This window comes from Paramisgurnus dabryanus, chromosome 1, assembly GCF_030506205.2.
Source record: "Paramisgurnus dabryanus chromosome 1, PD_genome_1.1, whole genome shotgun sequence".
Classification (NCBI taxonomy): domain Eukaryota; kingdom Metazoa; phylum Chordata; class Actinopteri; order Cypriniformes; family Cobitidae; genus Paramisgurnus; species Paramisgurnus dabryanus.
In genome coordinates, this window is record NC_133337.1 from 66236877 (window position 1) to 66307368 (window position 70492).

At 40.5% G+C, this 70492-nt stretch overlaps 5 protein-coding genes across 10 annotated transcripts; 4 read left to right on the forward strand and 1 right to left on the reverse strand.

Annotated features, from left to right (window-relative positions):
• Nucleotides 1-1030: 1030 nt before the first annotated feature.
• Nucleotides 1031-13484, forward strand: LOC135734648 (uncharacterized). The gene is made up of 18 exons (XM_065253521.2): nt 1031-1524; nt 2114-2242; nt 2775-3239; nt 3348-3418; nt 3544-3631; nt 3756-3826; nt 4305-4355; nt 4521-4668; nt 4792-4862; nt 5003-5090; nt 5581-5651; nt 5833-5883; nt 6021-6357; nt 8590-8690; nt 8801-8851; nt 9119-9494; nt 9591-9770; nt 13330-13484. The coding sequence occupies exons 1-18, from the start codon at nt 1182-1184 to the stop codon at nt 13353-13355; spliced, it is 2718 nt and encodes a 905-aa protein (XP_065109593.1). The 5' UTR covers nt 1031-1181; the 3' UTR covers nt 13356-13484.
• Nucleotides 13485-13752: 268 nt separating this feature from the next.
• Nucleotides 13753-24561, forward strand: LOC135739402 (uncharacterized). Of its 2 annotated transcripts, none has more exons than XM_073815878.1 (16): nt 13753-13936; nt 14057-14127; nt 15357-15820; nt 15929-15999; nt 16468-16518; nt 16684-16831; nt 16955-17025; nt 17166-17253; nt 17744-17814; nt 17996-18046; nt 18184-18520; nt 19657-19757; nt 19868-19918; nt 20186-20561; nt 20658-20837; nt 24424-24561. In XM_073815878.1, exons 1-16 carry the CDS (start codon nt 13883-13885, stop codon nt 24447-24449), a joined length of 2211 nt encoding a protein of 736 aa, XP_073671979.1. In that variant the 5' UTR covers nt 13753-13882; the 3' UTR covers nt 24450-24561. The 2 variants fall into 2 exon arrangements, with proteins under 2 accessions (XP_073671979.1, XP_073671980.1); XM_073815879.1 differs by having other exon boundaries at nt 19690-19757.
• Nucleotides 24562-24889: 328 nt separating this feature from the next.
• On the forward strand, nt 24890-34617 carry LOC135734649 (uncharacterized). Its single transcript, XM_065253522.1, has 13 exons — nt 24890-25030; nt 25151-25221; nt 26451-26914; nt 27023-27093; nt 27261-27348; nt 27840-27910; nt 28092-28142; nt 28280-28616; nt 29753-29853; nt 29964-30014; nt 30256-30631; nt 30728-30907; nt 34480-34617. Exons 1-13 carry the CDS (start codon nt 24977-24979, stop codon nt 34548-34550), a joined length of 1986 nt encoding a protein of 661 aa, XP_065109594.1. The 5' UTR covers nt 24890-24976; the 3' UTR covers nt 34551-34617.
• Nucleotides 34618-34946: 329 nt separating this feature from the next.
• Nucleotides 34947-44371, forward strand: LOC135734650 (uncharacterized). Of its 5 annotated transcripts, none has more exons than XM_065253526.2 (15): nt 34947-35087; nt 35208-35278; nt 36508-36983; nt 37088-37158; nt 37697-37747; nt 37912-38059; nt 38184-38254; nt 38441-38491; nt 38633-42537; nt 42839-42893; nt 42984-43160; nt 43253-43302; nt 43395-43449; nt 43542-43739; nt 43795-44371. In XM_065253526.2, the coding sequence occupies exons 1-9, from the start codon at nt 35034-35036 to the stop codon at nt 38645-38647; spliced, it is 1008 nt and encodes a 335-aa protein (XP_065109598.1). In that variant the 5' UTR covers nt 34947-35033; the 3' UTR covers nt 38648-42537; nt 42839-42893; nt 42984-43160; nt 43253-43302; nt 43395-43449; nt 43542-43739; nt 43795-44371. The 5 variants fall into 5 exon arrangements, with proteins under 5 accessions (XP_065109598.1, XP_065109597.1, XP_065109596.1 ...); XM_065253525.2 differs by having other exon boundaries at nt 43542-43617; nt 43853-44371; XM_065253524.2 differs by having other exon boundaries at nt 38633-40111; nt 42302-42537; nt 43542-44371.
• A 3828-nt stretch (nt 44372-48199) lies between these two features.
• Nucleotides 48200-50623, reverse strand: LOC141282642 (uncharacterized). The gene has a single exon (XM_073815881.1). It carries the CDS (start codon nt 50621-50623, stop codon nt 49571-49573), a length of 1053 nt encoding a protein of 350 aa, XP_073671982.1. The 3' UTR covers nt 48200-49570.
• Nucleotides 50624-70492: the final 19869 nt, after the last annotated feature.

Below are 70492 nucleotides of genomic sequence, written 5' to 3' on the forward strand. Positions count from 1 at the left end.
CTGCCCCCTGGCGGCAGAAAATTGCATTAATTTCCACCGAAATCTGAATCTAGTCCTAACTTCAGCCTCGTCTGCATGCCATAGAGCGCGAAAGGTAACACATTTAATTTTATTTAAACTGTGAATATATATTTGCCTTTGTTGTTGATATACTTTTCTATTCAATAAAAAAAAAAATAAATAACACATTTAATTTGGTCAATATAAAAACATGTCCCTTTCATTCTCACAGCGTGAAATTTGTGTAACGCTCCCATTGGCCAGAGGTGTCTTACCCGGACATTTACTCGTACCTCTTCGAGTCAACGAAGCCAGTGAATGATTTTACTTCGTATTTGAAAGTTACTTCGTTTTTATATATTATGTCTTTATATTTACAGTACTGAGTGCACTTTTCCGTCCAGCCATACAACATAGTCTTAGTGATATTTCCAGCAATCACTGGATAGCGCTGTTACACAAATTTGACGCTGTGAGAATGAAAGGGGCATGTTTTTTGACCAAATTAAATGTGTAAATTTATCTTTCGCGCTCTATGGCAGGCAGGGTGGACAGATAATTACTCGACATGTATAATTTGTGTGATTTTTAAAGTTATTTACGCCTGCCGGCTGTGTACGTTGCTTTGTTCCGCTATTTTGTATGGAAGTCAATAAGCCCAGTTTTTTTTTCTTTTTTTATTGAATATCATCAACAAGTATAAAACACATTTTGTTCAATGCCACATAACCATGAGGTATTACTCACACATTGTTCACAAGTTATCAGAAAAGAAAATAGAAAAAAAAAATTGAGTATTTTTAAAATATTATATGTTTTCTGAGCTTTTTTGTTCTTTAACTTTTTCCAAACGGGTACTGTAATTTGAAATCATTTATAAAATGAGAAGCCCAGTTTGTTTTCCCCAAAAAAGGGGCGGTGACGAAATGTATAGTCAAGTTCCCGGATGTGCCGGTAGTCCGGCTCCCTAACATCGTCTCCATGGAAACGGAGTTGTACACTGACGTCATATAAACATTCCTATGGTTGATCTGAACGACACAGGACAGATTAATTAGCGGTTGCTCTTAACAAAGCGAAAAACTCAAAACTCTACAGATACATTGTTCGAGGACAGAAAGTTTATTCAGTTTATTCTTTTTAGACCGAGTTTTCACAGTGTGTCTACAATCCACTTGATCATGTCTTCATCACCGTCTTCTACAGACTTTGTTGGAGGTGTTGAAAAGGTGGATTTTCCCCTCCCTATCACCACTGTCAGCATCTCGACTTCATCGTTGTTCGCTAGGTGCATCGATGTAGAAGAAGCTGGAAAAGTGGATTTACCCCCAACTACCTTTCCGGTGAACTACTCCTCCCTACTGCCCGCTGAGGGCATTTTCGGAGGACACGCCGATGTGGTAAATATTGTTCCGAACGCTGAAACGTCTGTTCTATGGCCTGGACCGTTATCAGACGACAGCGTTTGGTTACAAACAGAAGGAGAACAGGAGAGTGTTATAGCTGCTAAAAACAACATAGCAGGTGAGTTTGAAGTGTACAATGTAACAAACTTTATGCATATTATATAGGCTACACCGTACAGGACATGTTTTATTATTAATAATAATGATATCGGTTGATAATAATCCAAAGATGTGGTACATGAATGTGTATTTAAAAGCTAATTGCAAAGCACATATTTTAAGGTGTAACGTTAGAGTCGCTGACAGGAGCAGCGAGCCCGTCTTAAATTAGGTCTGCTGTGTTTCCTCTGGGATTTTTTCCAGCTGTGGCGGCAGGGGTCTTGATTAAATGATAAATCTTTTTTCATTGAAACTAATTTATTTCAGTGCATTAAACATCATTTGGGAGGGTTTTAGCTTTTCATATGAGCTATTTTTAACACCAAATGATTAATTAAAAGTCAGGTTAATAGCAGGTGTTGCTACAAAATAGATAAGCGACAAGACTTTTGTCAGGGAGTTTATATATATAAGGGTTGTGGCTGGGAAAAGATTAATTGTGATTAATCGCATACAAATTAAAAGTTATTTTTTGCATAATATATGTGTGTGTGCTGTGTGTAATTATTATGTATATTTCATAATAAGCCATTTATTTATTTTTACAGCAGTGGATTTTGTTCTTCCAAATGCTGTGTTGTCTTCTGAGATTGTTCAGCACCCTGGACCCTCAGAAGCCATAAACAGTGTTTGTTTTGAAGAAGGAGGAGACGAGAATGCTGAAAACATCCCATCAGGTGTGATTGAAGTGGACAGTGTAACTTTAACGCACACCGCACAGTAATTGTGTGGATTTTTAGGCACCTGCTAATGTGATGATAACCATTTAATGAAGGTCAATAAGGTTTTAAAGTAAAATTGGGTGAATTTAAAGCATTAAAGGGACAGTTGAGATAAATGAAAAGTCTGTCATCATTTTCTCATCCTCATCCTCATTTTCCCAAAATACATGTATAAATGTATTTTTTCTGACCAACACAAAAGAAGATATTTTGATGGAAATGATAGGAGAGGCTCATGAACACTTTGGTTACACACATTTCTCAAAATATCTTCCTTCATGTTCATCAGAACAAAGACATTTATACAGGTTTAAAACAACATGAGAGTGAGAAAATGATGGTGAACTATCCCTTTAAATGATTCTTGACTCGCCCTTTGCAGCAGTTTTGATTAAGATATCTGCGATATACTACGCTTTCATGCTAAACTCGTTGAGAGAGAACTTTGAAATGAACAATGAATCACTGTTTGTTTGATTGTTTTTAGGGAAAAACCCAGCAAAATCCATTAAAAGAAGAATTGCAAAATTTTTCCGTACAATGGGGAAGAAGATTATGAGCCCCTTTGTTTACTGCTTGGGGAGGAACAAAGTGGTACCTTTCATACCTTCCCCAGAGCTGAAACCGGGGAATCTGGGGAAGGCCAATGATGATCTGGACAAATCACAGATGAAGACCAGTTCCGGGATGAAGGCTGATGATGATATTGCCCATGCCGTGGCAAAGGCAGACTATGATCTGCCGAATACTACAAAGACTGAGGATGTATCTTCCGCCCCCCAGCATTACACTGGCACTTCTTCCGTCAGTATTCCTCAGTCCGTCATCCTGAGGGCAGATACCAGTCTGCATATTTTGGATTTAAGCGAAGACGATTCAGTCGATACTGTGCTGAATGCTCGCACCAATCCTGCCAATCCCAAGCCAAAGAAGCCAACGTCATCTACTAGCGGTGAGTCTACTGTCATTGTTTACCTTTCTGCTGTTGGAGTTCATTTAAATCAATCAAAGTTTTTGTGTTTTTCATGATCTGTGCTTTTTGATTATGATATTGATACAGATGAGGGGCTTGGGGCGAGTGGCTTTACCGGCAGGATGTACCAAAAAAGCCATGAATCTGCTGGCAAACAGGTAACAAACTCAAATTATCATTGATGTGTAAATTCTATAGCAGGGGTCTCCAACGGATAAAACATTGTGGGCTACTTTTTGATATAGTCTCCTCAAAACCTTTTTGTTTTTACTTGTTGATAAAGGGTTTCATTATTCCATGTGAACCCAAGGAGAAGACGGACACCAACCCTGCCAATCCCAAGCCAAAGAAGCCAGCCTCATCTACTAGCCGTGAGTCTACTGTCATTGTTTCCTTTCCTGCTGTTGGAGATCATTTAAATCAATCACAGATTCTAACAGTCAAAGTTTTTGTAATTTTCATTATCTGTGCTTTCTGATTATGATATTGATACAGATGAGGGGCTTGGGGCGAGTGGCTTTACCGGCAGGATGTACCAAAACAGCCATGAATCTGATGGCAAACAGGTAACAAACTCAAATTATCATTGATGTGTAAATTCTATAGCAGGGGTCTCCAACCTTTTTGTGAGCAAGGGCTACCACAATGGATAAAACATTGTGTTAGCCTTTCTGGAGGGCTACTTTTTGAAACTCAAAACTTTGTTTATTTTATTTTACTTGTTGATATGTTTTAGTATTCTTTAAAATGTTAACATACGTAAACCAAGCTAATATAAAAATATGTAATAAATACATATTACAATTGAGACTATTGCTTTGGCGGGCACCTCACAGACTCTAGAGGTAGTTGAGCAATTGCATCTCACATTGTGGCAGATTAAAACACGCATGGGGAACAGAGTAATTTGTTTTGAAGAAGTAATGAAAAAAGGGTCATTATCTCTTTATCTGGAGCGAGTGTTTATGTGGCGTACCCTTGTCAATGTCAAGTAAAAAAATAATATTGCAAGCATATTTTTCATGGGTTTTTTGGTATTTGCAGGTCGACATAAAGCAAGTTTGGGAATGGAAACCTAATCCTTACACTGATATTGTAAGTTATCAAAACAAGTTTGTGAAAAGATAATTTTTAATGTAATATTATTTATTTATGCATTAATGTGTTATAAATATATTTAGTTGATTAAGTGCTTATCGCTGTAAGATTGGTAGAAATTTGTAGACAGATATGATATCTATTTTATCTTAATTTTATCAGAAGGCTAACAACAATTCAGATGATGCCAAATTTAAGACTGGCACCATTCCCAAGACAAAGGGTTTCATTATTCCATGTGAACCCAAGGAGAAGACGGACACCAACCCTGCCAATCCCAAGCCAAAGAAGCCAGCCTCATCTACTAGCCGTGAGTCTACTGTCATTGTTCCCTTTCCTGCGTTGGAGATCATTTAAATCAATCACAGATTCTAACAGTCAAAGTTTTTGTATTTTTCATTATCTGTGCTTTCTGATTATAATATTGATACAGATGAGGTGCTTGGGGCGAGTGGCTTTACCGGCAGGATGTACCAAAACAGCCATGAATCTGATGGCAAACAGGTAACAAACTCAAATTATCATTGATGTGTAAATTTTAGAGCAGGGGTCTCCAACGGATAAAACATTGTGGTAGCTCTTCTAGAGGGCTTCTTTTTGATATAGTCTCCTCAAAACCTTTTTGTTTTTACTTGTTGATAAAGGGTTTCATTATTCCATGTGAACCCAAGGAGAAGACAGAAACCAACCCTGCCAATCCCAAGCCAAAGAAGCCAGCCTCATCTACTAGCGGTGAGTCTACTGTCATTGCTTCTTTCCTGCTGTTGGAGTTCATTTAAAGGTGCTCTAAGCGAATTCACACGTTTTAGACCATAAAACATTTTTTGTTACATACAGAAAACATCTCCTTACTATCTGCTTGCTGCCGGTCCGCTGATCAAACTGTAAAAAAACGCGATCTCTGTAGACAGCCTAGGCTCCAAAAACTGCAATAAAAACAAAGTGGCCAAACCTACAAACAGAAACCATAACAAAGTGTTCCAGCCAATAAACGACAAGAAGGATTTGAGGGTGGGGGTTGGGCGCGTTCATGAAAGCACGGGAGGGAGAGGGAGCGGGAGGAGTTAGCTATGCTCCGTTTGTTTGAAAACAGTTCAAACATCAACAAAAAGTTACGTCACACAGATTCGCTTAGAGCACCTTTAAATCAACCACAGATTCTAACAGTCAAAGTTTTTGTGTTTATCATGATCTGTGCTTTCTGATTATAATATTGATACAGATGAGGTGCCTGGGGTGATTGGCTTTACCAGCAGGGTGTACCAAGAAAGAGAAGACTCCGATGGCAAACAGGTAACAAACTCAAATTTCCTTTGGCAAACAATGTGCTCTTTACATAAAGATTTATGTTTACTAAAAACATTAACCGAGTTAACCGATTGTAGATTCTCAAAGCTTGAAAGTTATGTGCAGAGTGTCAGGTGAGAAATAAACTCGCAAGCATATTTTTCATGTTTCTTTTATGTATTTGCAGGTCAACATCAAGCAAGTTTCAAAATGGACCCGTAACCCCTGCATTAATATTGTAAGTTATCAAAACAAGTTTGTTAAAAACATTTTGTTTTATGTAATCTTTTATTTATTTATTTCAATATAGTGCTTATTGCTGTAAATAGAAATGTGTAGACATAAATTATATGAATTTTATCTTAATTTTATCAGAAGGCTGACAATAATCCAGGCAATGCCAAATTAAAGACTGGCACCATTCCCAAGGCAAAGGTTGGCACCGGTGTTGGCAATCCAGTTCGAAAGCCTGTTGTTATTCCATGTGGTATCATGGTGAAGGCAGACCCCAAACCTGCCATCCCCAAAAAGACGGCTGTTTTTCACAAGCGTGATAAGAAGGTGAAGGCAGACCCCAAACCTGCCATCCCCAAAAAGGCGGCTGTTTTTCATAAGCGTGATAAGGTGAAGGCAGTAACCAAACCTGCCATTCCAAAGAAGACAGCTGATACCGAGGTGAAAGCAGATACAGAGGAGCTCGATCCGGCACACAGTGAGTCTACTGTTATGATTACTTTAAATTGGTGGATCTTAATCGTTTTGATGCCTTCTTATTTTCCACAGAAATATTTGACGGCTCCCCTACTCACCATTTCTACTCAATTCATTTTTCTATAGCTTGTCATAACTTACAAAGATGTATTTTTGTTATAGAAATATACAGATATGTTTTAGCTTATTTCATTTCTTGTTTTATCTTGTTTGAAATCCTTTTAAGTCATCTTATGGCCCCGTTGGAAGTCTTTTGGGCCCCAGCCCCTGTCCTTTAGAAACAACGCTGTAATGCCGAGTTCAGACTGCACGATTTTAGCCCTGATTTTGACTCGACGACAGGTTTTAAGAAATCGCCGACAAATGCCCGAAATCACAGGCAAATCGATGCTCGTGCACACGAGTGACAATCACACAGTGTGAATGATAAAAGACGCGTTCTGAGAGAATCGCCGACGAGTCGCCGACACCGTTGAGATATTTGGCATGCTAAATATCTGGACCGGTCGGCGATTCAAAATCGTGCCGTGTGAAATGTGTTTTGACTGACAATAACATCGGCGATGACCTACAGCCAATGAGAGAGCAACATACAGGGAAGCTGGAAGTTCAGGGGAGGAGTCTCTCAAAACATTTCCTCCTTCATAATCTTTATTTCTTCTTCTTTCTGCTGCAAATGTGCGCACATGCAATTTGTATGGTAAGCTTCTTGCGAGCTACTATTTTTAATAATAATCCCAGTCTCACGTGAGAGCTCCGGTCTTGCACTCGTGACCTTGCGTTGTTTCCTTCGCGTCACTTCTCAGCGATTCTTCTTACGGTAAAGTCATGCAGTATGAAAACACCTGTCGCCAATCCATCATGCAATCTGAAACAGCAGCGATTGAACGCTACCCCAGATAATCACGCAGTGTGAAACCTAGGTGACCCAACTAGTTTGAAAATCACGCAGTCTGAACTCGGCATAAGGATGAGTTGCACCAACAAACCCATGATTTGCTCTAAACTCTGCTTAACTTTATTCTTTTTGGTCAACCCATAAACATGAAATGCGGCATTGTTGCTGTTTGAGTTATTATACTAAATCAGGGATTCCCAAAGTGTGGTACGCGCACCCCCAGCGGTACGCGAGCTGCCACCAGGGGGTGCGCGAGAGGAAAAATGTAATGGCGGTCTGTTTCTTTAAGTGGGATTTTTCCATACAATAAATAAATAAAAAAATGAACAGTAAACATTTCCTTTGTAATCGCTTTTATTTTAAATAAAAAACTATAATTTATTAGTTTTTGATAGAAACGTAGAAGACAGCTGCTGTCTTTTTCTACGCACTGCTCTTCTGTTATGCACTGCAGCCGCTTTATGCCAACTCGTTTCATTCATTCCATATATATTATAAATATGCTTAACTGACTGAAATCAGGAAAAGCTGTCATGTGGGACGTCTTATGATAAAGTTGTTAGTCACGAAGGAGGAGAGGGACCAAGAGAGAGAGACTTTTTTATGGCAAAAATAGAAATAATGAAATGTGACGAGACATGGGCACAGGATACGCGAGCAATGCGTTTTCATGCATGGTAAAGAGACCGCCAATGAATTATATAATAAAATACATAAATACTTACTGTAGAGAACTTATTAAAAGCTTTCATTTAATTTTGTTTGAAACTTGAGCTGTTATAATGAATCTGCAAACTATTATACACCTTTTGTGCGAACAGTAAAGGCTTTCGTTAATGTGTTTGATGGGTCTGCACGTGACGCACTGGTAAACATGAGGAAACCTCTCATATGTCATCTATTAGCTGACGGCAGTAAGTGTACGTTTTTTACCATAGTAAACTCGAATGGCGTCTAAATATCACAGTGGTTAAACGCATACACGGGGCGCGCATCATCTACGCTGAGCGTAGTTTCAGATGGTGCAATAGGCGTAAATATTTTTCACAATGTTGGACGTAGCTAAGCCCGACGTAGGACTATTACACGCAACTTCTTAACGTGCGGCTAGTGCACCCAACACCCGGCCCTTGGTTATTTGCGCATGATTAAACATGAGTATTTATGGTGAGAAAATAAAGCTTTTTTGGATTTTTTTTAAATGGGGATTGGGGGTGCGCCAACCCGGTTGGGACATAGAAGGGGGTGCGCAGGAAAAAAAGTTTGGGAACCCCTGTACTAAATCAAAGGTTCTAGCAACCGCATACATTTTCATGTTTTGTGTCTGTTTTTCAGGAACCTTGTTTGATGATTATTGTATTGATACAGATAATCCGCTTGGTAAAGGTAGCTTTGGCACTGTGTTCCCGGGGACCTGTAAATCTGATGGCAAACCGGTAGGGCACTCAAACTTATTTCAACAAACATTGTGCTCTGTACAGATTTGATCAAAACATTTGTTAAATCAGTTAACAGATTGTAACTCAGTGTTTTTCTCTATTTGCAGGTTGCTGTCAAGTTTGTGAAACGAAAGCAACCAAACCGTTTCTTTAGTACGGTAAGTTACAGTAGTTGTTTAAGTGCTTATTACAGTAATTAATATAACTGTAGGTAACATGAAGCACAGTTTAACAGAATGCTATAACCACCAAATTACTAAATTACTAAAATGCTATAACCACCAAATTATATTAAGTTGGAAAGGCTTTATTGTTTATGTTTACAAATATAAAAGATTGGAAATTAAGCCTACTGTAGGTTCAATACAAAAACAATATTTTTTTTTCTAAAGAGCAACTTTTTAACAACTAATGTTTTTCTTCAGCCTGGATCTGGACTGGTTCTTACAGAACTAGCAGTGTTGCTCAGGTTAAAGGAAAATCCAAACCCTTATGTGATCAAACTTTATGACAGCTATGAGGATCCGGCTTACTTCATACTCGTCATGGAGCGGCCTGATCCTTGCACGACCTTGCATGAGTTTATTAAATTTCAACGAGGTCTTCTGGAATCAACAGCACGCACTCTAATGCGTCAGGCAGTCATCGCAGTGAAACATTGCTTTAAGCATGAGATTTTTCATACTGACCTCCATGCTGGCAACTTCCTGGTGGATAAAAACAACATGCTGCTGAAGCTGATCGACTTTGGGTGCTGTGACCGATTAAGAGATACAGCCTATGCATACGAAGAGTATTTGGGTGAGTTTTTTTCATATCATAGTGTAGTGTGGCAATCTGCTTGTAGTGACTTATTGATCATGTGACTCTTTCACACAACAACTGTCTTGCTTACAGGGGCACCGGCTTATCGGCCACCTGAGGTCCGCAACAGGGGCAGATACCACGCCATGTCAAGCAGTGTCTGGTCTCTGGGAACTCTGCTCTATTATATGGTTAATGAAAACTTGCCCTTTCCCAAATATGGGCCGGTTACTGAAGGCATAATAAACTATGAGAATGACTATTTAACAAAGGGTAAGTAAACGGCACAAACACAATAGGTCAGTTAAGTCTCTGATCAAATGCACAGTATCTGGGAAAGATAGGTTGAAGTCATTAAACATTATCAGAGCATTTGCAGCATATGCAGGACAAACTGTTTCAATATTTTTGCTTTCCCTGCCAAAACAAACATCCTGTAATATACCAGCAGAAAGATGTGATTCATAACTACTTAGCAGTTAGTAAAACTGACAGGTCAATGCTCATGATAGTTTAATAAAATATGGGCAGTTTAAAGTTCTGAAAATAGGCTGCATAATATTTGAGCTATATATCCTGAAGATCCATGTTGAGATATACATTATATTAAACATACATTATATTATTAAAGAAACTCTGTGACCTTAGGTTCACGTGATCAGGGACTTTATTTAGTCTTTTAATTTAAAAGGATGACGATAATGTTTCCACATGCCTTAACAGTTTATATGAAGATCATTTTCTTTTCACTATTCACATATCTTAGAAACTTTACATTAGTGATCAACATTAGTGCTCTTGATTAACCAGATTTGTCCTAAAACATGCACAGAGATTCAGGATCTGATTGAGAAGTGCCTGACCATTGATCCAGCTAAACGACCAACTCTAGACCAGATGTTAGAACATCCCTGGTTTAAAAAGGGTGAAGAGCTAGAAGGAGGGATGGTAGGCCATTTAGTCCAACATTACTATCAAATATGAGGTATTGCAGTGGTTCCTCTGTGTGTATTTGGTATAATAACACTGCTAAATCTGCTTCTTCTAGTCAGCCGAATTCCGTCAGATCATGGACGAACTCAGGCAGAACACCGACAAAGCCAGTTAGACCATCAAGGAAGTCAGTAAGACCATTAAGGAAGTCAGAGAGACAAATTATCATTGATGTGTAAATTCTAGAGCAGGGGTCTCCAATCTTTTTTGTGAGCAAGGGCTACCACAATGGATAAAACATTGTGGTAGCCCTTCTGGAGGGCTACTTTTTGATATAGTCTACTCAAAACCTTTTTCTTTATTTTATTTTACTTGTTGATATGTTTTAATTCAATTCAATTTTATTTATATAGCACTTTTCACAATTGTTTCAAAGCAGCTTTACATTAATAGATGTAGGAAAAGCATAGAAAAGCGAGCGTAGTAATAATGTAACTTATACAGTAAAGTGTTTAGTTAAGCCAATGGTGGCGGACTCTCCATGGGATGAAAAAACCCCTAGGAGAAAAACCCTCCTGGCTAGTCCAGGGGGAAAACTCCTAGGAGGAGAAAAACCCCTGAGAGAGATACATATATATATATGTATATTACCCAGATGTGAATGCTTTGTTCTGGACAAACTAACTATTGCGGGATAAGAACATTTACTGGACATTTAATGTGAACGTTTGTTAAAGCTGCCGTCGGCAACTCTGGAGGATTGAGCAGTTTCCAAATGTTTACAATTTCATCTCCCTCCCCCACTACCTCCGAGCCACCTCTCTCTGAGCTCGTTCTCGTCAGCGCGTGTGCACCAGTATTATTGTGAACGCATACTTAGCAAGAATACTTAGATTACTTACATAACACTCCAAAATACAATCAATGGTTGATAAAGCACAATTACCTGTTGAGAAGAAATGTGGCAAGCTCTGCATCCAGCTTGAACCCTTCAAAATCTCGTAGATTCCTCCACCTTTCAAATGCTGGTCCAATATTGATCCTAGTTTTATTACGGTCACTTTCTATCTTTGTTTCCTTCTTTTTATTTGTTGTTTTCCTAGCTCTAGTTGTTAACCGAGAAATCGGAAGTTTGTTAGTGAAAGTTCTCTCCGCCATCACGCTGTTCAAACCAAAACACCTATGAACTTCAGGCGGATGCACGTGATATTTCAACGCGCGCGAGGGGGATAGGGATCTGTGGCGCGTGCAGGTACTGTGATTGACAGGCAGATTTTACACAGCCCTGCACTAATTGGACCAGATGAACCAGCCTGCGCTGATTGGACCAAATGAACCGGGAGCGGTGGATTTTTGCAAAACAAATAACAGGCTCTAGGTGGAGCTAGAAGCGCGGTTTTTTTTTTAAACAGTCTAATTTATGTTGTTCTATCGGAGCATAGTGTTGGTTTCAGTGAATATGATCAAAAAATATGATCAAATAAGTTGCCGACCGCTACTCGAACATTATTTGGTAAATCATTCCAGAGCTTGGGGGCTAAGTAGGAAAAGGATCTACCATCTTTAGACACTTTTGATACTCTAGGGATAATTAAGTGGCAAGAATTTTGTGATTGCAGTGCACGTGATGGATTTTATTCTAATAGTAATTCTTTAATATACGAGGGTGCTAGGCCATTTAAGGCTTTGTAGGTGGTTAGTATTATTTTAAATTGTATGCGATATTTAACTGGTAGTCAGTGTAAGATTCCAGAATTGGACTTATGTGGTCATACTTTTTAGATCGAGTAAGCACTCTTGCGACGGCCTTTTGAAGTAGCTCAGGGTTGTTTACCTGATTTGCGTGACATCCCCCGAGTAACGAGTTACAATAGTCTATTCTAGAGGTCATAAAAGCGTGGATAAGCTTTTCTGCATCTGATGCAGACATCATATGACGTATTTTTGAGATATTTCTAAGAATGCTGTGCGACAGACATTGGAGATGTGACTATCGAAAGATAGATTGCTGTCGAACATCACGCCTAAGTTCTTAACCGTGGAAGATGGCACCACAGTGCAGCCATCTATGGGCAACTTGTAATCTGACATATTATGTTTGGAGCGATTTGGTTCAATAAAAAGTATCTCTGTCTTATTGGAGTTAAGCATAAGAAAGTCATGTGCCATCCAGTCACTAATATTGCTAATGCGGTCTGCTAGCTTAGAGAACTGGTGTGTTTCACTAGGATGTGACAAGATGTAAAGCTGGATATCATCCGCATAGCAGTGAAAACTTATGTTATGTTTCCTGTTAATGTCTCCTAGAGGTAACATATATAACAAGAATAGGATAGGGCCTAAAACTGATCCCTGTGGTACGCCATATTTAACTGGGGAATGATAAATGACTCTTCCTCATTTACATAAACAAAGTGATAGTGATTGGATAGATACGATCTAAACAAGGCTAACGCCTGACCACTGATGCCAACATAGTTTTCTAGTCTATTGAGTAAGATTGTGTGATCTATTGTGTCAAAGGCTGCACTAAGGTCTAGTAATATAACGATTGGTATTTCTAATAACTGCTAGTTTGCAAGCTGTTGGAACGTATCCTAATTCTAGCGATGAGTTAAAGATATTTAATACTGGGTCTGACACTACAAGGAATACATCTTTAAGTAATTTTGTGGGGACGGGGTTTAACATACAGGACGATGATTTGGATAATGTTACTAATTTAGAGAGCTCTTCTATTGTTGTAGCTTTAAATGACTCAAGATGTTCGTATGGTAATCTAGTGTTAAATGTAAAGTCTGCAATATAATGCGCTTTCATGCTAAACTCATCGAGAGAGGATGAGAGAGAGATCTTGAATGAACAATGAATCACTGTTTGTTTGTTTGTTTGTTTTTAGGGAAAAAAAACAGCAAAATCCATTAAAAGAAAAATTACAAAATATTTCCAGACAATGGGGAAGAAGATAAAGAGCCCCTTTGTTCACTGCTTCGGGAGGAACAAAGTGGTTCCTCTCATACCCTCCCCAGAGCTGAAACCGGGGAATCCGGGGAAGGCCAATGATGATCTGGTCAAATCAGAGATGAAGACCAGTTCCAGGATGAAGGCTGATGATGATATTGGCCATCCCGTGGCAAAGGCAGACTATGATCTGCCGGATACTACAAAGACTGAGGATGTATCGTCCGCCCCCCAGCATTACACTGGCACTTATTCCATCAGTAATGGACTTAAGGCTACTGATGCCCAAGCCTTAACCAAGCTGGGGGCAGAGAAACGTCTGACCAATTTCGGCTTAAACTCTGATCCCAGTTCAGCCGACCCTCAGATGACTGGCATTTATTTGGTCAGCGTTGGACAAAAGGTTAAAACAACCTTTCCTATCCTGAGGGCAGACACCAGTCTGCATATTTTGGATTTTTGCGAAGAAGATTCAGTCGATACCGTGCTGAATGCTCGCACCAATCCTGCCAATCCCAAGCCAAAGGATGCGTCATCTACTAGCGGTGAGTATACTGTCATTGTTCCCTTTACTGCGGTTGGAGTTTATATAAATCAATCACAGATTCGAACAAAGTTTTTGTGTTTATCTTGATCTGTGCTTTCTGATTATAATATTGATACAGATGAGGTGCCTGGGGCGATTGGTTTTACCAGCAGGATGCACCAAGAAAGAGAAGACTCCGATGGCAAACAGGTAACAAACTCAAATTTCTTTCAGCAAACATTGTGCTCTTTACATAAAGATTTATGTTTTCTTAAAACAGATGTTAAAAGAACCGAGCCCCTAAGGTGACATTGGAGTAAAAAAATCTAACGTTTAGTTTCATGTGCTCACGCGAAACCTTCATGTGCAGAATTTTCTTTAAAGTTTAGTTTCACGTGCGCCCGCGAAACTAAACTTTATTTTTTTTTCTCTATGTCCCCTTAGGGGCTCCGTATGAAAGAGTTAACCGATTGTAGATTCTCAAAGCTTGAAAGTTATGTGTAGAATGTCAGGTGAAAAAATAAACTCGCTAGCATATTTTTCCAGATGATGCCAAATTTAAGACTGGCATCCCATCAGGTGAGATTGAAGTGGACAGTGTAACTTTAACGCACACCGCACAGTAATTGTGTGGATTTTTTGGCACCTGCAAATGTGATAACCATTTAATGAAGGTCAATAAGGTTTTAAAGTAAAATTGGGTGAATTTAAAGCATTAAAGGGATAGTTCACCCAAAAATGAAAATTCTGTCATCATTTTCTCATCATCATGTTGTTCTAAACCTGTATAGATGGTTTCAGCAGTAAGAACATAAACACGTGGCTTTTGTGGTCATCACGTAACTTCCGGTAAACTCTGCGAAGAATAAATAACAACAAAGTCCTTGTAAAGTAGTTTATTTATTTAACAAACAAAATACACAACACGTAGATTACATAGGAACCCAAAACATTTGTTATTTTCGACGAGGTATTTGTTTAAGAGTTCAGCAACTAGTCAGACCATCAAAAAACAGAAAACGGAAGTAAAGTTCTGACCAGGCGCTTATCGCGTCACCGCACGTGCAGTATGTATTTTTTTCTGACCAACACAAAAGAAACCATTGACTTCCATTGTAGGGAAAAAAACAATCATGAGCCCAATTCACTTCCATAATAGGAGAAAAGAATGCTGTAGAATGGGGCTAATGAACGGTTTGGTTACACACATTTCTCAAAATATCTTCCTTCATGTTCATCAGAACAAAGACATTTATACAGGTTTAAAACAACATGAGAGTGAGAAAATGATGGTGAACTATCCCTTTAAATGATTCTTGACTCGCCCTTTGCAGCAGTTTAGATTAAGATATCTGCGATATACTACGCTTTCATGCTAAACTCATTGAGAGAGAACTTTGAAATGAACAATGAATCATTGTTTGTTTGTTTGGTTTTAGGGAAAAAACAGCAAAATCCGTTAAAAGAAAAATTGCAAAATTTTTCCGTACAATGGGGAAGAAGATTATGAGCCCCTTTGTTCACTGCTTCGGGAGGAACAAAGTGGTACCTTTCATACCCTCCCCAGAGCTGAAACCGGGGAATCCGGGGAAGGCCAATGATGATCTGGTCAAATCACAGATGAAGATCAGTTCCGGGATGAAGGGTGATGATAATATTGCCCATCCCGTGGCAAAGGCAGACTATGATCTGCCAAATACTACAAAGACTGTTGATGTATCGTCCGCCACCCAGCATTACACTGGCACTTCTTCTGTCAGTATTCCTCAGTCTGTCATCCTGAGGGCAGATACCAGTCTGCATATTTTGGATTTAAGCGAAGACGATTCAGTCGATACTGTGCTGAATGCTCGCACCAATCCTGCCAATCCCAAGCCAAAGAAGCCAACGTCATCTACTAGCGGTGAGTCTACTGTCATTGTTTACCTTTCTGCAGTTGGAGTTCATTTAAATCAATCAAAGTTTTTGTGTTTTTCATGATCTGTGCTTTTTGATTATGATATTGATACAGATGAGGGGCTTGGGGCGAGTGGCTTTACCGGCAGGATGTACCAAAAAAGCCATGAATCTGCTGGCAAACAGGTAACAAACTCAAATTATCATTGATGTGTAAATTCTATAGCAGGAGTCTCCAACCTCTTTGTGAGCAAGGGCTACCACAATGGATAAAACATTGTGTTAGCCTTTCTGGAGGGCTACTTTTTGATAGTCTACTCAAAACTTTTTTGTTTATTTTATTTTACTTGTTGATATGTTTTAGTATTGTTTAAAATGTTAACATACGTAAACCAAGCTAATATAAAAATATCTAATAAATACATATTACAATTGAGACTATTGCTTTGGCGGGCACCTCACAGACTCTAGAGGTAGTTGAGCAATTGCGTCTCACATTGTGGCAGATTAAAACACGCATGGGGAACAGAGTAATGAAAAAAGGGTCATTATCTCTTTATCTGGAGCGAGTGTTTATGTGGCGTACCCTTGTCAATGTCAAGTAAAAAAATAAAATTGCAAGCATATTTTTCATGGTTTTTTTGGTATTTGCAGGTCGACATAAAGCAAGTTTGGGAATGGAAACCTAATCCTTACACTGATATTGTAAGTTATCAAAACAAGTCTGTGGAAAGATAATTTTTTATGTAATATTATTTATTTATGCATTAATGTGTTATAAATATATTTAGTTGATTAAGTGCTTATAGCTGTAAGATTGGTAGAAATTTGTAGACAGATATGATATCTATTTTATCTTAATTTTATCAGAAGGCTAACAACAATTCAGATGATGCCAAATTTAAGACTGGCACCATTCCCAAGACAAAGGGTTTCATTATTCCATGTGATCCCAAGGAGAAGACGGACACCAACCCTGCCAATCCCAAGCCAAAGAAGCCAACCTCATCTACTAGCCGTGAGTCTACTGTCATTGTTCCCTTTCCTGCGTTGGAGATCATTTAAATCAATCACAGATTCTAACAGTCAAAGTTTTTGTATTTTTCATAATCTGTGCTTTCTGATTATGATATTGATACAGATGAGGTGCTTGGGGCGAGTGGCTTTACCGGCAGGATGTACCAAAACAGCCATGAATCTGATGGCAAACAGGTAACAAACTCAAATTATCATTGATGTGTAAATTTTAGAGCAGGGGTCTCCAACGGATAAAACATTGTGGTAGCTCTTCTAGAGGGCTTCTTTTTGATATAGTCTCCTCAAAACCTTTTTGTTTTTACTTGTTGATAAAGGGTTTCATTATTCCATGTGAACCCAAGGAGAAGACAGAAACCAACCCTGCCAATCCCAAGCCAAAGAAGCCAGCCTCATCTACTAGCGGTGAGTCTACTGTCATTGCTTCTTTCCTGCTGTTGGAGTTCATTTAAAGGTGCTCTAAGCGAATTCACACGTTTTAGACCATAAAACATTTTTTGTTACATACAGAAAACATCTCCTTACTATCTGCTTGCTGCCGGTCCGCTGATCAAACTGTAAAAAAACGCGATCTCTGTAGACAGCCTAGGCTCCAAAAACTGCAATAAAAACAAAGTGGCCAAACCTACAAACAGAAACCATAACAAAGTGTTCCAGCCAATAAACGACAAGAAGGATTTGAGGGTGGGGGTTGGGCGCGTTCATGAAAGCACGGGAGGGAGAGGGAGCGGGAGGAGTTAGCTATGCTCCGTTTGTTTGAAAACAGTTCAAACATCAACAAAAAGTTACGTCACACAGATTCGCTTAGAGCACCTTTAAATCAACCACAGATTCTAACAGTCAAAGTTTTTGTGTTTATCATGATCTGTGCTTTCTGATTATAATATTGATACAGATGAGGTGCCTGGGGTGATTGGCTTTACCATCAGGGTGTACCAAGAAAGAGAAGACTCCGATGGCAAACAGGTAACAAACTCAAATTTCCTTTGGCAAACAATGTGCTCTTTACATAAAGATTTATGTTTACTAAAAACATTAACCGAGTTAACCGATTGTAGATTCTCAAAGCTTGAAAGTTATGTGCAGAGTGTCAGGTGAGAAATAAACTCGCAAGCATATTTTTCATGTTTCTTTTATGTATTTGCAGGTCAACATCAAGCAAGTTTCAAAATGGACCCGTAACCCCTGCATTAATATTGTAAGTTATCAAAACAAGTTTGTTAAAAACATTTTGTTTTATGTAATCTTTTATTTATTTATTTCAATATAGTGCTTATTGCTGTAAATAGAAATGTGTAGACATAAATTATATGAATTTTATCTTAATTTTATCAGAAGGCTGACAATAATCCAGGCAATGCCAAATTAAAGACTGGCACCATTCCCAAGGCAAAGGTTGGCACCGGTGTTGGCAATCCAGTTCGAAAGCCTGTTGTTATTCCATGTGGTATCATGGTGAAGGCAGACCCCAAACCTGCCATCCCCAAAAAGACGGCTGTTTTTCACAAGCGTGATAAGAAGGTGAAGGCAGACCCCAAACCTGCCATCCCCAAAAAGGCGGCTGTTTTTCATAAGCGTGATAAGGTGAAGGCAGTAACCAAACCTGCCATTCCAAAGAAGACAGCTGATACCGAGGTGAAAGCAGATACAGAGGAGCTCGATCCGGCACACAGTGAGTCTACTGTTATGATTACTTTAAATTGGTGGATCTTAATCGTTTTGATGCCTTCTTATTTTCCACAGAAATATTTGACGGCTCCCCTACTCACCATTTCTACTCAATTCATTTTTCTATAGCTTGTCATAACTTACAAAGATGTATTTTTGTTATAGAAATATACAGATATGTTTTAGCTTATTTCATTTCTTGTTTTATCTTGTTTGAAATCCTTTTAAGTCATCTTATGGCCCCGTTGGAAGTCTTTTGGGCCCCAGCCCCTGTCCTTTAGAAACAACGCTGTAATGCCGAGTTCAGACTGCACGATTTTAGCCCTGATTTTGACTCGACGACAGGTTTTAAGAAATCGCAGACAAATGCCCGAAATCACAGGCAAATCGATGCTCGTGCACACGAGTGACAATCACACAGTGTGAATGATAAAAGACGCGTTCTGAGAGAATCGCCGACGAGTCGCCGACACCGTTGAGATATTTGGCATGCTAAATATCTGGACCGGTCGGCGATTCAAAATCGTGCCGTGTGAAATGTGTTTTGACTGACAATAACATCGGCGATGACCTACAGCCAATGAGAGAGCAACATACAGGGAAGCTGGAAGTTCAGGGGAGGAGTCTCTCAAAACATTTCCTCCTTCATAATCTTTATTTCTTCTTCTTTCTGCTGCAAATGTGCGCACATGCAATTTGTATGGTAAGCTTCTTGCGAGCTACTATTTTTAATAATAATCCCAGTCTCACGTGAGAGCTCCGGTCTTGTACTCGTGACCTTGCGTTGTTTCCTTCGCGTCACTTCTCAGCGATTCTTCTTACGGTAAAGTCATGCAGTATGAAAACACTTGTCGCCAATCCATCATGCAATCTGAAACAGCAGCGATTGAACGCTACCCCAGATAATCACGCAGTGTGAAACCTAGGTGACCCAACTAGTTTGAAAATCACGCAGTCTGAACTCGGCATAAGGATGAGTTGCACCAACAAACCCATGATTTGCTCTAAACTCTGCTTAACTTTATTCTTTTTGGTCAACCCATAAACATGAAATGCGGCATTGTTGCTGTTTGAGTTATTATACTAAATCAAAGGTTCTAGCAACCGCATACATTTTCATGTTTTGTGTCTGTTTTTCAGGAACCTTGTTTGATGATTATTGTATTGATACAGATAATCCGCTTGGTAAAGGTAGCTTTGGCACTGTGTTCCCGGGGACATGTAAATCTGATGGCAAACCGGTAGGGCACTCAAACTTATTTCAACAAACATTGTGCTCTGTACAGATTTGATCAAAACATTTGTTAAATCAGTTAACAGATTGTAACTCAGTGTTTTTCTCTATTTGCAGGTTGCTGTCAAGTTTGTGAAACGAAAGCAACCAAACCGTTTCTTTAGTACGGTAAGTTACAGTAGTTGTTTAAGTGCTTATTACAGTAATTAATATAACTGTAGGTAACATGAAGCACAGTTTAACAGAATGCTATAACCACCAAATTACTAAATTACTAAAATGCTATAACCACCAAATTATATTAAGTTGGAAAGGCTTTATTGTTTATGTTTACAAATATAAAAGATTGGAAATTAAGCCTACTGTAGGTTCAATACAAAAACAATATTTTTTTTTCTAAAGAGCAACTTTTTAACAACTAATGTTTTTCTTCAGCCTGGATCTGGACTGGTTCTTACAGAACTAGCAGTGTTGCTCAGGTTAAAGGAAAATCCAAACCCTTATGTGATCAAACTTTATGACAGCTATGAGGATCCGGCTTACTTCATACTCGTCATGGAGCGGCCTGATCCTTGCACGACCTTGCATGAGTTTATTAAATTTCAACGAGGTCTTCTGGAATCAACAGCACGCACTCTAATGCGTCAGGCAGTCATCGCAGTGAAACATTGCTTTAAGCATGAGATTTTTCATACTGACCTCCATGCTGGCAACTTCCTGGTGGATAAAAACAACATGCTGCTGAAGCTGATCGACTTTGGGTGCTGTGACCGATTAAGAGATACAGCCTATGCATACGAAGAGTATTTGGGTGAGTTTTTTTCATATCATAGTGTAGTGTGGCAATCTGCTTGTAGTGACTTATTGATCATGTGACTCTTTCACACAACAACTGTCTTGCTTACAGGGGCACCGGCTTATCGGCCACCTGAGGTCCGCAACAGGGGCAGATACCACGCCATGTCAAGCAGTGTCTGGTCTCTGGGAACTCTGCTCTATTATATGGTTAATGAAAACTTGCCCTTTCCCAAATATGGGCCGGTTACTGAAGGCATAATAAACCATGAGAATGACTATTTAACAAAGGGTAAGTAAACGGCACAAACACAATAGGTCAGTTAAGTCTCTGATCAAATGCACAGTATCTGGGAAAGATAGGTTGAAGTCATTAAACATTATCAGAGCATTTGCAGCATATGCAGGACAAACTGTTTCAATATTTTTGCTTTCCCTGCCAAAACAAACATCCTGTAATATACCAGCAGAAAGATGTGATTCATAACTACTTAGCAGTTAGTAAAACTGACAGGTCAATGCTCATGATAGTTTAATAAAATATGGGCAGTTTAAAGTTCTGAAAATAGGCTGCATAATATTTGAGCTATATATCCTGAAGATCCATGTTGAGATATACATTATATTAAACATACATTATATTATTAAAGAAACTCTGTGACCTTAGGTTCACGTGATCAGGGACTTTATTTAGTCTTTTAATTTAAAAGGATGACGATAATGTTTCCACATGCCTTAACAGTTTATATGAAGATCATTTTCTTTTCACTATTCACATATCTTAGAAACTTTACATTAGTGATCAACATTAGTGCTCTTGATTAACCAGATTTATCCTAAAACATGCACAGAGATTCAGGATCTGATTGAGAAGTGCCTGACCATTGATCCAGCTAAACGACCAACTCTAGACCAGATGTTAGAACATCCCTGGTTTAAAAAGGGTGAAGAGCTAGAAGGAGGGATGGTAGGCCATTTAGTCCAACATTACTATCAAATATGAGGTATTGCAGTGGTTCCTCTGTGTGTATTTGGTATAATAACACTGCTAAATCTGCTTCTTCTAGTCAGCCGAATTCCGTCAGATCATGGACGAACTCAGGCAGAACACCGACAAAGCCAGTTAGACCATCAAGGAAGTCAGTAAGACCATTAAGGAAGTCAGAGAGACAAATTATCATTGATGTGTAAATTCTAGAGCAGGGGTCTCCAATCTTTTTTGTGAGCAAGGGCTACCACAATGGATAAAACATTGTGGTAGCCCTTCTGGAGGGCTACTTTTTGATATAGTCTACTCAAAACCTTTTTCTTTATTTTATTTTACTTGTTGATATGTTTTAATTCAATTCAATTTTATTTATATAGCACTTTTCACAATTGTTTCAAAGCAGCTTTACATTAATAGATGTAGGAAAAGCATAGAAAAGCGAGCGTAGTAATAATGTAACTTATACAGTAAAGTGTTTAGTTAAGCCAATGGTGGCGGACTCTCCATGGGATGAAAAAACCCCTAGGAGAAAAACCCTCCTGGCTAGTCCAGGGGGAAAACTCCTAGGAGGAGAAAAACCCCTGAGAGAGATACATATATATATATATATATATATATATATATATATATGTATATTATCCAGATGTGAATGCTTTGTTCTGGACAAACTAACTATTGCGGGATAAGAACATTTACTGGACATTTAATGTGAACGTTTGTTAAAGCTGCCGTCGGCAACTCTGGAGGATTGAGCAGTTTCCAAATGTTTACAATTTCATCTCCCTCCCCCACTACCTCCGAGCCACCTCTCTCTGAGCTCGTTCTCGTCAGCGCGTGTGCACCAGTATTATTGTGAACGCATACTTAGCAAGAATACTTAGATTACTTACATAACACTCCAAAATACAATCAATGGTTGATAAAGCACAATTACCTGTTGAGAAGAAATGTGGCAAGCTCTGCATCCAGCTTGAACCCTTCAAAATCTCGTAGATTCCTCCACCTTTCAAATGCTGGTCCAATATTGATCCTAGTTTTATTACGGTCACGGTCGCTTTCTATCTTTGTTTCCTTCTTTTTATTTGTTGTTTTCCTAGCTCTAGTTGTTAACCGAGAAATCGGAAGTTTGTTAGTGAAAGTTCTCTCCGCCATCACGCTGTTCAAACCAAAACACCTATGAACTTCAGGCGGATGCACGTGATATTTCAACGCGCGCGAGGGGGATAGGGATCTGTGGCGCGTGCAGGTACTGTGATTGACAGGCAGATTTTACACAGCCCTGCACTAATTGGACCAGATGAACCAGCCTGCGCTGATTGGACCAAATGAACCGGGAGCGGTGGATTTTTGCAAAACAAATAACAGGCTCTAGGTGGAGCTAGAAGCGCGGGTTTTTTTCTTAAACAGTCTAATTTATGTTGTTCTATCGGAGCATAGTGTTGGTTTCAGTGAATATGATCAAAAAATATGATCAAATAAGTTGCCGACCGCTACTCGAACATTATTTGGTAAATCATTCCAGAGCTTGGGGGCTAAGTAGGAAAAGGATCTACCATCTTTAGACACTTTTGATACTCTAGGGATAATTAAGTGGCAAGAATTTTGTGATTGCAGTGCACGTGATGGATTTTATTCTAATAGTAATTCTTTAATATACGAGGGTGCTAGGCCATTTAAGGCTTTGTAGGTGGTTAGTATTATTTTAAATTGTATGCGATATTTAACTGGTAGTCAGTGTAAGATTCCAGAATTGGACTTATGTGGTCATACTTTTTAGATCGAGTAAGCACTCTTGCGACGGCCTTTTGAAGTAGCTCAGGGTTGTTTACCTGATTTGCGTGACATCCCCCGAGTAACGAGTTACAATAGTCTATTCTAGAGGTCATAAAAGCGTGGATAAGCTTTTCTGCATCTGATGCAGACATCATATGACGTATTTTTGAGATATTTCTAAGAATGCTGTGCGACAGACATTGGAGATGTGACTATCGAAAGATAGATTGCTGTCGAACATCACGCCTAAGTTCTTAACCGTGGAAGATGGCACCACAGTGCAGCCATCTATGGGCAACTTGTAATCTGACATATTATGTTTGGAGCGATTTGGTTCAATAAAAAGTATCTCTGTCTTATTGGAGTTAAGCATAAGAAAGTCATGTGCCATCCAGTCACTAATATTGCTAATGCGGTCTGCTAGCTTAGAGAACTGGTGTGTTTCACTAGGATGTGACAAGATGTAAAGCTGGATATCATCCGCATAGCAGTGAAAACTTATGTTATGTTTCCTGTTAATGTCTCCTAGAGGTAACATATATAACAAGAATAGGATAGGGCCTAAAACTGATCCCTGTGGTACGTCATATTTAACCGGGGAATGATAAATGACTCTTCCTCATTTACATAAACAAAGTGATAGTGATTGGATAGATACGATCTAAACAAGGCTAACGCCTGACCACTGATGCCAACATTGTTTTCTAGTCTATTGAGTAAGATTGTGTGATCTATTGTGTCAAAGGCTGCACTAAGGTCTTGTAATATAACGATTGGTATTTCTAATAACTGCTAGTTTGCAAGCTGTTGGAACGTATCCTAATTCTAGCGATGAGTTAAAGATATTTAATACTGGGTCTGACACTACAAGGAATACATCTTTAAGTAATTTTGTGGGGACGGGGTTTAACATACAGGACGATGATTTGGATAATGTTACTAATTTAGAGAGCTCTTCTATTGTTGTAGCTTTAAATGACTCAAGATGTTCGTATGGTAATCTAGTGTTAAATGTAAAGTCTGCAATATAATGCGCTTTCATGCTAAACTCATCGAGAGAGGATGAGAGAGAGATCTTGAATGAACAATGAATCACTGTTTGTTTGTTTGTTTTTAGGGAAAAAAAACAGCAAAATCCATTAAAAGAAAAATTACAAAATATTTCCAGACAATGGGGAAGAAGATAAAGAGCCCCTTTGTTCACTGCTTCGGGAGGAACAAAGTGGTACCTCTCATACCCTCCCCAGAGCTGAAACCGGGGAATCCGGGGAAGGCCAATGATGATCTGGTCAAATCAGAGATGAAGACCAGTTCCAGGATGAAGGCTGATGATGATATTGGCCATCCCGTGGCAAAGGCAGACTATGATCTGCCGGATACTACAAAGACTGAGGATGTATCGTCCGCCCCCCAGCATTACACTGGCACTTATTCCATCAGTAATGGACTTAAGGCTACTGATGCCCAAGCCTTAACCAAGCTGGGGGCAGAGAAACGTCTGACCAATTTCGGCTTAAACTCTGATCCCAGTTCAGCCGACCCTCAGATGACTGGCATTTATTTGGTCAGCGTTGGACAAAAGGTTAAAACAACCTTTCCTATCCTGAGGGCAGACACCAGTCTGCATATTTTGGATTTTTGCGAAGAAGATTCAGTCGATACCGTGCTGAATGCTCGCACCAATCCTGCCAATCCCAAGCCAAAGGATGCGTCATCTACTAGCGGTGAGTATACTGTCATTGTTCCCTTTACTGCGGTTGGAGTTTATATAAATCAATCACAGATTCGAACAAAGTTTTTGTGTTTATCTTGATCTGTGCTTTCTGATTATAATATTGATACAGATGAGGTGCCTGGGGCGATTGGTTTTACCAGCAGGATGCACCAAGAAAGAGAAGACTCCGATGGCAAACAGGTAACAAACTCAAATTTCTTTCAGCAAACATTGTGCTCTTTACATAAAGATTTATGTTTTCTTAAAACAGATGTTAAAAGAACCGAGCCCCTAAGGTGACATTGGAGTAAAAAAATCTAACGTTTAGTTTCATGTGCTCACGCGAAACCTTCATGTGCAGAATTTTCTTTAAAGTTTAGTTTCACGTGCGCCCGCGAAACTAAACTTTATTTTTTTTTCTCTATGTCCCCTTAGGGGCTCCGTATGAAAGAGTTAACCGATTGTAGATTCTCAAAGCTTGAAAGTTATGTGTAGAATGTCAGGTGAAAAAATAAACTCGCTAGCATATTTTTCCAGATGATGCCAAATTTAAGACTGGCATCCCATCAGGTGAGATTGAAGTGGACAGTGTAACTTTAACGCACACCGCACAGTAATTGTGTGGATTTTTTGGCACCTGCAAATGTGATAACCATTTAATGAAGGTCAATAAGGTTTTAAAGTAAAATTGGGTGAATTTAAAGCATTAAAGGGATAGTTCACCCAAAAATGAAAATTCTGTCATCATTTTCTCATCATCATGTTGTTCTAAACCTGTATAGATGGTTTCAGCAGTAAGAACATAAACACGTGGCTTTCGTGGTCATCACGTAACTTCCGGTAAACTCTGCGAAGAATAAATAACAACAAAGTCCTTGTAAAGTAGTTTATTTATTTAACAAACAAAATACACAACACGTAGATTACATAGGAACCCAAAACATTTGTTATTTTCGACGAGGTATTTGTTTAAGAGTTCAGCAACTAGTCAGACCATCAAAAAACAGAAAACGGAAGTAAAGTTCTGACCAGACGCTTATCGCGTCACCGCACGTGCAGTATGTATTTTTTTCTGACCAACACAAAAGAAACCATTGACTTCCATTGTAGGGAAAAAAACAATCATGAGTCCAATTCACTTCCATAATAGGAGAAAAGAATGCTGTAGAATGGGGCTAATGAACGGTTTGGTTACACACATTTCTCAAAATATCTTCCTTCATGTTCATCAGAACAAAGACATTTATACAGGTTTAAAACAACATGAGAGTGAGAAAATGATGGTGAACTATCCCTTTAAATGATTCTTGACTCGCCCTTTGCAGCAGTTTAGATTAAGATATCTGCGATATACTACGCTTTCATGCTAAACTCATTGAGAGAGAACTTTGAAATGAACAATGAATCATTGTTTGTTTGTTTGGTTTTAGGGAAAAAACAGCAAAATCCGTTAAAAGAAAAATTGCAAAATTTTTCCGTACAATGGGGAAGAAGATTATGAGCCCCTTTGTTCACTGCTTCGGGAGGAACAAAGTGGTACCTTTCATACCCTCCCCAGAGCTGAAACCGGGGAATCCGGGGAAGGCCAATGATGATCTGGTCAAATCACAGATGAAGATCAGTTCCGGGATGAAGGGTGATGATAATATTGCCCATCCCGTGGCAAAGGCAGACTATGATCTGCCAAATACTACAAAGACTGTTGATGTATCGTCCGCCACCCAGCATTACACTGGCACTTCTTCTGTCAGTATTCCTCAGTCTGTCATCCTGAGGGCAGATACCAGTCTGCATATTTTGGATTTAAGCGAAGACGATTCAGTCGATACTGTGCTGAATGCTCGCACCAATCCTGCCAATCCCAAGCCAAAGAAGCCAACGTCATCTACTAGCGGTGAGTCTAGTGTCATTGTTTACCTTTCTGCAGTTGGAGTTCATTTAAATCAATCAAAGTTTTTGTGTTTTTCATGATCTGTGCTTTTTGATTATGATATTGATACAGATGAGGGGCTTGGGGCGAGTGGCTTTACCGGCAGGATGTACCAAAAAAGCCATGAATCTGCTGGCAAACAGGTAACAAACTCAAATTATCATTGATGTGTAAATTCTATAGCAGGAGTCTCCAACCTCTTTGTGAGCAAGGGCTACCACAATGGATAAAACATTGTGGTAGCTCTTCTAGAGGGCTTCTTTTTGATATAGTCTCCTCAAAACCTTTTTGTTTTTACTTGTTGATAAAGGGTTTCATTATTCCATGTGAACCCAAGGAGAAGACAGAAACCAACCCTGCCAGTCCCAAGCCAAAGAAGCCAGCCTCATCTACTAGCGGTGAGTCTACTGTCATTGCTTCCTTTCCTGCTGTTGGAGTTCATTTAAAGGTGCTCTAAGCGAATTCACACGTTTTAGACCATAAAACATTTTTTGTTACATACAGAAAACATCTCCTTACTATCTGCTTGCTGCCGGTCCGCTGATCAAACTGTAAAAAAACGCGATCTCTGTAGACAGCCTAGGCTCCAAAAACTGCAATAAAAACAAAGTGGCCAAACCTACAAACAGAAACCATAACAAAGTGTTCCAGCCAATAAACGACAAGAAGGATTTGAGGGTGGGGGTTGGGCGCGTTCATGAAAGCACGGGAGGGAGAGGGAGCGGGAGGAGTTAGCTATGCTCCGTTTGTTTGAAAACAGTTCAAACATCAACAAAAAGTTACGTCACACAGATTCGCTTAGAGCACCTTTAAATCAACCACAGATTCTAACAGTCAAAGTTTTTGTGTTTATCATGATCTGTGCTTTCTGATTATAATATTGATACAGATGAGGTGCCTGGGGTGATTGGCTTTACCAGCAGGGTGTACCAAGAAAGAGAAGACTCCGATGTCAAACAGGTAACAAACTCAAATTTCCTTTGGCAAACAATGTGCTCTTTACATAAAGATTTATGTTTACTAAAAGCATTAACCGAGTTAACCGATTGTAGATTCTCAAAGCTTGAAAGTTATGTGCAGAGTGTCAGGTGAGAAATAAACTCGCAAGCATATTTTTCATGTTTCTTTTATGTATTTGCAGGTCAACATCAAGCAAGTTTCAAAATGGACCCGTAACCCCTGCATTAATATTGTAAGTTATCAAAACAAGTTTGTTAAAAACATTTTGTTTTATGTAATCTTTTATTTATTTATTTCAATATAGTGCTTATTGCTGTAAATAGAAATGTGTAGACATAAATTATATGAATTTTATCTTAATTTTATCAGAAGGCTGACAATAATCCAGGCAATGCCAAATTAAAGACTGGCACCATTCCCAAGGCAAAGGTTGGCACCGGTGTTGGCAATCCAGTTCGAAAGCCTGTTGTTATTCCATGTGGTATCATGGTGAAGGCAGACCCCAAACCTGCCATCCCCAAAAAGACGGCTGTTTTTCACAAGCGTGATAAGAAGGTGAAGGCAGACCCCAAACCTGCCATCCCCAAAAAGGCGGCTGTTTTTCATAAGAGTGATAAGGTGAAGGCAGTAACCAAACCTGCCATTCCAAAGAAGACAGCTGATACCGAGGTGAAAGCAGATACAGAGGAGCTCGATCCGGCACACAGTGAGTCTACTGTTATGATTACTTTAAATTGGTGGATCTTAATCGTTTTGATGCCTTCTTATTTTCCACAGAAATATTTGACGGCTCCCCTACTCACCATTTCTACTCAATTCATTTTTCTATAGCTTGTCATAACTTACAAAGATGTATTTTTGTTATAGAAATATACAGATATGTTTTAGCTTATTTCATTTCTTGTTTTATCTTGTTTGAAATCCTTTTAAGTCATCTTATGGCCCCGTTGGAAGTCTTTTGGGCCCCAGCCCCTGTCCTTTAGAAACAACGCTGTAATGCCGAGTTCAGACTGCACGATTTTAGCCCTGATTTTGACTCGACGACAGGTTTTAAGAAATCGCAGACAAATGCCCGAAATCACAGGCAAATCGATGCTCGTGCACACGAGTGACAATCACACAGTGTGAATGATAAAAGACGCGTTCTGAGAGAATCGCCGACGAGTCGCCGACACCGTTGAGATATTTGGCATGCTAAATATCTGGACCGGTCGGCGATTCAAAATCGTGCCGTGTGAAATGTGTTTTGACTGACAATAACATCGGCGATGACCTACAGCCAATGAGAGAGCAACATACAGGGAAGCTGGAAGTTCAGGGGAGGAGTCTCTCAAAACATTTCCTCCTTCATAATCTTTATTTCTTCTTCTTTCTGCTGCAAATGTGCGCACATGCAATTTGTATGGTAAGCTTCTTGCGAGCTACTATTTTTAATAATAATCCCAGTCTCACGTGAGAGCTCCGGTCTTGCACTCGTGACCTTGCGTTGTTTCCTTCGCGTCACTTCTCAGCGATTCTTCTTACGGTAAAGTCATGCAGTATGAAAACACTTGTCGCCAATCCATCATGCAATCTGAAACAGCAGCGATTGAACGCTACCCCAGATAATCACGCAGTGTGAAACCTAGGTGACCCAACTAGTTTGAAAATCACGCAGTCTGAACTCGGCATAAGGATGAGTTGCACCAACAAACCCATGATTTGCTCTAAACTCTGCTTAACTTTATTCTTTTTGGTCAACCCATAAACATGAAATGCGGCATTGTTGCTGTTTGAGTTATTATACTAAATCAAAGGTTCTAGCAACCGCATACATTTTCATGTTTTGTGTCTGTTTTTCAGGAACCTTGTTTGATGATTATTGTATTGATACAGATAATCCGCTTGGTAAAGGTAGCTTTGGCACTGTGTTCCCGGGGACATGTAAATCTGATGGCAAACCGGTAGGGCACTCAAACTTATTTCAACAAACATTGTGCTCTGTACAGATTTGATCAAAACATTTGTTAAATCAGTTAACAGATTGTAACTCAGTGTTTTTCTCTATTTGCAGGTTGCTGTCAAGTTTGTGAAACGAAAGCAACCAAACCGTTTCTTTAGTACGGTAAGTTACAGTAGTTGTTTAAGTGCTTATTACAGTAATTAATATAACTGTAGGTAACATGAAGCACAGTTTAACAGACACTAAAATGCTATAACCACCAAATTATATTAAGTTGGAAAGGCTGTATTGTTTATGTTTACAAATATAAAAGATTGGAAATTAAGCCTACTGTAGGTTCAATACAAAAACAATATTTTTTTTTCTAAAGAGCAACTTTTTAACAACTAATGTTTTTCTTCAGCCTGGATCTGGACTGGTTCTTACAGAACTAGCAGTGTTGCTCAGGTTAAAGGAAAATCCAAACCCTTATGTGATCAAACTTTATGACAGCTATGAGGATCCGGCTTACTTCATACTCGTCATGGAGCGGCCTGATCCTTGCACGACCTTGCATGAGTTTATTAAAATTCAACGAGGTCTTCTGGAATCAACAGCACGCACTCTAATGCGTCAGGCAGTCATCGCAGTGAAACATTGCTTTAAGCATGAGATTTTTCATACTGACCTCCATGCTGGCAACTTCCTGGTGGATAAAAACAACATGCTGCTGAAGCTGATCGACTTTGGGTGCTGTGACCGATTAAGAGATACAGCCTATGCATACGAAGAGTATTTGGGTGAGTTTTTTTCATATCATAGTGTAGTGTGGCAATCTGCTTGTAGTGACTTATTGATCATGTGACTCTTTCACACAACAACTGTCTTGCTTACAGGGGCACCGGCTTATCGGCCACCTGAGGTCCGCAACAGGGGCAGATACCACGCCATGTCAAGCAGTGTCTGGTCTCTGGGAACTCTGCTCTATTATATGGTTAATGAAAACTTGCCCTTTCCCAAATATGGGCCGGTTACTGAAGGCATAATAAACCATGAGAATGACTATTTAACAAAGGGTAAGTAAACGGCACAAACACAATAGGTCAGTTAAGTCTCTGATCAAATGCACAGTATCTGGGAAAGATAGGTTGAAGTCATTAAACATTATCAGAGCATTTGCAGCATATGCAGGACAAACTGTTTCAATATTTTTGCTTTCCCTGCCAAAACAAACATCCTGTAATATACCAGCAGAAAGATGTGATTCATAACTACTTAGCAGTTAGTAAAACTGACAGGTCAATGCTCATGATAGTTTAATAAAATATGGGCAGTTTAAAGTTCTGAAAATAGGCTGCATAATATTTGAGCTATATATCCTGAAGATCCATGTTGAGATATACATTATATTAAACATACATTATATTATTAAAGAAACTCTGTGACCTTAGGTTCACGTGATCAGGGACTTTATTTAGTCTTTTAATTTAAAAGGATGACGATAATGTTTCCACATGCCTTAACAGTTTATATGAAGATCATTTTCTTTTCACTATTCACATATCTTAGAAACTTTACATTAGTGATCAACATTAGTGCTCTTGATTAACCAGATTTATCCTAAAACATGCACAGAGATTCAGGATCTGATTGAGAAGTGCCTGACCATTGATCCAGCTAAACGACCAACTCTAGACCAGATGTTAGAACATCCCTGGTTTAAAAAGGGTGAAGAGCTAGAAGGAGGGATGGTAGGCCATTTAGTCCAACATTACTATCAAATATGAGGTATTGCAGTGGTTCCTCTGTGTGTATTTGGTATAATAACACTGCTAAATCTGCTTCTTCTAGTCAGCCGAATTCCGTCAGATCATGGACGAACTCAGGCAGAACACCGACAAAGCCAGTTAGACCATCAAGGAAGTCAGTAAGACCATTAAGGAAGTCAGAGAGACAAATTATCATTGATGTGTAAATTCTAGAGCAGGGGTCTCCAATCTTTTTTGTGAGCAAGGGCTACCACAATGGATAAAACATTGTGGTAGCCCTTCTGGAGGGCTACTTTTTGATATAGTCTACTCAAAACCTTTTTCTTTATTTTATTTTACTTGTTGATATGTTTTAATTCAATTCAATTTTATTTATATAGCACTTTTCACAATTGTTTCAAAGCAGCTTTACATTAATAGATGTAGGAAAAGCATAGAAAAGCGAGCGTAGTAATAATGTAACTTATACAGTAAAGTGTTTAGTTAAGCCAATGGTGGCGGACTCTCCATGGGATGAAAAAACCCCTAGGAGAAAAACCCTCCTGGCTAGTCCAGGGGGAAAACTCCTAGGAGGAGAAAAACCCCTGAGAGAGATACATATATATATATATATATATATGTATATTATCCAGATGTGAATGCTTTGTTCTGGACAAACTAACTATTGCGGGATAAGAACATTTACTGGACATTTAATGTGAACGTTTGTTAAAGCTGCCGTCGGCAACTCTGGAGGATTGAGCAGTTTCCAAATGTTTACAATTTCATCTCCCTCCCCCACTACCTCCGAGCCACCTCTCTCTGAGCTCGTTCTCGTCAGCGCGTGTGCACCAGTATTATTGTGAACGCATACTTAGCAAGAATACTTAGATTACTTACATAACACTCCAAAATACAATCAATGGTTGATAAAGCACAATTACCTGTTGAGAAGAAATGTGGCAAGCTCTGCATCCAGCTTGAACCCTTCAAAATCTCGTAGATTCCCCCACCTTTCAAATGCTGGTCCAATATTGATCCTAGTTTTATTACGGTCACGGTCGCTTTCTATCTTTGTTTCCTTCTTTTTATTTGTTGTTTTCCTAGCTCTAGTTGTTAACCGAGAAATCGGAAGTTTGTTAGTGAAAGTTCTCTCCGCCATCACGCTGTTCAAACCAAAACACCTATGAACTTCAGGCGGATGCACGTGATATTTCAACGCGCGCGAGGGGGATAGGGATCTGTGGCGCGTGCAGGTACTGTGATTGACAGGCAGATTTTACACAGCCCTGCACTAATTGGACCAGATGAACCAGCCTGCGCTGATTGGACCAAATGAACCGGGAGCGGTGGATTTTTGCAAAACAAATAACAGGCTCTAGGTGGAGCTAGAAGCGCGGGTTTTTTTCTTAAACAGTCTAATTTATGTTGTTCTATCGGAGCATAGTGTTGGTTTCAGTGAATATGATCAAAAAATATGATCAAATAAGTTGCCGACCGCTACTCGAACATTATTTGGTAAATCATTCCAGAGCTTGGGGGCTAAGTAGGAAAAGGATCTACCATCTTTAGACACTTTTGATACTCTAGGGATAATTAAGTGGCAAGAATTTTGTGATTGCAGTGCACGTGATGGATTTTATTCTAATAGTAATTCTTTAATATACGAGGGTGCTAGGCCATTTAAGGCTTTGTAGGTGGTTAGTATTATTTTAAATTGTATGCGATATTTAACTGGTAGTCAGTGTAAGATTCCAGAATTGGACTTATGTGGTCATACTTTTTAGATCGAGTAAGCACTCTTGCGACGGCCTTTTGAAGTAGCTCAGGGTTGTTTACCTGATTTGCGTGACATCCCCCGAGTAACGAGTTACAATAGTCTATTCTAGAGGTCATAAAAGCGTGGATAAGCCTTTCTGCATCTGATGCAGACATCATATGACGTATTTTTGAGATATTTCTAAGAATGCTGTGCGACAGACATTGGAGATGTGACTATCGAAAGATAGATTGCTGTCGAACATCACGCCTAAGTTCTTAACCGTGGAAGATGGCACCACAGTGCAGCCATCTATGGGCAACTTGTAATCTGACATATTATGTTTGGAGCGATTTGGTTCAATAAAAAGTATCTCTGTCTTATTGGAGTTAAGCATAAGAAAGTCATGTGCCATCCAGTCACTAATATTGCTAATGCGGTCTGCTAGCTTAGAGAACTGGTGTGTTTCACTAGGATGTGACAAGATGTAAAGCTGGATATCATCCGCATAGCAGTGAAAACTTATGTTATGTTTCCTGTTAATGTCTCCTAGAGGTAACATATATAACAAGAATAGGATAGGGCCTAAAACTGATCCCTGTGGTACGCCATATTTAACCGGGGAATGATAAATGACTCTTCCTCATTTACATAAACAAAGTGATAGTGATTGGATAGATACGATCTAAACAAGGCTAACGCCTGACCACTGATGCCAACATAGTTTTCTAGTCTATTGAGTAAGATTGTGTGATCTATTGTGTCAAAGGCTGCACTAAGGTCTAGTAATATAACGATTGGTATTTCTAATAACTGCTAGTTTGCAAGCTGTTGGAACGTATCCTAATTCTAGCGATGAGTTAAAGATATTTAATACTGGGTCTGACACTACAAGGAATACATCTTTAAGTAATTTTGTGGGGACGGGGTTTAACATACAGGACGATGATTTGGATAATGTTACTAATTTAGAGAGCTCTTCTATTGTTGTAGCTTTAAATGACTCAAGATGTTCGTATGGTAATCTAGTGTTAAATGTAAAGTCTGCAATATAATGCGCTTTCATGCTAAACTCATCGAGAGAGGATGAGAGAGAGATCTTGAATGAACAATGAATCACTGTTTGTTTGTTTGTTTTTAGGGAAAAAAAAACAGCAAAATCCATTAAAAGAAAAATTACAAAATATTTCCAGACAATGGGGAAGAAGATAAAGAGCCCCTTTGTTCACTGCTTCGGGAGGAACAAAGTGGTACCTCTCATACCCTCCCCAGAGCTGAAACCGGGGAATCCGGGGAAGGCCAATGATGATCTGGTCAAATCAGAGATGAAGACCAGTTCCAGGATGAAGGCTGATGATGATATTGGCCATCCCGTGGCAAAGGCAGACTATGATCTGCCGGATACTACAAAGACTGAGGATGTATCGTCCGCCCCCCAGCATTACACTGGCACTTATTCCATCAGTAATGGACTTAAGGCTACTGATGCCCAAGCCTTAACCAAGCTGGGGGCAGAGAAACGTCTGACCAATTTCGGCTTAAACTCTGATCCCAGTTCAGCCGACCCTCAGATGACTGGCATTTATTTGGTCAGCGTTGGACAAAAGGTTAAAACAACCTTTCCTATCCTGAGGGCAGACACCAGTCTGCATATTTTGGATTTTTGCGAAGAAGATTCAGTCGATACCGTGCTGAATGCTCGCACCAATCCTGCCAATCCCAAGCCAAAGGATGCGTCATCTACTAGCGGTGAGTATACTGTCATTGTTCCCTTTACTGCGGTTGGAGTTTATATAAATCAATCACAGATTCGAACAAAGTTTTTGTGTTTATCTTGATCTGTGCTTTCTGATTATAATATTGATACAGATGAGGTGCCTGGGGCGATTGGTTTTACCAGCAGGATGCACCAAGAAAGAGAAGACTCCGATGGCAAACAGGTAACAAACTCAAATTTCTTTCAGCAAACATTGTGCTCTTTACATAAAGATTTATGTTTTCTTAAAACAGATGTTAAAAGAACCGAGCCCCTAAGGTGACATTGGAGTAAAAAAATCTAACGTTTAGTTTCATGTGCTCACGCGAAACCTTCATGTGCAGAATTTTCTTTAAAGTTTAGTTTCACGTGCGCCCGCGAAACTAAACTTTATTTTTTTTTCTCTATGTCCCCTTAGGGGCTCCGTATGAAAGAGTTAACCGATTGTAGATTCTCAAAGCTTGAAAGTTATGTGTAGAATGTCAGGTGAAAAAATAAACTCGCTAGCATATTTTTCCAGATGATGCCAAATTTAAGACTGGCATCCCATCAGGTGAGATTGAAGTGGACAGTGTAACTTTAACGCACACCGCACAGTAATTGTGTGGATTTTTTGGCACCTGCAAATGTGATAACCATTTAATGAAGGTCAATAAGGTTTTAAAGTAAAATTGGGTGAATTTAAAGCATTAAAGGGATAGTTCACCCAAAAATGAAAATTCTGTCATCATTTTCTCATCATCATGTTGTTCTAAACCTGTATAGATGGTTTCAGCAGTAAGAACATAAACACGTGGCTTTCGTGGTCATCACGTAACTTCCGGTAAACTCTGCGAAGAATAAATAACAACAAAGTCCTTGTAAAGTAGTTTATTTATTTAACAAACAAAATACACAACACGTAGATTACATAGGAACCCAAAACATTTGTTATTTTCGACGAGGTATTTGTTTAAGAGTTCAGCAACTAGTCAGACCATCAAAAAACAGAAAACGGAAGTAAAGTTCTGACCAGGCGCTTATCGCGTCACCGCACGTGCAGTATGTATTTTTTTCTGACCAACACAAAAGAAACCATTGACTTCCATTGTAGGGAAAAAAACAATCATGAGCCCAATTCACTTCCATAATAGGAGAAAAGAATGCTGTAGAATGGGGCTAATGAACGGTTTGGTTACACACATTTCTCAAAATATCTTCCTTCATGTTCATCAGAACAAAGACATTTATACAGGTTTAAAACAACATGAGAGTGAGAAAATGATGGTGAACTATCCCTTTAAATGATTCTTGACTCGCCCTTTGCAGCAGTTTAGATTAAGATATCTGCGATATACTACGCTTTCATGCTAAACTCATTGAGAGAGAACTTTGAAATGAACAATGAATCATTGTTAGTTTGTTTGGTTTTAGGGAAAAAACAGCAAAATCCGTTAAAAGAAAAATTGCAAAATTTTTCCGTACAATGGGGAAGAAGATTATGAGCCCCTTTGTTCACTGCTTCGGGAGGAACAAAGTGGTACCTTTCATACCCTCCCCAGAGCTGAAACCGGGGAATCCGGGGAAGGCCAATGATGATCTGGTCAAATCACAGATGAAGATCAGTTCCGGGATGAAGGGTGATGATAATATTGCCCATCCCGTGGCAAAGGCAGACTATGATCTGCCAAATACTACAAAGACTGTTGATGTATCGTCCGCCACCCAGCATTACACTGGCACTTATTCCATCAGTAATGGACTTAAGGCTACCGATGACCAAGCCTTAACCAAGCTGGGGCCAGAGAAACGTCTGACCAATTTCGTCTTGAACTCTGATGCCAGTTCAGCCGAGCCTAAGATGACTGGCATTTATTTGGTCAGCGACGGACAAAAGGTTGATGAAACAGGCGAGTCTACTGTCTTTGTTTACCTTCCTGCTGTTGGAGTTCATTTAAATCAAAGTTTTTGTGTTTTTCATGATTTGTGCTTTCTGATTATGATATTGATACAGATGAGGGGCTTGGGGCGAGTGGCTTTACCTGCAGAATGTACCAAAAAAGCCATGAATCTGATGACAAACAGGTAACGAACTCAAATTATCATTGATGTGTAAATTCTAGAGCAGGGGTCTCCAACCTTTTTGTGAGCAAGGGCTACCACAATGGACAAAAAATAGTGTTAGCCCTTCTGGAGGGCTTCTTTTTGATATGGTCTACTCAAAACTTTTTTGTTTATTTTATTTTACTTGTTTATATGTTTTTATGTTTTGATAAATACATATTACAATTGAGACAATTAATAGAATGTGCTTTGGCGGGCACCTCACAGACTCTGTGCGGGCACCACGTTGGAGACCCCTGCTCTAGAGGTAGTTAAGCAATTGTGTCTCATACTGTGGCAGATTAAAACACGCTTGGTGAACAGAGTAATGAAAAAAGTTTCATTATCTCTATATCTGGAGCAAGTGTTTATGTGCCGTACCCTTCGCTAAGGGCCGTCAAGGGTGCATGGAAAATGGCCAAATTTTTGATTCTCAAAGCTTGAAAGTTATGTGTAGAATGTCAGGTGAAAAAATAAACTTGCAAGCATATTTTTCATGGTTTTTTTGGGGGGTTTGCAGGTAGCCATCGAGCAAGTTTTGGAATGGAAACATAATCCTTACACTGATACTGTAAGTTATCAAAACAAGTTTGTGAAAATTTATTTTTTATGTAATATTATTTATTTATGCATTAATGTGTTATAAATATATTTAGTTGATTAAGTGCTTATAGCTGTAAGATTGGTAGAAATTTGTAGACAGATATGATATCTATTTTATCTTAATTTTATCAGAAGGCTAACAACAATTCAGATGATGCCAAATTTAAGACTGGCACCATTCCCAAGACAAAGGGTTTCATTATTCCATGTGAACCCAAGGAGAAGACGGACACCAACCCTGCCAATCCCAAGCCAAAGAAGCCAACCTCATCTACTAGCCGTGAGTCTACTGTCATTTCTTCCTTTCCTGCGGTTGGAGTTCATTTAAATCAACCACAGATTCTTACAGTCAAAGTTTTTGTATTTATCATGATCTGTGCTTTCTGATTATAATATTGATACAGATGAGGTGCCTGGGGCGATTGGCTTTACCGGCAGGATGTACCAAAACAGCCATGAATCTGATGGCAAACGGGTAACAAACTCAAATTTCTTTCAGCAAACATTGTGCTCTTTACATAAAGATTTATGTTTACTCAAAACATATGTTAAAAGAGTTAACCGATTGTAGATTCTCAAAGCTTGAAAGTTATATGTGCAGAGTGTCAGGTGAGAAATAAACTCGCAAGCATATTTTTAATGTTTCTTTCTGTATTTGCAGGTCACCATCAAGCAAGTGTCAAAATGGACCCGTAACCCCTGCATTGATATTGTAAGTTATCAAAACAAGTTTGTGAAAAACATATTGTTTTATGTAATCTTTCATTTATTTATTTAAATATAGTGCTTATTGTTGTAAATAGAAATTTGTAGACATAAATTATATGTATTTTATCTTAATTTTATCATCCAGGCGATGCCAAATTAAAGACGGGCACCATTCCCAAGGCAAAGGTTGGCACAGGTGTTGGCAATCCAGTTCGAAAGCCTAGTGTTATTCCATGTAGTATCATGGTGAAGACAGACAACAAACCTGCGGTTCCCAAGAAGACGGCTGGTTTTCATCCACGTGATACCAAAGTGAAGGCAGACCCCAAACCTGCCATCCCTAAGAAGATGCCTGTTTTTTAGCAGCGTGATACCAAATGTGAAGGCAGTAACCAAACCTGCCATTCCCAAGAAGACAGCTGGCCCCAGTTTTGAATTTTTGATTTGAAAGTTGATAGAAGTCACTCTATCAAAAGAACCTCTACAGACCAGTACATGTGTTTAAGTGTTAACAAACAGCTGCAGGGTTCTGTTAATAAATGTTGGTTTACCCTCTGTTTAGGCAGGGAAGATTAGCATAACGTGCTAAAATTTGTGTTATCCTCTGTTTATCAGAGAAGAAATTTTGGTTATCCTCTGTTTAGGCAGAGAAAAATTTGGTTATCCTCTGCTTCGTCAGAGAAGAAGCTTGGTGTATCTTTTGTGTATCAGGGAAGAAGCATTTTGGTTATCTTCTGTTTAGCCAGAGAAGTTTGGTTTAACTTGTTTACCACAGATTGTTAAAAGAAATCCACTTTAAGGAAATAATGGTTAAAAGGCATCCTGGACTGATTCCCACAACTGAGAAAGGTGGACTTGCAACCCCTTTATGGTCAGACAATGAGTTTAGCTCAATCCTGAATAATCACATGGATTCTATTGTGTCAGAATCAGTTAGACAGAATCTAACACAGAAATTTGGTATTGATCCAGATAGGACGTGGACTCTTGAAGAGTGTAAGAAAGTTTTGGGGGCCTGTGTTAGAAAGAACAACACAAAAGGCATTATCTACTGTTACAGAGAATGCAGTTTGGCTTTAGCTGCAAAGCAAACTGAGTGTATTGCAAAACTAGAGAAGAAAATTCAAGATTTGTGTTCTCATGCTATCTCTCCTAATGAGAAGATAGGCCATGACATGTCTTCACTAGAAGACAATCAGAAACAACACTCAGATGTTCATCCTGACTTACAGTCTGTTAGACAGGAACACAGTGTTTGTGTTAATCACAGAAATAATACAAGTGACAAAACATGTGATTCAGTTAAGGTGTGTGGAGCAAGGAAAAAGGCTCAAAGTGAAAATGTTGGAACTGTATTTCCTTCAATGTCAGTAGTCCAGCTACAAGATGTAGCCCCAGAAACAATAGATAGACTTGCTGAGAGTTTAAAAGGGGGATGAGTTTATTTAGAATTTAAGATGTTGATAGCTCCTATGTTGACAGGGACAGACTAGGACACATGGACCAGTGAGGAGCCCAGGGCAGAACCGAATGCAATAAGCGTCGGGGGCCAAACCCTGTGGTGAAGATTCCCTCATAGCTTTTTCCCCTCATGTAGTTCATCCTCACCTCACCTGGTCCTTAGGTCAGGGTTCCCGCGTGGTCTTAAAAAGTCTAAAATTCAGAATGTTAAATTTAAGGCCTTAAAAAGTCTTAAAAACACCCAGATTTTGAGCCTAGGTCTTAAATTTATTTTACGCAAGTCTTAAATTTCTTACCTCCATTCATTCCCGAAAAGCTTTGTCCGCAGAAAATATAATAGTAATTTAAAACGCTGAAGAACTAACTTATTCAGTGGCGGAGGCAGAAAGTGTATGATGGGTGCGTATCTAAAAAGAAATGTTCCGCACTTTGTCATAATCCACGCAAATCATGCCATAAGCTATATTTCAGGTGTTGTGATCTGACTGTATAATACTGTGGGGTTTGGCGAGAAACAACCCTTAAATTTAGTTTTTTATAAGCAAAAATCTTTTTCGGGGTAATTTAACCAACTAGCCCGTGGCTTACCTGAGCATTTGCCAGGTTCTGAAACATAGAGGACACAGAAGCGGAAAAAAATCATCAACACTGCTTTATTGAAAATCAACTTAAACAGTCGGGCCGTCGAGTCACGAGTCACCAACAGCGTGTCAACTTTAGCGTTAAACAGTTTTATATTTTAGACTTTAATATTGCTCTCTGCTGCAATGCACTCGAACCAAACGCGCTTCCCCTTCAGCTCTCCACAAACAGCAGCGATTGGTGGACGGAAAGCAAGAAAGTACCGTAATAAACCATATATTTCCAAAAAGCACAATTGTCTTCTTTCAGGTACAATTCAAACTTTTTTGATAGCGCAAATGCTTCAGGAGTTACGGTTAAATCAATAGCGGTAGAATCAGAGACCTGTAGCCTCTGGAGCTCGCATGGGCAGGCTGCTGCATACGTTCATCAAGCCTGGTTTATTTAACTGAGCATTACATTCGCAAGTCATAAGCATATTAGAACAATTTACAATTAAATAAGAATAATAATTAATATTTTAAAGTTAATTTCAATGTGAATATTCTGAAATAAGCCAGTCTTTACAGCCTTCGGATTGAGAAACAGTCAATGGATAACGTTAGCAACACATAACAAACCGCGAACAGCTTTTTAATGGTAAATTTCGTTTTCTTAATGCAGTTTCATCCGTTATTGTGTGTAATTAGAAAGGCTATTAAATGTGATGACGGATATATAGTGCATATTTATGCATAAAACGTACGGGTGGAGTGTTTTTGGCTCCGTGATTCTGCTGGTTTATTCAATTAAATGCAATAAATTAATTTATTAATAACTTGCATTAATATAATGCATATATTAATGCTTTTAGGGATTAATCATAATTGAAAATGATCTTTTGTTCTTAATATATTTATAAATCAAACAGGCATAATATACACAGCACACAGTCAGTTGTACATTATCAACAGGCTAAGAATAATAATTATGAATTAAAACATTATGAATTAAACATTATGGGGTGGTTTACCGGACAGGGATTAGTTTAAGACAGGACTAAGCCATATTTTAATGAAGTATAACTAGTTTTAACAAACATGCCTTACTAAACACATTACTTTTGTGCATTTTTATGTATTTTAAGATATGTCAGTGCAAGTTGTTTTCAGTAGTCTAATCCCTGTCTGGGAACCCCCCCTATAAGCTTACATACTACACAGTGTGATGCATTTTAAAGCTTTAAAGTTGTATGAGGCAGTGTAAAACTAGGCACAAACCAGCAGCTGACCATACTAAGAGATCTCATTTTAGTGGATTTTATTTGTCAAAAAACATTGTTGATAGAATTTTATAAAAATACTACTTACAGATATTTGTGTGATATATAGATATTGTAAATTAATGCATTTCTTGACTATTAATTAAGAAAAATCTTAGCTCTTTGCCTTTAACTCAATGTATTTCAATGGCTCATGAGCTTCCAGGAACTAACTGAAGTCTCCATGAATCACGTGACGGCCGAGCTTTTTGGGCTTCCATTGTCAGAAGTCTCTTCCTAAATGGCTGTGGGTAGAATAGGGTTAAGCATAATGTATTTTCATGTATTTTAATTATCTGTTTTAATACTGTGTTTATTTTATATTTTTCTATAACTGAATCAATAAAAATAGAACGTTTTGAGAATTTCTGAGATAATTCGTGTTAATCTTAAATTTTACTCATAATGGTCTTAAAAGTTCTTAAAAAGGTCTTAAATTTAACTTGCTGGAACCTGCAAGAACCCTGTTAGGTGTCAAACTAAAACAGACTAGGTTAAAAAAATAAAAATCTATACGATCACAAGGAAGTTAAAATGATATGATAACAAGGATATTTTAAACATAAAATGTAGTATGAGAGTACTGCTCTTTCGTGTCTTTCTTTTTGTGTTGCAGATACTGGACATGACAGTGACACCCTGGTGTGAGTCACCCTGGATGCGTTTACACAGACCCCATCTTGCCGTAATGGTTATCTGATTAAAGGGTAATGATCAGGAATGCGTTTACAGCTGTCCTTTCTTGCCTGACTGTAACCTCTCTTTCATGTTTATATTGTAATCTAAAGGCATTGTTTCCATCTGAAGGGACTGCCCCCTTCGAATGGGTTTAAATGTAATGCATGTATACCCAAAGTCAGACTTGGTTACTGCAGCTCCCCTCTATGCTCTGATTCCAAGAACGCTTTCTGCAATAAAGACTACTGCTCGAGGAAATCCAAGTCTCCTGGTCTTCGCTAAAAAAGTTTCCAACAATTGCCAATCATTTCTCTTTTACTTTGTTCACAGTTTTGCCATCAAAGTCAAACTCATCAAATCCTCCTCAAAACAAAACAAGTCAAAGGTAAGATAAAATGTGTTTAAGAACAAAACTGCATTAGTAAGAGAGTATATTTTAATACTTATCAAATCATTTCTATTTTACTTTGTTAAGGGATATCAACATCAAGTCCTATACAATAGACCGGTGTTGTTGGGTAACTCCAGTATATAGTTTGCCACCGTTTGCCACTGAACCTGCATTAACGACGACAGTGGGGCCTCTGGCCTTAGTCAAACGGGTTGGCACGCATGGTCACCAAAATCCTCCACAACACAAAACAAGTCAAAGGTAAGATAAAATGTGTTTAAGTACAAAACTGCATTAAAAAGAGAGTATATTTTAATACTTATCAAATCATTTCTCTTTTACTTTGTCCACAGTTTTGCCATCAAAGTCATCAAAATCCTCCTAAAAACAAAACAAGTCAAAGGTAAGATAAAATGTGTTTAAGAACAAAACTGCATTAATAAGAGAGTATATTTTAATACTTATCAAATCATTTCTCTTTTACTTTGTCCATAGTTTTGCCATCAAAGTCAAAGTCATCAAATCCTCCTCAAAACAAAACAAGTCAAAGGTAAGATCAAATGTGTTTAAGAACAAAACTGCATTAATAAGAGAGTATATTTTAATACTTATCAAATCATTTCTCTTTTACTTTGTTCACAGTTTTGCCGTCAAAGTCATCAAATCCTCCTCAAAACAAAACAAAGTCTGCGGCTGCGCCGACTGCCGCCAGAATAAAGTAATGTACACGATCAAAACACTATCAAAACTCTGAAAAGTGACACGGATGCAGCAGAAAATTGATAATTTGGGCATTTTAAACAGATTAAAAGATTAATGGACGCTTTTTTTATTTTTGAGGTTGCTTGCAAAATCCATTTGGCTCAAAAATCCGAGGGGGCACGTGCCCCCTCAGTTTCAATGGGCATGACGCCTCTGCATACACTTACAAGGAATAACTTTCTGTCTGTCAGGACCCTCCTCCTTCTGGACACTCCTGCCTCTGGACCCTCCTCCCTCCATCAGATGACCAAACATTTGGAAAGATGACACCGGCCCTGCAAGGACTTCAGACAATGCCTTCTTTAGATCATAAACTGTTTACAATGTTTTAAGTTGTAATGATTAGAAATGTGTTTTTAATGTGTATTTTACATGTGTACTTTTGTGTCCTCCTGTAAAGCCGCTTTATTACATAAATGTTAATTGACATGTACTTGAATGTAACTACTCAACAAGGTATACATCATAATCATACTTCAATAAATTTCAATATCTGTCAATAAGAAAGCTATTAAAAATATAAACATTTTATATTCTAATTTAATGATTGTAGTATTATTTTATGATTGTAGTATTATTTTATGCCCTCTTATGTATGCCATATTATGTAAATATTGAATCACACTATGTTTTGTTACTTGGAATTTGTTCTTGTATCTTATATTTGTGATTATTGCAATAAATAAACAAAAATACCTTACGTTTCTCATACTCTGCAATGTCTCAAAAATAAAAAGGTAACATTTTTCACTATTTAGTGTCTGTAATGAATTATTAGTCCGGTGGCGTAGTGAAAATACCGTTACCGAGGTGATAAAAGCACCAAATTTTGCATGGTGTTACCTTAGGGTCTATAGTGTAATTTTGGCCTAGGAGCCCTCAGAAAATATCTTTGTAACATGTCATATTAGAAGTATACATTTATCAATGAAATATGCTTAAAAACACAGCAATTTCCAACTTCCTGCACAAGATAAAGAATTCAAATGAATCCTAAAGGTGAAATTTTATATATTTATCTAAGAGTGTATGAACTTTAGCTTCAATACATGTCAAAGTATTAGCAGTGTGATCTTTATTGGCCCTGTAATTGATAATTATGAGTTGTTACAGTTGCATTTGCAAAGAGGTGAGCAGTCTAGACTTGCTTTGCCACATTTCCAGGTGGAACAATCCCCCTTACAGCAATATTTGATAAGTTCTCTGCAGGCTGTGGGGACTTCTGGAAGTGTCATCCAAACAGGTTCATCCAAATGTTGGAAGTGTCATCCAAACGTTGGCGTTTCATTGGCTTTCCCCATCCAGATTCAACAGGATTTCCCATGTTCTTCTTTGTCGCTTTCATAAGCTTTGAATTGTTAAACTTTAGGTGGCAAGATTTGGGCCAAGAAGCAGAATGTGATGCAAAATTGCTAGCAGTTTCATCATTCCCAAAATAGAGTTTAGTTGGAAGATTGTCAATCGCCCTGAATTGCTTGACATTAGCAAGAAATGATCTATAGGCATCAGATTTATCACCACTAGTCCCAGGTGTCTGCAAGGGACATCTCAGGGGTTCAGAGGTGTCTTTCTGGCAAATAATACACAGAGCCCAGATCAGCTCCATGTTGAAGTCTCAGAAACTAATGTTATTTAAGCATAAAAGAACAAACAATTCAAGATATTCTGACCTGTACGTCTACAATAGGAAACCAAAATAACTGAAAGTACATTTAGCTATGTACTGTCACACAAATAGGATTTAAAGTGATGTGATGCAGCCTAACATAAAACTAATGACCAGACCATGTACTCAGAAAATAGCGATATGAATGACCTAGCTGAATTGAAAAATTAAAGAGAAAACCAAAATCTCTTAACATTGAAGCATTTTTGCTGGCTTTTTTAATAATTCCGCTTATATTATACAGGGCTTTTTGAGGGTTTTTTTAGGTATAAGGTGTCTCAGCACTCTATTTTACACTTATTATTTGGAAGATCTACTGGCCGGAGTACAAATTAACAAAATTAAGCTTATGCAGTGGTCTTAAAAGCCCATTACCCTGAACGTTTTACTTGAGAGGAAAAAAAACAAAAAACATTTTTTATGAATATAGTTTTTTAAGTGCTTTGACACTAAATTTTAATATTTCAGCTGGGCTCCTAGGCTGAAATCATTCAGGAGGTCCTAAAGAAGCTTCATGTAAAATTTGGCGCTTTTATCACCTCTGTAACGGTATTACCTTAATATGTGCACTACCCAACTGGACTATATCATCAAAATATGAACATGAATAACTCTTAAACATCACTCACTTATCATTGTAATGGTTTTCTCAAGGGCCAAAGTTGAGAAGAACCTGTGGCCTAAGGCTTAACAGTGTAATATATGTTAAATATTGCCTTAGGTTTTGGACATGTATTTAAAAAAACAATACATAATCACCGGTCATAAACATAATCACCAATACATAAATCATATAATACATAAATCACCAATACATAAAACACATTATTGAGCTGTCCCAACTAACAGCTTGCACTGAAATATCTTAAAACATTCAAGGGCCATTGATTTGTCAAGATACACACCAGTGGCATGTTTATAAAAGATGCATAAATGTCTTAAATGAACTAAGGCCTAGTCCTGGCTTTAGATAATATGTACTAATTAAATCTTTTGTCTTTACTTTGGGTTTAGGGAATGACTGGGGAGCACATGGGAAATCAGCTGAAATAATGACTGACGTGTTGATATCTACTAAGCAAGGTACACATCTGAAATGTAAAGATGATAAATTATTACAATTGTTAAACATAAATAAATTTTTCTTTACCACAGAAACTCTCACCACCTATGCCCAGGAAGCTACACGGTATCATGATAAATCGATTCCCCACCAGAAAGGGATTTTTAAGTGATGGCTGCGCCTCACAACTCTTCACTGACCACTGCCTGCATTTATGCGTCATATAGTCAACAGAAAAAAATCTGACTGTACATGGCACAATAAGTTTTCAAAAATTACAGCTGAATGAATACATTTAACTCCCATTATGTTTTAGATTGATTAGCAAGAGGAAAGTGTATTGACAGTGTATTCTGGTTTCTCCAATGGTTTTTATTTCAAAATCAGTATTTCAAAGTTTTTGTCTTCACTTGCCATGGTTGCATGTGGCATGCTTACTGATTATGTGAAGACTCAAAGATCTTGACAAAACAAATCAACTGGAACTAACTGTTGAAACATTGTAGATAATACAGATATTACAGTATGTTTTCCAATAAAACACTTTAAAATGTTATGCATTCTGAAAAGCTCTAAATGTCTTGGAATAAAAGTGTTCATAAAGCTTTACATTTTGTATAAATAATGTAATGTTAGTTATGATGTTACTTCATATGCTGTGTAAAAGTAAGCAATATTACTGTTTGTAATAATTGTTAACTCATAACACACCCCTAAAATGTGTAGCATGATGTCGATTACATTGTGTATAAACAACATGCTTGAAACATGATTGACCTTTTAATAAGCATAATAATTTCAACGTCATAGTAACATTAAATGAACTATTCTTAATAAAGACTAAACAATATTGAAGATATGGATTGTTGTAACTTCAGATTGATGTTCTGTTGCATACAAGTAATTTATTACGTTTACACAGTACAAAAGTGGAGAGGTAGACTAAAGTATATAATATCTAAATAACAAAATGACACACGTAATCACCTAAAAACTCAATTAATTGCCTTATTAAATACACAACAAAAACACATTTCAATTTGATGTTATTGATTACTAAGTTATCTGAATGTGAAACATATTTTTTAAACCTCAGGATTAAAAACAATTGACATTACGTTATTACGGTGAGTGCAACTGGTGTTTGTGTTAAGCTATCTTACCCGATTGCTGGATGCTAAGCTGGTACGTCACGTTAAGCTAATTAAAAAAATCTAAGAACGAGATTTGGTAGATCTCACCACCTAGAGCATCATTTATATACTACTATATTAAACGGATAAAAAATACACCAATTGTAATTTTAAAGGGGACAGAGAATGAAAAAACATTTTTACCTTGTCTTTGTTGAATAATGGTAGTCTACCCACATTCACAAACATACAAAAAGTGCAAAACATGCTGTACTGACTATGTACTAACAAAGTCTGGTACTGGTTGCAGATACGGTGGATAAAGTTTTGACGTGTGCCCGTGCAGCTTACACCAATCAACACTGAGACATTGCGTATTATATTATCTAGCAAGTTTATTTTCCTTTTATATATTATACAGCGGCAATAACTTGACTCATAATACATACCAAAAACAACAAACCCTATTGTTCCCTGTAGCAAGCTAAACACAAAGCACAGTCGAAAACTGTTTGCTTCCCAAATTCGCAACACCTGTGTCTGGATTTCCCTGAGGTTAAATCACCCGGGCTGACCCGAGATCAGCTGAGCCACAAAGCTCCTACTAGTGGCACATGGCAAAATTACATAATACAAAATAAATAATACAAAATGAATATGGCTCATACACTCTGGCAGAGCAATTACACCAAATTCAAAAAGAGCCATAGATACCAATAATATAGCCTCCATGAAATAGGAACCAATTATTCTTTAGCTTCATTAAGCAAGCATATTTTAGTTATTGGTCGTTCAATGATATTTGTCTTCATCTTCAAACGAACCACACGTACCAGACCTCTCTTGTCAGGGAAGGTTTCCAGGACTCTTCCTAGCATCCATGACCCACGTGGAGCTGTGGAGTCCACAACCATGACCAGGTCTCCAGGAACAAAACTCCTCTTCTCCTGGTTCCATTTTTGACGCTCCTGTAAAAGCGGCAAGTACTCACGGATCCACCTCTTCCAAAAAAGATCAGAAATGTATTGGGTTTGTTTCCACCTTCTCCTTGCGTAAACATCCCTTTTATCAAACAGTCCTGGTGGGAGAACTGGTTTTCCTTTAAGGAGTAGCAGATGGTTTGGTGTCAATGCCTCGAGATCATTGGGATCCTCTGACAGTCTTGTAATGGGGCGATCGTTAAGCATAGCTTCAGCCTCACAGAGCACGGTATGGAACCCTTCGTCATCCAAGGTTTGCTGACGGAGCACAGAACACAAGATCTTCCGGATCATCCGTATCAGGCGCTCCCATGCACCACCGTGGTGTGACCCAGCAGGAGGGTTAAAATCCCACTTAATTCCCCTTTTGGACAAGGGTCTTTCAATACGGTCATGATTCAAAGAGGTTAAGGCTTCTCGCAACTCCCTTTCTGCACCCACAAAGTTGGTGCCATTGTCAGATCTCAAATGTGTGACTTGTCCTCTTCGACAGATGAACCTTCGCAACGCATTGATGCATGAATCCGTATCAAGGGAATATGCCACTTCCAGGTGCACAGCCCTGCTAGTCATACAAGTGAATACTACTCCATACCTTTTCACGATGCTACACCCTCTTTTTACGTCAACTGGCCCAAAGTAATCCACGCCAACGTTAGTAAATGGCGGAAGATCAGGAACCACGCTCTCTTCTGGTAGGTCTGCCTTTTTTGCTCACCAGGTTTTCTACCAAGGAGCTTACAAATGAGGCATTTGGATATGATCTTCCTTACTGCAGTAGGTCCACTTGTGATCCAGTATTTTCTCCTTGTAGCAGAAAGAACATGATTTCTACCACCATGTCCAAGCTGTAAGTGGACATGACGAAGAATGAGATCGGAGATATGTTGGTCCTTTGATAAGATAAGAGGGTGTTTAATGTCCTCAGGGATTGCTGCCCTTTTAAGCCGACCCCCAACTCGTAGAAGTCTTCCATCCAAAACAGGATCCAATTTGAGGAGACAGCTACTTCTTGGCACTTGTGACTTGCCAGAGGCTAGTGCAGCAAATTCAATGGGGAATCTCTCTTACTGGCAAAAAGCGATTATGGAGGTCTCAGCCTTTAGGAGATCTTCCAAAGCCACCTTCTGATTCCCAAGTGATGTTGCGAAAGCTTGCATCTCCTTTTGCACATCCAACCTTGCTGCTCCACTTGTGTTTGCACGCTCCAACTCTTTTCTTTTTTCTTTCAGTTTAAACAGGGTTTCTTTCAACTTAATGAGCCATGCAACTGCAACTTTCAATCTTTGCCAATCAGAGAAATGGGTTATCAGTTGCGATGTGGCATTGATGTCAGCAAGTGTCGCATTGACCATCAGACTTTTCTTTACTTCTGGATCGTCGGCAGTGACACTTGTATCTACAGGAAATGTTGGCCACATTTCTTCAGGTTCCAGTAGGAATTTTGGGCCTTCTATCCATCTTTGCTTCATAAGATCTTCGGCCTTCAATCCACGTGAAGCATCGTCAGCAGGGTTCAGGGCTGTGGGAACGTATCTCCACTGTTCAATTTCTGAGTTAACCCTGATGGTGGTTACCCTGTTTGCTACAAAGGTTTGAAATCTTCTGTCCTCATTCTTTATGTACTTAAGAACTGATGTGCTGTCAGTCCAAAAGCAAGTCTTTTTTAATTGAAGCTGGAGCTCTGATTGAAGCATCTTGTCTACTCGTACTGCAACAACGGCAGCGGTGAGCTCTAAACGGGGAATGGTGACAGTCTTCAAGGGGGCCACTCGGGCTTTGCCAAATAAGAAAGTAACATGAACCCTCTCTTCCATGTTCTGCATCCTCAGGTAAGTAGCCGTACCATAGCCGTTCTCGCTCGCGTCAGCGAAATGATGCAATTGAGCACTGACAGTCCTCCCAAATCCTGCAGGTTTCACACATCTGTGGATCTTGAAATATGCCACCTTCTCAAGATCTGTCAGCCATTTTTTCCACTTCTGCTGGAAAGCTGGAGGTATTGGATCATCCCAATCACATTTTGTCCTACACAACTCCTGCAACAGCAGCTTGGCCGGGAGTACTATAGGTGCCAGGAACCCCAATGGATCGTAGACTGAACTGATAATGGATAACATGCCTCGCTTGGTTGCTGGCTTCTCTTTGACTTTCAGTTTGAATTTGAAAGTGTTCGTCTCTAAACACCACTGTAAACCTTAAGCTCTGTCCAATGGCAGCTTATCCCTGTCCAGATCAAGCTCATGCAGGTTCTTAGACTTGAGATCCTCTGGGAGACCCTGTAGCACTTCTCGACTGTTACTAATCCATTGAGTGAGGGTAAACCCTCCTCTACTGCAAATGGTTATAAGGTTCTTAACCATAGTGACTGCCTCCTCTTCAGAGGGCAGACTCTTCAATAGGTCATCCATATAGAAGTTTCGGTTGACCGTTTCAATCACTTCTGTTGGAAAGTTGGCCTGATTGTCTTCAGCGGTTTTTCTAAGAGCAAGACAGGCGACACTGGGTGAGGAAACCGCTCAGAATAAATGGACAGTCATGCAATGTTCTACAAGACATGTTTCCAGGTTGCCTTGAGGCCACCATAAGAATCTTAAGTAGTCCCTGTGTTTCTCTGCCACCTTAACCTGGTGGAACATAGGCTTTATGTCTGCCATTATGGCCACTTGTTCCTGTCTGAACCTCATAAGAACTCCAACTAACGAGCTTGTGAGGTTGGGTCCTTGCAGGAGCTGACTGTTGAGTGAGACCCCTTTGTACTCTGCTCCACAGTCAAACACCACTCGTAGCTTTCCTTTACGCGGATGGTACACACCGTGGTGTGGGATATACCACACCTTTCCTGTTGGCGCTTCCAACTGATGTTGCGGCACTTCTTCAGCATAGCCATTTCTAATGACATCAGCAAGAAAGTTATTGTACTCTTCATGAAAGCTTGCATCTTTCTGAAGTCTTCTTTTCAAACCACGAACACGTTGCATGGCAACACAAAGATTGTTCGGCATCGAAACATCTTTCACTTTGAAAGGCATTTGAAATGTATAATGTCCGTTTTTAAGCTGAGCAGAGCTTTCCCTAATCTCTACAAACTTCTTTTCTTCCCTTGACATTTCTTCCTGTTCTGCAGAAGCTTGCTCATTGAAGTCGTAGTTGTATTGGCTGGTTAACAGTTCTTCAATTCTGTCAATGGCAATTCTGTTGGCATAAACTAAAGGGTGGTCACTTCCACAGTCACTACTTCCCTGTAATGGACAATTTATTACCCATCCCAGTAGGGTTCTAATTGCGTAGGGTCCTTCACCTTCATGACTGTTAATCACCTCCCAAGGCTCCATCAACTTGGAGGAGTTTGTGCCAATTAATAGGTCAACATCAGCATTTATATGGGGAATCTTTACATCCTCTAAATAAGGCCATTTTCTCAGCTCCCTTTCGCTGATTATATTGGCTGTAGAGACAGGCATCTCTTTCTGGGTACACACTTTTGAAAGTGGATAGAAGCACTCACCGGAAACTCCTGAAATTTCCAGACCGTCAACAACGGAGCTTTCAACTGCGTTATTATGGCCTAAGGTGCGGATATGAATCTTACATTTGCGTCCTTCCATGTTCAACTTATCAATAAGCTTCCTGGTGCAGAAAGTTCCTGTGCTCCCTGGGTCCAGAAAAGCATACGTTTCAATAACCTTGTTTCCCTTTAAGCACTTCACTTTTACAGGTAAAATGGGAAGAATTCCATTGCAGTGGCCAGCCCCTATATGACATTAAGCAGAGGATGTAGCACAGCTGTTAGAAGTATTTGACTGCTCAGTAATTTTCTGCTCACCATCCTTTTGATCCCTTTGAGTAACCCTTTCCTTCTCTCCTATGTGCAAAACACTGGGGTGCGTTCGGTTGCACTTGTAGCAAATTATGCGCCTGTCGCAACTCTTACTCAAGTGTCCTGTGCACAAGCAACCGAAACACAGACCTTTCTCCTTTAGAAAGTCTAGTTTCTCCCTGTGTGTCTTCTGTCCCAGTTTAAAACATTGTTCCAAAACATGATTACTAGCACCACAATACAGGCAGGAAATAGAATCATTATTGGTAAAGAATGTCCTTTTGTTCTGAGCCTTTTCCTTCTTGTTTAGATCTGGTTTGCTGTATCCATCCTCAATGACCACCTGTGTTGCAAAGCTATTTCTTCCCAGCCTAGGTTTCACCTGAAACTTGCTTCCTTTTGTAGCTCCTTTGATAACAGGTGAACTATCCTGTATGTCACCAAAGACTGGATCTGAAATTATTCTGACCTGGCGCTCGATGTACTCCACAATGTCTAAGAATCGTGCTCTTCGACCAGTTCTCTCCAGTATCTCACATGCCCTTGCTCTCCAAGTTATCTCTGAGTTTATATGGAAGCTTCTGACTCAAAATCTTTATGTTTGCTGGCATGTTAAGTTCTTCTAAGTACTGAAGATCATCCATAGCGTTGGAACACTCACGGAGGAAGAGTCCATAAGCTTTGAGTGCTTTGGAGTCCTCGGCTTTGATACTTGGCCATCCTGTGACCTTCTCCATATATGCCTCTGTTCTCTTAAACTCATTTCCAAAATGCTCCTTGAGCAATTTTTTAGCAACAGTGAATCCTTTATCTGCAGTCATATGAAGGCAGCTACGCACAATATCCCTTGGCTGCCCCCTAGTAAATTGCTCAAGGTAGTACAAACAGTCTCCTTTGCAGCTGGTCTTTGCTTCCACGCAGTACTCAAATGCCTTCATAAATGTGTTGAACCTTAAAGGATCTCCATCATAAATTGGAATTTCTCGGCACGGCAGCAGTTGTGAAGTTTGCATTTTAACAAGGAGAGCTGTTATGTCATTCTGTTGTTGCAGCAAATTGTAGAGTCCTGCTGTCTGATGTTGGTCTTGCAGGTGTGGAAACACTTGTTGGCCTACAGGGTGTTGTAAGTCTTGAATGACAGCTGGCTTTGGCAAAATAGTTGATGTGGCTAATTGTGAAGCATTGCTTTGTAGTGGTGGATAAACATGTCCCTGTGAGGGAAGAGGCACAAATACTGAGGCCTGTGGATTGAGAGAAGTGGGTGAGAGTTTAGATCTAGCCCCTTTCCTGATATAGGAAGCCATTCCATCAGATTGCCTTGAATGGACGCTACCACCGACCTGTAACACTGCTAGTTTAGCAGAAGTGGCAGCAATCTCAGTATCCAGCTCAAGCTGCTCCTTCCTTTTCCTCAAGATGAGCTCCTGTTCCTCCAATGCATGCTTGTCCTTTAAGGCAGCAGCTCGAGCCAAGAGAGCGGCCTGTTCTGCCCTCGCCCTGCATCTGGCTGAAGAAGTGGAGGATCTACTACTGGAGGATCCTTTACTTGAGTCACGGTGCCTTGACTGCACGTTTGAAATGCTGTCTTGAGGTTGAATCTGATCCTCCTCTTCCTCATCATTTCCACTAGCAGTTCTTCTTACATTCCTGACATCAACCTCATTTCCATTTTCAGCATTGACATCAAAAGTTTGAGTTTCAATTTGAACCGGCACATCATCACGATCATCATCCATTTTGGTAACTGAACAAGTTTTGGTGTCATACAACCATTGATTTGTACCCACAAAAAACTCATTGAAATTCAACATTTTAGCTTTGTACCATATTTCATGTTTGTCTGCTTCATCAGCAGGCAATAAACCCAATAAAGATGTATGTACATGCTGTATTTCATCACACAACTCATTATACGTGTTAAATTCATTTTCAACCTGATTTACATGCTTTTTATCACCCATTAATTTAGCAATAGATTTCTTCTTGATTGCTAGTTTACTAAATTTAGACTTTCTTTCCTTTTCTAAAGTGCTTATTTTTTCCAACAAAGCTTTGGGTGTTAATTTAACCACACGTTTTTCAGATACAGTTTTTACCCCTTCATCCACACAAAGTTCAGTCTCAGGGCCAAGCTGGCCATTTTCCTTTTCAGCCATAATGACCACACAAAGTGAATTGGCTTATTTAATAAAAAACCCCGAAAACAGTTTTGTGTTGCGCAACAGTTCGTCTAAACGCACAAAGTTATTTTTAGATGGTTATGAGTTGCTACCAATGCATTGGTTTTACGCGAATGTGTACACACAAATTACCATGGCCATTCATAATATCAGCGCTGATCATCACATACCCCAATAGTGCGTTGGCCGGCTTGATGAATGGTGTCCTGACGTAATGATGCTGGTATTCCGGTGACCCTTTAACTTGCTCCGGTACAGCTCCTTTCAGCAATCGGCAACTCCAAACATTTGCCCACCTCACATCCGTGGTTTCCAAACGAACACAGTTAAATCCACAATATAACCGGTCCGCGTCCTTACGATGAACGATTATCCATTGAAGCAGTTTTCGACCTAAATGTACTGACTATGTCCTAACAAAGTCTGGTACTGGTTGCAGATACGGTGGATAAAGTTTTGACGTGTGCCAGTGCAGCTTACACCAATCAACACTGAGACATTGCGTATTATATTATCTAGCAAGTTTATTTTCCTTTTGTATATTATACAGCGGCAATAACTTGACTCATAATACATACCAAAAACAACAAACCCTATTGTTCCCTGTAGCAAGCTAAACACAAAGCACAGTCGAAAACTGTTTGCTTCCCAAATTCGCAACACCTGTGTCTGGCTTTCCTTGAGGTTAAATCACCCGGGCTGACCCGAGATCAGCTGAGCCACAAAGCTCATACCGCCCTCTAGTGGCACATGGCAAAATTACATAATACAAAATAAATAATACAAAATGAATATGGCTCATACACATGCTAAATATCTCAGTCTCATAGAAATTCCTCTTTTAGAAATGTCAGCCAGAAAACAGCCCAATCTGAAAAACTGATGCTTATGACATCACAGGCATCTAACTGCCCCTCCACTTTAAAATAATTTTTAACACTTGTTAAAAATCCCCCATCCTAATAGAGCTATCTGAGAGAGGTTTTTAGGAAGCTTATAAGGCATTACAGACCCAAACAAAATTTTTTTTGTCTACATGTCACATCACAGAACAAGGATAAATACCCCGTTCAATCATTCTATGTCACCTTTAACAACATTCTAACGATAAGAATCATCACGAAATTTTGAAGGAATTGTAATAAGGCGCTACAAAGTCTACCCATTAGGAATTTTTTCAGCCAATGGAATTACGCAGGGTCCTAGGGGGACAGAATTGCCAGGGGGGACTCAATCAAAGAGTATTCACCTTATTTTTCACGACAACAAGGGCGGCGCCATTGCGCTCATTTTGTCAACGTACTTCCGGCTGCATATGATGAGCAGCTGAGGCAGTGGCTGAAGGCGACGCGTTAAACTTAAAAAGCTCACTCAAGCGCCTATATGTTTGTTTCTTACCAATTTTAACGGACGGGAAGCCGACTGAGGAACACCCTAATCCCAAGTAATGGTTCGACTACGATGTTCCGGTAACTTGAAGCCATGCCAGGTGTTGAAAAGGTGGTCAGTTTCAGGTAAGGTATCTTAGCTAAATGTGCTCTTTCGCCTAACGTTAGATTTTTGATGTCCGTTCTACGAATAAACTTAAGATCAGTAACGTTAGTTTATAAAATGCAATTATTTTGAATGATTTTCATTGCCCACCTATATTTTTATATTTAAGATAAGACAACAATATATTATAGTACATTACATTCTAGTAGCTCACGTGATTCATACAAGTTACCGAGATTTCAGATGCTAGAAGGTCAGTTAATTTCTCATTCAGATATTGATAATGACCTATTAAACGACATATTATTTAACACTGAAGTTAGAGGTTGTGTGTATAATGTTACTGTCTCTTTTTAATGCATCTCTCTCTCACACACTGTTCTGTTTAAGTATGGGTACCATTATATATTAATTCTCATGATGCAAGTTTATTTTAAATATTCACTTAAAAATGTTTATGGTTATATTATTTTCACAGATGCATTGATGTTTAGTGATGCAATGGACAACTGTGAGGATGATACAATCAATGTTCCTAAACTGTGATGCAGAAACACAATGGGAGGATCAATCCGTCTCTGAACACAACTACACTTTAAAATCACAACTCAACCTGAAGCAACCTACATCTGATATGGGAAAACAACCTTGTTTCCCGGACAGGGCTTATGCTGGTCCCAGGCTAAAATGCTTATTTGAGCTACGATCATTTAAAAACACCTTGCACTGACATACCTCAACATATATGAGTGCCATTGTTTTGTCACAATGTGGTTTGTTTGTAAAAACTAAAATGTCCTAATATAATTAAGGCCAAGTCCTGTAAACCCTGTCCGAGAAACTGCTTCAATGCTTCTGCTTCATGTGTTGAGCTGGCAGAAATGTACATATCTCTGCTGAGAAACAACCATCTTTGTCAGCTTTACACAGGGTTGATATTGCATGCATTACACAGTCGCTAAGCACATCACCAGTACATACACCAACAGCTTCCAGATAAACACTTTGGATCAGCTCCTGATGACTCTGATAAAGCTGCGTCTTAATTCATTGCAGGGTGGTCTTCCTGAAAAGTTTCTTAGTCCATAGTTATTTTTATAAACCTTTACAATGTGACCTGATTTTACCTGTTGTAAAGTTACATTAAACCTTCATATGTGATCAGATGTCATGCAGTGATATTAAACATTTACAATGTGATCTGTTGTGCGCATTTATATTAAACCTTTACAATGTGATCAGATGTTGCCTGTCATGCAGTTATATTAAACCTTTACAATGTGATCAGATGTTGCCTGTCATGCAGTTATATTAAACCTTTACAATGTGATCAGATGTTGCCTGTCATGCAGTTATATTAAACCTTTACAATGTGATCAGATGTTGCCTGTCATGCAGTTATATTAAACCTTTACAATGTGATCAGATGTTGCCTGTCATGCAGTTATATTAAACCTTTACAATGTGATCAGATGTTACCTGTCATGCAGCTATATAAACCTTTACAGTGTGATCAGATGTTATCTGTAAGGAATTTCTTAAACCATGTGAGCTTTGTAGATTCCACTTAAAAGGATTTAAGTCTCCTGATTTGAAGGAATAAGTGTTGGCAAGTTTGCAAATAAATTCTATTATGGTACATTACCACATAAAAACGAAATAGTTGGGCTGGCTAAGGTGCACATTTGCTTTAAAAAAGACGAAATCACTGTGTAAATATTGGTAGGCATAAGTACTTTAAAGAGCACCTATTATGGGATACACGTTTTTAAACATCCTTTTGTGTGTAAGTGTGTGTCACAGGTGACGGTTTGTAAGGGCGGAACCAAAAGCGTGGAAGACGATGGTTCCGCCCGGACGCTTTATTCTGAACACCGGAATTCCGGGGTTTCCCCGAAGCTGAAATCAAGCCTGATTTCGCCCAGGTGGGGATAATTTACACAGCGGTTGCTGATAGGCTGATGAGGAGAAGAGGTAGAGAATATAAAGACCTTTGAAGACATCAAACAGTGTGCTTGTGGTGTACTTTGTATACGCTGTGTTGCTGCTTTGCAGACGGACTATGCTGGCTTGATCGTTCCCCTGGGGAAGAGAGAAAGGCACAGTCAGCTAGCGAAGGAATACTGGGAGACTTCATTCGTGAGAGAGCGGACACAGAGCATTCAACAGTGCAGATATTAGAAATCATTGACAACGAAGAGTGAGTCACAGCTGTAATACTTATCTGTATATTACTTGGAAGAGGAGTTGCTGGGTGTGTGTTTGCCTTGTGTTTGAGGTCCCTGGCCCCACTGGAGAGGGGAGCGTGGGCGAGCCGCGGGGTGACCGGAAGCACGGACGTAGCAATTGGTAGGAAGCACCGTTCTCCAATTGAGCAGTGGCCCTGTGGAAAAAGGAAGCGCAGGTGAGCCAGAGGAGCGATAAACAACACGCCGGGCCTGTGAATAACACAAATCTCACTCTCATCGGTGGTCTAGCTATCGCCCAACTATCCTCTCGAGGGAGTCGTAGCCAGGTGGCGAGGGCGATCTAAAAACCACGTGAAGTTGTATAAGAGTGCTGTGGGTGAGTTTCACTGATTGATGGTGTTTGCGTTTTACTTGCTGTGTGTATGCTGTGCTTGTAGCGCCCAAACTGCCCTAGCCTCGGACGAGTCGCGAGACGACGACATCTGTTGTGGCCTGGGTCCTACGGAGAGTGAGAAGATTAAGCCTTGTGCCCCGGGCGTGTCAACGAGAGCGTCGCTCCTCCAAAGAGCAGACAGTGGTGAAACCCAGTGAGTATCGTAGGAAGTGTACCGTGCGGATTGAGGGTCATAGCTGTGTGTGCACTGACCTTTCCAACAGAAGCTCGTGGTGTGCGGGGCCCCGACGAAAGTTCGCCCCAACTCGTGACCCCGGCCGTGGAAGTAGGAGGGGGAGTTCGGGAAGCGTTCGGCTCCGTGCCACTGAGCCCACTAGTCCCTACAACGCCCGGACAGCTTGAGTGGATGGGCGAAGGATCACGGTGCACTGACGCTGTAGCGAAAGTCCACTGTCTGCGTGTGAACGAAGATCCCCAGTGCTGTGAGTAATATATCCTGTGAAGTGAAATTAACCTGTGCTTATAGCAAACGCTTACCTGTGTGCTAATGAAGGCTCTGTGTGAACGAAGATCCCCAGTGCTGTGAGTAATATATCCTGTAAAGTGAAATTAACCTGTGCTTATAGCAAACGCTTACCTGTGTGCTAATGAAGGCTCTGTGTGAACGAAGATCCCCAGTGCTGTGAGCAATATATCCTGTGAAGTGAAATTAACCTGTGCTTATAGCAAACGCTTACCTGTGTGCTAATGAAGGCTCTGTGTGAACGAAGATCCCCAGTGCTGTGAGTAATATATCCTGTGAAGTGAAATTAACCTGTGCTTATAGCAAACGCTCACCTGTGTTCTAACGAAGGCTCTGTGTGAACGAAGATCCCCAGTGCTGTGAGTAATATATCCTGTGAAGTGAAATTAACCTGTGCTTATAGCAAACGCTTACCTGTGTGCTAATGAAGGCGCTGTGTGAACGAAGATCCCCAGTACTGTGAGTAATATATCCTGTGAAGTGAAATTAACCTGTGCTTATAGCAAATACTTACCTGTGTTCCAACGAAGGCTCTGTGTGAACGAAGACCCTCAGTACTGTGAGTAACATACTCTGTGAAGTGAAGTTAACCTGTGCTTATAGCAAAAACTTACCTGTGTTCAAACGAAGGCTTGGTGGGAACGAAGGTCTCCAGTACTGTGAGTGACCTATTCCGTGGAGTGAAAACAATCTGTGCTTATAGTGATTGCTTACCATTTTTCGAAGACCCTCTGTGAGCAAAGAACCCCGGGGTTGATCCAAAGAGCCACGCAATTAAGACCTGAGGGAAAGAAAGAGAAAGAAGGGTGAGAAGAGTAGCGACCTAGAACAACGTACCACTGCATAACTTTTACTTTGATTCTGCCTCCAGAAAGAAGCGGAGCGCGCCACGGATTCTCGGACCAGAGCCCCAAAAGAGCCCCTGTCCCTAGTCTTTGTCCCAAGTGGCCCTGGAGGCAAGAAGAAGACTCACTAGTTTTAAATTGCCCTTTCCCCCTTCCCCCTTTCCTTTTAAATATTTAATAAAGTTTATTTTAACTGTAGTTACTCGTCTGTCTGGTCATTGGGGTGGTCTTGGGAAACTCCTCGAGGTGGAAGAGTTGAGAGGGGCGTGACCTTTAGTTATTCGGGTACGCCCCCGGCCGTGACAGATTTGGCGTAGTCGGCAGGGCTCCACCTCGAGTTGAGCGACCAAGGCTCTCCAATGGCCGACGACGAGTTGCCCGGAGCCCCACCCCGTGTTGTGCCTGAAAGGCCAGAAGCCCCACCCCATGTTGTGCCTGAAAGGTCAGAAACGCCACCCCGTGCCATGCCCGTGTTCCTGGGAAACCCCTGGGTGCAGAAGTACAGTGGGGTCGAGTCCGAGATCCGTTTAACTGAGTGGAGGGCCCAGATCGAGTATTTGGCCGGCCTTCAGGGGCTGAGTGCTAGACAACAGCAGCAATTTGTGTTAAACTCACTAGGAGGAGAAGCCCGGCGAGAAGTACAAGCCGCCCCCGAGGCCGTTCGAACGACCGCCCAGACCATATTCCACTTCCTTACCGAACAGTATGGTGATACTACCCCTGTGGCCGTCCTGAGGGCGCAGTTCTTTAACTGCAAGCAGGGCCCCCACCAGTCCATTCCAGCCTTCCCCCTGAAGCTGCGTGAGCAGTATGCACGCCTGCAGCGACGTCAAGATCATGGGTTGGGAGACGAGGAGACCCTGTTAAGGGACCAGTTTCTGCTAGGGCTCCGAGAGGGCCCCCTCCGTCAAAACCTCCGAGTACAGTTTAGAAGAGACCCTGAACTTACGTTCGATGACCTAAAAAAGGAGGCCATGGCCTTGGAAGGTGACCAAGTGGAAGTAAAGGAGGCCCCCGTATGTGCAGCAGTGAGTGGGCCGGTGGCGTCCTCAGAGGTAGCAGACTGGAAACAAACATTGAAGACGGAACTCCTGAAGGATGTGCGAGACCAGATGGCCGAATTAACTAAGGCCCTAGTAGGAGAGCTGCGCCTGGGGCCAGGAAGGAGAGAAGAGGGGCCCGCCCCCCGAGAACGGACGTACTCTGACCGAGGCCGAGATGGGACGAGGCGGCCCTGGCAGGCTAGTCGGCCCAGGTTCGAGTGGGATGAGCAGGGGAGGCCCATTTGTAATCGGTGTGGGACCGCAGGACACGTGAGTAGACAGTGCGGACCACGAAGAGCCTCCGAGGGGGGTTTTTAAGACGACCGGCCACAGTGGGTCATGTGGTCGGCGCCCCCCAAAGTGACCAGGTGACCAGGAAAACCGGCCGTTGACCCCGGGAAGGTATCTGCAGTGCGGGATTGGGAGGCTCCCAGGACTGTAAGGCAAGTGAGATCATTTCTAGGCTTTGTGGGATACTACCGGCGATTCATAAAAGGGTTCTCTAAGATCGCCAGACCCTTGAACCAGCTGTTGGTCGGGACAGGGCGACCACGGGGACGGGGGTCCCCCATGGTGGAGTGGACCACGGAGTGTGAGACGGCCTTTAGGGTTCTGAAGCAAGAATTGTTACAAGCCCCGATTTTGGCATATGCTGACTTCTCTCAACCCTTCCTACTCTATACAGATGCCAGCAACTTGGGCCTGGGAGCGGTGCTCGCACAGAAACAGGATGGAGTAGAATGGGTGATCGCCTATGCTAGCCGGAGCCTCCATCCTGCTGAAAGAAATGATGCCAATTACAGTTCCTTTAAGCTCGAATTGCTGGCACTAAAATGGGCCCTGAGTGAGAAATTCAAGGATTACCTCTGGGGAGCCAAGGTAACCGTGGTCACTGACAATAACCCTTTGGTACATTTGCAGACGGCCCGGTTGGGAGCAGTGGAACAGCGGTGGGTGGCCCAGCTAGCCAACTACGACTATCAGCTGCAGTACCGTCCGGGGCGGGAGCACACCAACGCAGATGCCCTCTCCCGGCTACCAGCGAGGGAAGACTCGAGGGGCTCGGCCCGAACTGAAGGAGGACAGGAAGAGGAGGGACTGATGGTCGGGATAGTAGAGGCGCCTGGGAGCCAACAGGAGGCAGTGCCCGTAAGTTGGGGATGGGACCCCCAGCGTTGGAGGGCCAGACAGCAAGAAGATCAAGAGCTACGGAGGTTGAGTGAGTGGCTTAGGCGGGCCCGGCGACCTACCCCCACCGAGAGACAAACTCAGACAGAGGTGGGTCATAAAATACTGGGACAGTGGAAGAAATTGAAGTTGACGGAAGGTGTATTGTGCAGGACTATCCGGGGACTGATGAAGAGGTCAGTCAGATCGTGGTACCGACCAGTCTAGTCCGGACACTCCTGGAGGCCTACCACGACCAGATGGGGCATCAAGGGCAGGAGCGTACCATGTCATTACTACGCCGACACTTTTATTGGCCAGGGATGGAGGATTCGGTGAGTACGTTCATTAAACCATGTCCCCGATGTACTCTGTTTAAATCTCGACAGGAACCACGAGCACCGATGGTACCCATACACGCAAAGGCCCCCCTCCATATTGTAGCAATGGACTATCTGACCCTGAGTCGTCCGAAGGACCGATACCAGAACATCTTAGTCGTGATAGATTTGTTCACCAAGTACGCCTGGGCCATCCCCACCCTCGACCAGACCGCAAGCACTACGGCCACAGCACTGTGGAGGGCGGTTTTCCAGCCATTTGGGTGCCCTGAGTTCCTGCACTCAGATCAGGGCCCAAATTTCGAGTCCCGTATAATTCGGGAACTGTGCCAGCTATATGGGTGTGTGAAGACCCACACGACCTCGTACCATCCCCAAGGGAATGGGGGATGTGAGCGGTTTAACCAGACCCTGTTGAACCTGTTGGGAACGCTGGATCAGAGACGCCAGGAAGACTGGGTGAGTGCCTTACAGAACTTATTGCAAGCATACAACAACAGCATCCACAGCACGACGGGGTATGCCCCCACGTATTTAATGTTCGGTAGACATATTCGCCTGCCCACAGATCTCCTATTGGGAACATCGGGAGGGGAGTCAGAAGGGAACGTGACTGAGTGGGTAGGACGACACCACCATCGTCTCCACTTCGCATACGAACAGGTCAATAAGAAGATCCAGGCGGCGGGGGACAAGAACAAGAGGTTATATGACAGAACGGCACGGGACGCCCCCTTGCTTCCCGGAGAGAGGGTACTAGTCCGGGATAATCGGCGGCTAGGTGGAGGCAAGTTGAGTGATCGGTGGGAGGCGAGGCCGTACATTGTGCAGCGGCAGCAGAGACCGGGACAGCCGGTATATACGATCCGGCCAGAAGGGAAGCCCGGACCGGATCGGGTGGTTCATCGGAACATGATCCGCCCCTGTCCAAACTATCCCCCGCTAGCCACAGAGGTGGCTCCTAAGGAGCCGGAGACTGCTGCCCCCTGGTATGAAGGGTGGGTTATTTTCCCAAGAGGTCCGGTAGAGGGACCGGCCCAGGCGGCCCCAAGGGAGCCCGAGAACTCACCTGTTGTAGAGGGTCCAGCGAACGAGGTAGCCCCAGAGGCTCCAGGAGAACTGGACGACTTACCTGCTGAAGAAGCCCCAGAGACTCCAGGAGAACCGGACGACTTACCGGCTGAAGAAGCCCCAGAGCCCCTACCACAGCGTCCCCAGCGGGAAAATCGGGGACGGCCGCCCATTCGGTATGGAGAGTGGGACACAGGAAGCGGTTCTAGGGACTAGAACCATTTCGGCGGGGGAGGATGTCAAAGGTGACGGTTTGTAAGGGCGGAACCAAAAGCGTGGAAGACGATGGTTCCGCCCGGACGCTTTATTCTGAACACCGGAATTCCGGGGTTTCCCCGAAGCCGAAATCAAGCCTGATTTCGCCCGGGTGGGGATAATTTACACAGCGGTTGCTGATAGGCTGATGAGGAGAAGAGGTAGAGAATATAAAGACCTTTGAAGACATCAAACAGTGTGCTTGTGGTGTACTTTGTATACGCTGTGTTGCTGCTTTGCAGACGGACTATGCTGGCTTGATCGTTCCCCTGGGGAAGAGAGAAAGGCACAGTCAGCTAGCGAAGGAATACTGGGAGACTTCATTCGTGAGAGAGCGGACACAGAGCATTCAACAGTGCAGATATTAGAAATCATTGACAACGAAGAGTGAGTCACAGCTGTAATACTTATCTGTATATTACTTGGAAGAGGAGTTGCTGGGTGTGTGTTTGCCTTGTGTTTGAGGTCCCTGGCCCCACTGGAGAGGGGAGCGTGGGCGAGCCGCGGGGTGACCGGAAGCACGGACGTAGCAATTGGTAGGAAGCACCGTTCTCCAATTGAGCAGTGGCCCTGTGGAAAAAGGAAGCGCAGGTGAGCCAGAGGAGCGATAAACAACACGCCGGGCCTGTGAATAACACAAATCTCACTCTCATCGGTGGTCTAGCTATCGCCCAACTATCCTCTCGAGGGAGTCGTAGCCAGGTGGCGAGGGCGATCTAAAAACCACGTGAAGTTGTATAAGAGTGCTGTGGGTGAGTTTCACTGATTGATGGTGTTTGCGTTTTACTTGCTGTGTGTATGCTGTGCTTGTAGCGCCCAAACTGCCCTAGCCTCGGACGAGTCGCGAGACGACGACATCTGTTGTGGCCTGGGTCCTACGGAGAGTGAGAAGATTAAGCCTTGTGCCCCGGGCGTGTCAACGAGAGCGTCGCTCCTCCAAAGAGCAGACAGTGGTGAAACCCAGTGAGTATCGTAGGAAGTGTACCGTGCGGATTGAGGGTCATAGCTGTGTGTGCACTGACCTTTCCAACAGAAGCTCGTGGTGTGCGGGGCCCCGACGAAAGTTCGCCCCAACTCGTGACCCCGGCCGTGGAAGTAGGAGGGGGAGTTCGGGAAGCGTTCGGCTCCGTGCCACTGAGCCCACTAGTCCCTACAACGCCCGGACAGCTTGAGTGGATGGGCGAAGGATCACGGTGCACTGACGCTGTAGCGAAAGTCCACTGTCTGCGTGTGAACGAAGATCCCCAGTGCTGTGAGTAATATATCCTGTGAAGTGAAATTAACCTGTGCTTATAGCAAACGCTTACCTGTGTGCTAATGAAGGCTCTGTGTGAACGAAGATCCCCAGTGCTGTGAGTAATATATCCTGTAAAGTGAAATTAACCTGTGCTTATAGCAAACGCTTACCTGTGTGCTAATGAAGGCTCTGTGTGAACGAAGATCCCCAGTGCTGTGAGCAATATATCCTGTGAAGTGAAATTAACCTGTGCTTATAGCAAACGCTTACCTGTGTGCTAATGAAGGCTCTGTGTGAACGAAGATCCCCAGTGCTGTGAGTAATATATCCTGTGAAGTGAAATTAACCTGTGCTTATAGCAAACGCTCACCTGTGTTCTAACGAAGGCTCTGTGTGAACGAAGATCCCCAGTGCTGTGAGTAATATATCCTGTGAAGTGAAATTAACCTGTGCTTATAGCAAACGCTTACCTGTGTGCTAATGAAGGCGCTGTGTGAACGAAGATCCCCAGTACTGTGAGTAATATATCCTGTGAAGTGAAATTAACCTGTGCTTATAGCAAATACTTACCTGTGTTCCAACGAAGGCTCTGTGTGAACGAAGACCCTCAGTACTGTGAGTAACATACTCTGTGAAGTGAAGTTAACCTGTGCTTATAGCAAAAACTTACCTGTGTTCCAACGAAGGCTTGGTGGGAACGAAGGTCTCCAGTACTGTGAGTGACCTATTCCGTGGAGTGAAAACAATCTGTGCTTATAGTGATTGCTTACCATTTTTCGAAGACCCTCTGTGAGCAAAGAACCCCGGGGTTGATCCAAAGAGCCACGCAATTAAGACCTGAGGGAAAGAAAGAGAAAGAAGGGTGAGAAGAGTAGCGACCTAGAACAACGTACCACTGCATAACTTTTACTTTGATTCTGCCTCCAGGAAGAAGCGGAGCGCGCCACGGATTCTCGGACCAGAGCCCCAAAAGAGCCCCTGTCCCTAGTCTTTGTCCCAAGTGGCCCTGGAGGCAAGAAGAAGACTCACTAGTTTTAAATTGCCCTTTCCCCCTTCCCCCTTTCCTTTTAAATATTTAATAAAGTTTATTTTAACTGTAGTTACTCGTCTGTCTGGTCATTGGGGTGGTCTTGGGAAACTCCTCGAGGTGGAAGAGTTGAGAGGGGCGTGACCTTTAGTTATTCGGGTACGCCCCCGGCCGTGACATGTGCATTAGTACATGCTAACGATATTCAAAAAGTACATACCTCAAAGAAAACGATGACGCGAGTTATCGTCTCTAACGTTCGAGGACTACAAAAAACACTCGGATTGTAGGCAACAGTTTACTTCCTGGGATTAGTGACGTAGATAAGACCAACATTATCATAGTTCAGCCCTCTCTGCTTTGCTTGGGTACGCCCTCAAAGACAAGGGTGGGGAGCGCCGAGTCAGAAGAGAGCTAAAATGGCGGAGGTTGTGAGTCCCTGCTTTGACTCTGTTTGCAAACTCTTGTTTCATTGTTTAAGCGATTAAATCTCTCGAGTAGACGCTGTCTCTTTAGATGCGAGGGCAAAATAGCACTTTATGGACTTCCACAGAGGACATCATGTTTAATACGGTTCCGGAAAAATCCAGTCAGAAGTTGTTCACGGAGTTTTCACAATAACTGCTTCTCATGAACCGAAGCTGGATTTGCACGACGTCTCCTCTTGAAAGTTGGATTACTGTGCACTTCTGGATCACAGGCTGTAAGTATTCACGTTTATTATTTGCCTTTTACTGTACGTTACGTAACCGGTAACCGGAGATTAACATAATGTGCGTAGAGCTAAGCTTGCAAGCTAATTGTTTTGTGTTGTAATACTGTATTTCATAAACAACGTACCATATTTACACACGTGTATGTTGAATTATGCAGACTATCGTTTTTTTTATCGATGTTGGTTTAGACATGTTTACAAACTTGCTAAGCTAAGTACAAATACAAATGCCAGCTAAACTGTTACCAGTAAAATTTGTTCTCATGATCAAACTTAAGAAACTCTAAGTACAGATTATTTGTTTAAAGTTATATGTATTTTACTGTTGTATTTACTTGAAGCTTTCTTAGATTTTGAAACGAAGTAAACACGTAATGTGTGTTGCTAATGTTGGGCCATGTAATATGTAATACATTAACGTTTTAATGAATAGTCTAAGGAGTTATAGTCGTTGTACTCTATTGTTATAATATGTATTTTGACTGAATACATGTTTTTTTTATTTGTCTATATCCTAGATTCGCAGCTGGACACATCCTTCTACACTGTATGCAAACATGCAACATCATTACACACAGTACAAGGAGTCAGACTGGCATATGAGGAGCACAGGTGTGTAACACATATGATGTATTTAGCTAGTGAAACCACTACCAGTCTTAGATGTATAACTGATGATGATAAAGTTTTTTTTCTCTGCATAATAATAGGAACCCAGGCAGTAGCGTCGTTTCACAATGTTTCCATCACCATCATCAGTGGATGCCTTTGCCGTCCGTAGCCTGAGATTTCAGATTTGCAGCAAAAAATTTTTTGATTTTCTCATTTATTGCAATGCTGTGCAGGTATTTAAGTATTTTAGTAACTGTGTTAAATAAAGTAGTATTTACTTTTACAATAAATTAATTGCTTGTTTATATTTTACAGGTATTTGTACCTTGCAGCCATCCATTACAATGTCACCAAGCCGTAACAAAAGCAGGAGAGGGAAAGTACAAGGCTATGTTCCCAAAACACACAAGTGACATACCGTAAGCAGTAATGTTTTATTTCAAATACATTCATAATTAAAAACGTAATGTATGAAGCAGGGAAATAAATGATCAAAACAAAAAATGTATTGACTGCAATATTTCTACAGTTATGTGGATGATGTGATCAGGCTTGTGTTTGATGAGGTATTTGAAGATAAGCTGAAGGAAACCCCGATTCCAATGGACCTGGCATCACAGTTTGAGAGACCTTCAAAGGAGGACGTGATTGCATGCCATCTTCAGTGCAGGGGTCGTCGAAAGCCAAAATTGTGACCGACAGGATGATAACCTTATAGTGTCGTCTTAAATAGCACCAGCTGACAAAGCTTTGATATGCCATTTATCTGAATAGATAGCTGTAAGAAATTAATTGAACAATTTTAGAAACAAGAGCACAATATGGTTACTAAAGTATGTTTATTTGTATATTGTTTAACATTTAAATATATATTTGTAATAAATAAATAAAAACTTTTGACTGACTAGTACTATATTTTCTTTAAAGTTGCATCTTTTGTTCTTTTGGGTGCTTTGTTACTATAATGATACTTTAGTGTTATTGGTTTTAAAATGTAATAAAACTTACTCTAGTCCTGCACCTCAAAGGCTTATAGTCGGTACAATAAATGTTCTGTGTGTAGGGATTTAGACAATTTGTGCAAAACCTGGATGATGAATCACGCAGGTAAGAGGCCCTGGAACATGTTGCATTCTCCTTAAAACCTAATAAGTAAAAACATAGCACTTATAAGTAAGCAGTCTTTCATAAAAAAGTTTACCATAGTGAAATAATGTAGAACATTCATTTCAATTAATACATTCTTTGTGCTACATTTGGTGTTTCCATATAGTTTGCACAGTAATATAGTATGTAACAGTCTTTTATAATAAAGTTTACTATAGTAAAATAATGTTAATAAGTGAAATAGTTTTATAATCATTTCAACAAATACTTTCTATGTGCTACATTTGGTGTTTCCATATAGTTTGCACAGTAATATAGTATGTAAGCAGGCTTTTATAATAAAGTTTACTATAGTAAAATAATGTTAATAAGTGAAATAGTTTTATAATCATTTCAAAAAATACTTTCTATGTGCTACATTTGGTGTTTCCATATAGTTTGCAAAGTAATGTAGTACGTTATAATTACCTTTTGGATGTCTTTGCAACACATTTTCGTCTTCGTTTAGCATTCTGGCAGAGCTAAGGACACCTAAAAAAGTTAAATCCAATCGCGTTCATTGACGGAGATCGTTTATATCGTAACGGCCGTCTGAACTCTCTGGATCGAGCTTGAAGTGGTAAGGCAGTACAGACACCATCGTTTATAGAGAAATATAGCGCTTGTTTACGTTGCCTGTGACTCTCAGTCAGAACCGGAAAACCCACGCGTAGTCAGGGGCGTAACCTTTCAAACACACGCCGAACCCAGTTGACCAATAACAGTTGAGTAGTCATCTGACCAATCCGAATACACTAGACATTTTGGGAGGATGAGACAGGAACTAAATCCGAGCGTTTTCCAGACATGCAGAAATCGGTGAGGTATGTAAGCAATTTATAAGACTCACAGTGCATTAGTTCAAGTTTTAATAACATGTATGTACTATGGGATATTACAATAACGTGCTAACGTGCTAATTTATTAGCATAATTGGTGCTCTTTAATAATTTTCAATGCTGCTCCTTCTGACAGGACGAGGTAATTAAATATGTCCCATAGGTTACTTGCCGCGGCTGCTTCATATCGTCTAACCACGAGACGATTGATGGGACATTATTAGACTATCCGAGCGTCGTATGAAGTTTTCTCCGTGCTCCTAATTTAAAACATTTACAGCAGTTGCGATATTTGTCATTTCGCTAATGTTATCCCTTACGAAACAAAAATATATAGCAGTATATTTGAAAATATCATGCAATATATTAGGCAACATATTCCCATATATGGGATTTAATATTTATATTTTCCAATATATTGAAATATATGCATAGACCATACATGATACAAAAATTGCAATCAAGACCAAAAAGTTTGTCTTTATCTGCTTTAATATATTGCAATATATGCATACACCATACATGTATATATATTACAAAATATATTGCAATCAAGACCAAAAAGGCACTATATTTTTTACATGTAATAGTTTGTCTTTATATGTATGTATGTGTCACAGGTCGGAGCGGACCTGAGATAGCTAAACAGGGTCACGCCCCTTCCTAATTTCCACCTCGAGGAGGTTCCCAAGACCACCCCAATGACCAGACAGACAAGTATGCTACAATTAAAATACAGCTTTATTAAATATTTAAAAAGGTGAGGGGAAAGGGGAATAGCAATTTAAAAAAAACAGTCTCTTCTTCTGATCTCCAGGACAACTCCAAGTGGAACGGGGGCTAGGACTCCTTTTCAGAAGGGTTTCTACTACCCGTGGCGCCCTCCGCTTCTCCTGGAGGCAGAACCGGAAAAACCAATTTTAGTGCTTCAATTTATGTTTTCTTCTACCTGCTGCTGGTGATGGTCTAAGGTAGATGCCCTTCTCTCGCCCCTTAGGGTTACTGGCGAACTCCTCGGCCTCCTCCCAGCCGGAACTGAAAGCATAAGTGGAATATGCAACACGGGTGAGAGCTTCACACAGGGGTAAGTA

Bases quoted from the DNA above. Each gene is read 5' to 3' on its own strand.
- LOC135739402 (XM_073815878.1), top strand. From the start codon at position 13,883: ATGCTCGCACCAATCCTGCCAATCCCAAGCCAAAGGATGCGTCATCTA. The intron at 13,937-14,056 runs GTGAGTATACTG...ATATTGATACAG, and splicing joins GGATGCGTCATCTACTAGCG to ATGAGGTGCCTGGGGCGATT. The intron at 17,815-17,995 runs GTAACAAACTCA...ATGTATTTGCAG, and splicing joins AAGACTCCGATGGCAAACAG to GTCAACATCAAGCAAGTTTC.
- LOC135734650 (XM_065253523.2), top strand. From the start codon at position 35,034: ATGCTCGCACCAATCCTGCCAATCCCAAGCCAAAGGATGCGTCATCTA. The intron at 35,088-35,207 runs GTGAGTATACTG...ATATTGATACAG, and splicing joins GGATGCGTCATCTACTAGCG to ATGAGGTGCCTGGGGCGATT. The intron at 35,279-36,507 runs GTAACAAACTCA...GTTTGGTTTTAG, and splicing joins AAGACTCCGATGGCAAACAG to GGAAAAAACAGCAAAATCCG.
- LOC135734649 (XM_065253522.1), top strand. From the start codon at position 24,977: ATGCTCGCACCAATCCTGCCAATCCCAAGCCAAAGGATGCGTCATCTA. The intron at 27,094-27,260 runs GTAACAAACTCA...TTGTTGATAAAG, and splicing joins ATGAATCTGCTGGCAAACAG to GGTTTCATTATTCCATGTGA. The intron at 28,617-29,752 runs GTGAGTCTACTG...TCTGTTTTTCAG, and splicing joins GGAGCTCGATCCGGCACACA to GAACCTTGTTTGATGATTAT.
- LOC135734648 (XM_065253521.2), top strand. From the start codon at position 1,182: ATGTCTTCATCACCGTCTTCTACAGACTTTGTTGGAGGTGTTGAAAAG. The intron at 5,091-5,580 runs GTGAGTCTACTG...ATATTGATACAG, and splicing joins GCCAGCCTCATCTACTAGCG to ATGAGGTGCCTGGGGTGATT. The intron at 9,771-13,329 runs GTAAGTAAACGG...GTTTGTTTTTAG, and splicing joins GAATGACTATTTAACAAAGG to GGAAAAAAAACAGCAAAATC.
- LOC141282642 (XM_073815881.1), bottom strand. From the start codon at position 50,623: ATGTTATCCATTATCAGTTCAGTCTACGATCCATTGGGGTTCCTGGCA.